This window comes from Arvicola amphibius, chromosome 15 (assembly GCF_903992535.2).
Source record: "Arvicola amphibius chromosome 15, mArvAmp1.2, whole genome shotgun sequence".
In the NCBI taxonomy this organism is placed as follows: Eukaryota; Metazoa; Chordata; class Mammalia; order Rodentia; family Cricetidae; genus Arvicola; species Arvicola amphibius.
In genome coordinates, this window is record NC_052061.1 from 11242169 (window position 1) to 11314257 (window position 72089).

A 72089-nucleotide genomic window follows, 5' to 3' on the forward strand; every position below is an offset into this window, starting at 1 on the left:
AGGGACCATCCTGGGCACATGTAATGCCAGTGGAAAAGGAACTTGCACTATCAATTGACCCAAAGCACTGGGATTCCCTGTGGATACCTCGCCATCCCCTCCTCCCCAGCACGGCTACAGAGTAGTATTTAAATGTTCCTTTTGACAGGCACTCAAATATGACCACCAGAGAAATGTCACTGCAGGGAGGCAGTATTTGTAAAATTCACCCCTAAGAACGTCAAAGAATGCCACTAACAATCCATGGGCATGGAAGGACAAAATCTTCACCAAAAGTATTCAAATTCAAGAGACAAATGGGAATCAAATGCAAAGATAAAATGAACAAAACAAATGAGCAGGCAAACTAAAAGTTCTTGAAAGTATTTTACTTCAGATTGAAAAATGAACAGCTTCCATGCTGTTCATTCCAGATACACAGTATTCACGAATACAATGCTGGCCATCTGAGGAAATGTATACACACCTCAATTCTCCTTCATGCTTTTTCTTTTAGAAAGATACTGTTTACCAAAAAGAAACGTCAGCAGTACAGGAAAAACTATTTTCCCAATAAATTTACGAAAACCTAAGATTCCCAATGGAATCAAGATTATCTTCCCGCTACCACCACCTTAATATAATCACATGCTTATTGGACACTAATATTCCCACCCTAAGAGTACATTTACTTTCAACAATGAGGGTGACTCTTTAAAAAAACTTCAGTGTGGTAAATGTAACACAGATCTCTGCAGGTGTTAAGTGTCTGAAATAGGCAGCTAATACTGGATTTAATATTATTTTATAAATAATTGTTCCCTTAGCAGTAAACATAAGTCTATACATTCACAAGCCCTACAAAATAAATACTGTGATTATGCACAATGTTATGACAAACTAGTTTCAAAACAACAAAACTTCAACATCTTGATAAAAGTTCTGATCAGAATAAAATGTGACTCTAAAATTTAAAACAGTCAAAATGATATCACATTTAAAATCTTCCACAGTTTACATTGTACTGTGAGTTTCCAGTTGTGGACACATTTTTCCATTGTAAATTAAAATATGAACATAGTGAAAATTGTTAATTTCAGCAATGACACCAGTTTTGGTCTTACTTTATATAGCATTATTCTTGTTACAGAAAGTTGCACTAAGTGTCCATTAACGGTCTGATTGGTCGTCAGTATTTCACAAGTGTATATAAAAGAAATCTCTAAAAGCCAACAGTACTTCACACATACACATATAAAGGAATCTCATCTCGGAAATGGCCATACTGAACAGAGCCACACACACACTGATGCTAGACATGAGGGCTTTCACCTCCAAAAACCACTTTGATGACGAGTGCATATAATCCATTATGTTAAATATCCCACCTGAGTCTCAGACTCAGCAGGCAATGAGTAACAGGAGTATACGTTTGCACTCACAGCTGACCACAGCCAAAAGTTACAGGATGATTAAAACAAGCCAGTGTTTACAAAGTTTAATTAAAGACAGCAATTCCATTAACAGAGAGGATAAAGAATGGGATGACAGAAGTATTTGGTCTTAATAAGGCAATACAAAAATCGATCCATTATCAAAGACCATTTAATTTTTTAAAGATCGACAATACCAAAAGCATAAAGTGGAGTATAAGAAAATAGTTTTTTTATAAGTGTGATTTAATTAAAGCTGTTTACAGTTACTCTCTCCCACAATAGTAAGCATGAACTTAAGAAGAATGAGAGATGACACCACAAGCACATAGCACACAGGGTCAGAGGAGCCAGCATGCGAGGTCTGTGGAGCTAGAGGTCGCACTGACAGGAACAGCCCAGGCCCAGGGTGCCTTTTGTTTCCTATGAGGAAGAGAAGGGAGGGAAAGAGACTGCGAAGGAAACACACACACAGTCCTGCTGCTGCCAGAGCCCAAGAAGACAGCAGCACTGTAGAGGACAGCTGAGCTGATTCTCAGAGATGACTAGAGGATGTTCAGTGTATACACAAAGTACACAGTACATTTTTCTCTTTTTTACAAAATAAAATAAACATCATTTGCCACCATAAACCTTTTCTTTAGAGAGGAAAGAATTTCGCAGCAGGTCACACGGGTTCAATGAAGTCATTTCAATGCCGAGGAAAACAAACCAAAGAACAGAGCTAATCACTTCCCTGCATGTGAGTTAGAATGACAATTCAGATTATTCTTCAAACTAATCCTGAGAAAAAATCTGTTTACAATTCAAACAGTAATGTTATGTAAAAAGTATTAACAAATCCACTATTACAAATATCAATTTCCTATATGGTCTTCTATATATACACACAATAAAATGGCAAATATATGCAAAATTATTTTTAAAAAAAACATGCACAAATCACTTTCCCTCTTGGAATCTGACTTCCTATGAGATGCTCTTGTTGGCCTTCCCACCCATCTCCTTGAAACTGCTTTTTGTTCCTGTCACCCTCCCCACACTGAGTCCTAGTCCCTATAACTCTGCATAAAGCCAATGAGAAATATATTTATTTTACATTCAAGCTTTAAATCTTAAAATGACCCTGTTGTAGCACATGACTTATCGAATAAGCAGCCTTTTTCCCCCTTTTGCTTGCTTTTTGTTTTTGCAGTTGTCAATCTTCATGATCCATTCCGTGGCGAGCTGGGAAAAAACGCAGTTGCTAAATCAACGTCTGAACAGTGTGAGGCTCCTGCCGTCCCAGGAGTCCCTGTGCGACTGTCCTGAGCACGAGATCACTGCACACAGAAGACAGTCCGTCGCACAGCGCCGACTATCTACAAAGGTCTGAGAGGGGCGCGTCCCTCTTGTGTTTCCTCTTTTTGCCATGGTAATACTGAGTATTGGATTTGCCTTGATGCTGTTTGCTCGTCATCAAGGAACCATGGCTTGTTTGGGCTGTACCTTGAAATCCTTTGCTGGAAGAGCGGAAGAGCCTTGCTGATCCATGCTGCAGAAGAAGAGAGCAGTGAGAAATTCAGCAGCTTTCCACTGGCAAACCTCAATTCAGGGGCATGCACACCACCTACCACAGATCCTTCCACCCCCCACCTCGTGCAGCCGATCCGAGATAGTCTCACTATCACCCTGGCCGACCTTGAACTCTCGGAGATGTGCCTGCCTCTACCTCCCAAGTGCTGGGATTAAAGGGGTGTGCCAGCACTTTCAGCTACCACAGACTCTTTTAGGGGCTGGAAAAGGACATGAGCTCGCTAAAGAACTGACCCTGACTTCTCTTCCTGACAGTATGCACACAACACGAAAGCATGCTATAGCACTCACACCACCACCAGAACAGGCTGTCAGACCTGCACAGTCTACAGGCAAGTCAGGGGCAGTGGCTGGCTGCTCCGTCCTTCCAGTTCCCGATGCCAGCCCTGCGATTTCCTGGTGACCTTCTCTTGGCCACCCCTGTCACTACTCCTCATGCACTAGGCTGTGGAGTGCACGGGGTAAGTCAAATCAAAATGAAGGGTGACAGTCATCTCTACCATCAGGGGCCTCAATACATTTGAGAATGAAGAGAGAATTTATGCCAGAGACCAGTATCAAAAACTTCTTTCTGTGGGGCAGTGGTGGTGCACGCCTTTAATCCCAGCACTCCGGAGACAGACGCAGCTAGCTCTGTGAGTTCAAGGACAGCCTGGTCTATAAGAACTAGTTCTGGGACAGGCCCCAAAACTGTGTCAAACAAACAAACAAAAAATGTTTCTTCCCTTTGCCTGATTTATTACTTATGGCTAATTAAACATACTATTAGGCAACTAAAAATAGTTAATAGAGTATCTCTGTGGCCTGTTTAAGTCAAAGCTAACGTCAACCAACTAAACCCGTCTCCCAGCTACCTGATGATCGGCATAAGCAACAAGTATCAGATATGAACAAAGGACACTGTTTCTAGGGATGCTGTAGACATTCCAAGCCAGTGTACTTCAAGCACAGCCATGCGGGTCATTCACCAGCCTGCTCTATATTCAGCTACACCCTTATCCCAGTGTAATTTTTTTTATGCTTAATCTGTAAAGAGGGAGGGTGTTGGCTGGCACCAAGATCTTAAAAGACCATGGTTGCCACTGTTCACATGTAAGAAATTCTAACTATATGACATGTGCTTTAACGTTTTGTAATAATTAACATAATATTCATTAGAAATTTTAAAAACATCTTATTTTTGTTATCATTTTATAGATAAGGTAGGTATAGAACTAAATCCATCCTGCAGATGAGACAAGTAACACAGAGGGGTTAAATGTAATGGTCAAGGCCATATTCCTCATAGTCGATAAGCAGGAATTTAAAACTTAGGACAATCAAAAACCTGAAGGCACACTCTCCTGCATCATTATGATTTCTGCTTTTTCAAGTTGTGTTTCATTACTTACTCTTATTAGGGCAGAATTAATTTTCAATTAATTAGGGTAAGTTTATGTGGTTTTACATTCATATAAACACAACTGCTATCTGAGCTGTCCACGTCCATCAGGATATGCTAAAAAGTGTTGATAAGTTAGACCCGTGAAATAGCAGTGTTTAGTAAAGGCATGGGAATGTGTGAGTCTGTTGGAGCTTCTAGACAGAGAGAAGTAATGTAGTTTATTAACTACAGCAAGAATAGGATAGAATTGGTGCAGGAGGTCCTTCTGTATTTGTGTTGCTTTCATTGGTTAATAAACTGCTTTGGGCCTGGTGATAGGGCAGATAGGGTAGGTGGGGAGACAGAACTGAATTCTGGGAGGAAGAAAGCAGAGTCAGAGAGCCACCATGCTAAATCTTTCTCAGTAAGCCACAACCTCGTAGTGAACAGATTAATAAAAATGGGTTAAATCAAGAGTTGATTTAATTTAAGAGTGAGAGGAGGCTAGAGCTAATGGCCAAGCAGTGTTTTAATTAATACAGTTTCAGTGTGGTTATTCCAGGTGTAAGCTAGCCGGAACAAGGGGGCCTGCTCCTTGCAACATAGGATATTCGTCCCTGTTATAAATAATGCTGAGAGACTATCTGGTACTAAACACTAACAATGATGAATACAGATTCTGCTCACCTGTGATTTGTTGGTGCTGTTGGGTGTGTTAGTGGTTTGGGTGCTCTGTACTTTTCCAGCTGCCTGTGAGACCTCCAAGGAGACATCCTGTGAGCCTACCCGGCTGCCAGTGGGTGGACGGCAGAGCAGCTGTTTGGGGGTTTTGCATGGCGTTGCATCAGAATCCTAATACAAGTTACATGGATTATATAAAGCAATATGTTAGTAGTTTTCATATTCAGTACTCAGAAAGGCATTAAGTACCACTAGTGTAAACAGACACATTTGGGAACTAAGGAGGCTTTCCTTCAAATGCTGTGTGTGGGAAGGTATGTGCATCCAAGCATGCACAGAGACCAGAGGATGATGACTTTTGGTCTCTTCCTCTATCTCTTTCCACTTTGTAAGACAGTCTCTTGCAGCATCAGAAGCTTCAGCGCACACAGCCATGCCTGGTTCTAAGTGGATGCTGGGTATCCCAACTAAGACCCTAGTTCCCACTGCAAGCACTCTTCCTCACAGCTGCGTGCCCAGTCCCTTCTCTCTTTACCATGGGCTTCTAGACACGGCTCACTCACTGACCACAACTGTGAATGGGTCTACTTCCATCCTAGTTGATATGAGCTTTTATTTATGTGATCAAATTACAGAACCATGGAGGACCACAACAAAGGGGGAGGGGCTTAGGACCCAGGCATGGCCCAGGATCTTCAAACAAACACAAAATAACAAGTTTCACTGTTGCTGGTTTTTTGTTGTTGCTGTTGTTTTTAAAGATAGGGTTTCTCTGTGTAGCTCTGGCTGTCCTGGAACTTGCTTTGTAGATAGGCTGGCCTCAAACTCAAGAGATCTGCCTGCATCTGCCTCTCGAGTGCAGGGATTAAAGGCGTGTGCCACTGTGCCCGGGACAAGATGACAAGTTTAAGGGGCTCAATCTGAGAGTCTAAGATGACGAGGTTTGTCTAGGTCCCACCTAGCTTCTTGGCTGCTTTATGCTGGCACCCTCCCTGACATGTCAGTTAGAGCTCAGTCCCTTATTCTCTCTTCTCAAGGTAGTCTTCCACCTGACTTCTGTACCCTGCTGTAGGCTATCTAGTGTAATACCCACTCCCCCTCTCAAAGGACCATTCCAAAATCCACAGACAAAGGGAGATCCTACACATGAATATCCATGACACCATAATGATACGATACCATCCATCAATGTGAAATTGTATCTTTTGTATTTTTTTTCTTTGAGACTTGGTCTTATTTAGCCCAGGGTGATGGCCTCAAACTCAATAAGCACTGCAGGGTGTCTTTTAACCCCTGCCCCTCCCTCTCTCCTGCCTCTCCCCTCCCTAGTACTGGGATTATAGGCTTGTACCCCCAATGCAGTGCTGGGGACTGAACCCAGGGAGCATGCAAGGCAAGCACTATGCCTCCAAGATCCTACAGACTTTTGTAATCAAAGAAAAGGCAAACCTACCTTAAATTTTAATTAAGTCAATTCAAAATTTTCTTTGATTAAAAAAATTAACATAAGATGTAACTCACCACAATTCAGACAGAAAGTGGATTAGAGGTTAAGGGAGAGGCCACTAAGTAACACGGGCATTTGTTTTTATTTTTGGTTTGAATTTTTGAGATGGTGTCTCTACATAGCACTGACTAACCTCAAATTCACAAAATTCTGCCTGTCTCTGCCTCCCGAGTGTTGGGACTGACGGCATGTGCCACCACATATGGCTTGAAATATCTTTGAATTAAGAGTGAAAACAGCTATATATAACACTAAATACATTAAAAACGACTAAACTGTACTTTAAAAAATATTTTTTTATCTTTTATGTGTGTGTGTGTGTGTGTGTGTGTGTCCAGAGAGGCCAGAAGAGGACCCTGACCCCTGGGAGCTGGAGTTACAGACAGTGGTGAGCTGCTTGACACTGTTGCTTGGAACCCTGAAATGTACTTACTAAATGGTGAACTTTCTGATTTGCAAATTTTATCAATTAAAAATTCAATTAGGAAGCTCAAAAACAAGTAAAAATAAAAACAAGCTTAAGAAAGTCAAAAAACGGTGGTGGGGGCGGCAGTGGCGACACACACCTTTAATTCTAGCACTTAGGACATCGAGGCAGGCAGATCTCTAGGTACGAAGCCAGGCTGGTATACACAGTGAGTTCAAAGATAGCCAGGCTACACAGAGAAATCCTGTTTCAGAAGATTAAAAAAAAAGAAAGTGAAAGAACAAAAAGAATGTTTTATGCTGCGCAGTGTTAAACCCTGTCTCAACAAACAAAAGCCTTACAAATATTATATACTGTGTGATCACATTTCTATGAACTCCTACACATAAAAAGTATACTGTTAGAAAATCCTTTAGGGGCTGGAGAGATAGCTCAGCGGTTAAGAGCATTGCCTGTTCTTCCAAAGGTCCTGAGTTCAATTCCCAGCAACCACATGGTGGCTCACAACCATCTGTAATGAGGTCTGGTGCCCTCCTCTGGCCTGCAGGCATATATATATAGACAGAATATTGTATACATAATAAATAAATAAATAAATATTTTTTTAAAAAAAGAAAATCCTTTAATAAGGATGTCCTCTGGGGGTGAGACTGGAGACTGCTGGTGATGAAGCATCTCCTGGACTGATTGGGATATTCTCTATCTTATCGTATTTCTGGGTAACATGAGTATGGAATATAAGTAGGATTCCCTTTAAAACAGACATAAAGAATAACCAAATAATCTAAATCCAGTTAATGATGAGTACTACTGAGGCTCGGGTGAAGATAACAATACCTGCTATCTTCTCTGAAACTGATCAAGGAACAGAGGGCTAGGAAGCAAGTAATGTTAATGGATCATGTAACGGTTAAAGATGTCACTAAAGAGCTTTTACTTTCACTATATTTACAAGAGTAAAAGCTATTGAAATTTCTCTGCTGGGAAAGGAAGTTAACCCTACAGAGAGCAGGCAAGGCATCCAAGCGTGGAAGGGCCACGTGTGTCATACTTACCACGTCACTAGAGCTGGACTGCGTGGCAGAGGAGGAGGACACTGGACCTGATGAAGAGTTTGAAGAGTGTTTACTAAGAGACTCCGAGGCTTTACTTCTACATTTTCCAAGGGCTTCATTTTCTTCAGACAGATTATTATTACACTTATCTAACTGCTGAGTATCTACTATCAAGGGAACACCATTTCCTGAAAAAGTGGCAAAAGATTGGAAAACGTTTCTTCCCATTAAAAACACACAACACAGAAAAAGCCCTAAGACCCATTCCATCATCAAGGAAAAGGTCTTACTCACCATTGCATGATGGCTCAGACCTATTCTTCAAGCCCCACTGTTTTGATATCCAATCTCTATATGTGGCGACTTCATCCGTCACTCTAATTATTCTACCTAATATGCTGCATAGGGTTAAAAAAACAAAACAAGTATGTACATTAATTTGAAGACAAGAAGTGACAACCACTTTTGACACAATGGGTTGATATGGGCTAGATGTTTACCTCTCTGTTTCGTTGTTGGGATAGTACTTTGCAATTGGTGATACAGCATGACTCAATACCACATAGGCATAATCAAAGGCCTGTTTCACCTGCATGGCCCCATAGGAACTCCTTCCAACATCATTACCTTCATAGAAAACGGGTACAGAGAGATGTAAGCCTGGCTGGTTAATATGAACAAATGCTGATAAGCAATAGCTGCCTGCATGCACGTTAGCCAACAAGGATTCTCCCATCACATATGCAAAGAAACAGCTCACTGTTCTCTCCTCAAATAGAGGCAACTTAAACTGAAAACAATGGTGCTGTCTGCTTGTTTTTATTTGGTTGTTCTTTGTCTAAATTAACTATATACATACTTCCTATACGTGGAACTTCTTTCAAGCCACTCCCAAAGTTAGGAAAGTACAGAAGGGCTACACAAAAATCAGAAAGAAGCAGTCTGCAGAATATAAATAAAACAGCAATCTCCTGGCACTGTTCTGCCCATGCTCACTGCTGCCTAAGGTTTACCTCCCTTAATGCTCTGCTGACCACTGGCTGGAATAATACTCCACAGGTATTACAAACCCACGCCCAAAGTAGATTCCTCTTCTACTTGGCTTTAAAGGGGTCAAGTGGATTCTACCCCCAACTTAACTGGAGTCTGCAACAAAGTGTTGTTCTCCCTGCCCTCGCCATGTGTTTGTTTGAGTATGGTAAGAAAATATTTTGAACAAAAAAGTTAAATATAATTAGAACTCATCCAGGCTAGCCTCAAACTCACAGACATTCACCTGCCTCTGCCTCCCAAGTGCTGGGATTAAAGGTGTGCGCATTACTGCCTGGCTATGATGCCCTCCCCTCTGGCGTCCACACATTCACCTCGTCTCAATACCTGGTTGTAAAGGATCTTCAATATAAAGCATTGATGGCCGGTAGCCGTCAAGCATATTTTTCTGGACCTCATCTTTGGCCACATAGGAACCACCGTCCTTTATCCGGATGCCGGTCTTTAGATAATTGAAGTGCCGTCCATACAATTCAAAAAACTCTATTAAGAGAACACCATAGTTTGTATTGGGGATGCAAGCATCTTCCCTGGGATGTAACTAAAACAGAAAAAAAGAAAAATTATTTTGAACTTTCTCTGTATTATGAGGAAGGGGATATAAGGAAGAGCCTAACGTCTATGAGCACTATTATTTGGTTTACAATTCCAGTTAACTGCTATGCTACTGCTACGGAAACCATACAATGCCCTATGGGTACAAACCTCTGGCTACTAGCAAACAAAGCCAAACAACCAGGACTCCACATTATAGATGAAATTATATGACTAACTGCTTTAAAAAATATTCTTATTTCTGGGGTGTGTGTTGTACACATGCATATCAAGGACAGCAATTATGATGAGAGGTGTTATCCTACGTCGGTTTCCACAATACCTATTTATTTGCTAACTTATTTTGGGTTTTGTAAGGGAAAGATCTTACTATGTAGGTCTGGCTGTCCTGGAAATCAGTATATAGACCAGGCTGGCCTTGATGTCAGAGATCTGCCTGCCACTACTCCTAGCCACCATACCTATTTTTTGGGTGATAGTTCTGGGGAATCAAACCCAGACTTTATAGACAGTAGGCAAGTATATCATCACTGAGTTGTATCTCTAACTCTTTTCTAACTCACTTTTTGAAATGATCTGTTACTGACCCTGAAGGTCATTTAATGGGCTAGACTGACTGGCCAGCAAGCCCCTGGGATCCTCTTGTCTCTGCCTCCAGTGCTGGGATCACAGGCACCTGCTGAACTCTAGCCTTTTATCTGGGCTCTAGGGATCCAAACTATCCTCATATTTGAATGGCAAGTTTGGGCCTGATTGAGCCATCTTCCAGCCTGTGCCATTTTGTGTGTGTGTGTGTGTGTGTGTGTGTCTGTGTGTGCGCGCGCGCACGCTGTATACGTGTTCAAGTGCATGTCCAAGTGGAAGTGCAGATGCATGTGGGGGCCAAAGGCATGGTGTTGACATTGACTGTACTCCTTAATCACCTTCCGTCTTATATTACGAAATAAGGTCTTTCACTGAATCCAGAACTTGCTAACTGGCTAGTCTGACAGGCGATTGAGCTGCAGACAACCCTGTATTTTTGGTTGTTATTGTTATTATATTAGCATTCCCTTACAAAAATCAGAACATAGCATGTTATACACAGTGAGAAGTCTTATCCTCTCACTTAAAATACTAATTTGTAATTATACAAAGGTATCCAGTTTAAAGAGAAGCATTCTAAAAATTTCTGATTTAAAATTTTCTCCCCAAACGTCTCTCCAAGTACTTTTTTTCAGCGTACACTGGTATAGCACACCCACACAACTTACCTGAAGGAAACTGACTGCCATTAAAAAGAGACTGTAAGAACCAATTCCACCTGTAAATACTTCATTAAGGTCCCTCTGTAATAAGAACTGTTTCAATACTAAAACCAAATATGGCAATACGGGATATTTCTGAAAGAGAAATAAAATTACAATGAATTCCTATATTATAATAGTCCAAAGAATCACCAGGGGCATAAAATGGTCCTTACATTATAAAATTTAGTAGATATATCTAATATATTCAATTTTTAAAAGTAACCTTTCTAAGTAATGAAAGGCTTTCTCCTCGTGGTGATTTAATAATTGCAGCCACATGCTTTTTGGACACACTAACCATCTAACCATATAGCCAATCACAGGACAGTCTCTTGTAAACAGACAACAGAAACAGCACAAAGGCCAAAGCCCCTAAACATTTAAGAATGTTTAAACATAAACCAGTAGGAAATTGTCTGTAGGTGGCTCTCCACTGCATAGCAAGGTACCTCAATTCACCCTGCATCAGCCCAGAGCACAAACAGCCTTGCCTGCATCATCCACACAGACAGAATCACCACCCAAGCCTTCTCTTCCTCCATCTTTACAGAAGATGGGGCAGGGCTCTCAGAGCTGACAAATAAGATAGCTCACACACATCTCAAGAACTCTTAATGTTCCAGGCAGAGAACACAAAAATTCCCAGAGTTGGTGGCTGCGACCATTGTTAGTTATTGCGACCATTGTTAGTTATTAAGCAAATAATTTTCAACTTTCTTTTCATGAAAAGTTATGCACATATGCATAAACCCCCCAAAAGAGACACTTTTTTCTCTTTCCATCCTCTATATTCTTGTGTGCCTGATAAGGAAAGGGAAAGCCAAGGTGGGACACAAGTGTGATCCCAGCACTCAGAAAGAAGGGTTACAAGCTTGAGAGCCTGCCTCACATATAAAAGAGAAATAACTGGCACTGGGGAACTACTGAAGAGCTGTGAGTGCAGAGAAGATCCCAACACCTTCAGCTCTGAGGAAATAGCAGCAGTGGTCTAGATATGTAAGATGTTCTTTTTTTTAAAAAAAAATATTTATTATGTATACAATATTCTGTTGGCGTGTATGACTGTAGGCACCAGACCTCATTACAGATGGTTGTGAGCCACCATGTAGTTGCTGGGAATTGAACTCAGGAACTTTGGAAGAGCAGGCTATGCTCTTAGCTGCTGAGCCATCTCTCCAGCCCTATATAAGATGTTCTTAAGATGATGCTGGCAGCTTCTTTATTTTGGAACCAAATGAAATAAACTAATGTTACCTCAAGGTAAAGTAACAAAACTCACAGGCCCCTCCTGACAAAGAATTTAGGAGAAAAGGCTCGTGAGGGAGGGAAGGGCCTAAAATGAACTTGGAGATGAACTGACAAGAATCACACCATGCAGCACCATCTCAGGCGTCTTGTCACTCAGTCTAAGGACCTAGAACAGCGGTGATCTTTATCCTCAACCTTTCCTAAGCCCATAACAGGAAGCACAAGTCAATCGTCAGCAGCATGCACACGTAAGAGCTGAGCAAGGGACAGAGCACAGCATGGCAGACGCCCAAGACGGACTTAAGTGTCCTAAGAGGTTCACTGTACAGATTGTCATGGCTCTGACCTTGGTAAAGTCTTTAATGAGGTCCGCTGCTCTCACGCCATTCTGAACATTAAAGCTGATATCAACTTTTACTTCAGTAAAAGAATCTGTTAATTTAATAATAGGAACCTAGAAAAAGAAGACAGAAAAGTTTAAAATATTCTACCAAATGAAATGGTAAAAGGTAGGTTACCGGTTAGGCCTGTGATCTCTACCCTTCTCATAAAACCATAAAAAAAAACATGTGTACCAGCCAACTGCGTGGGTAAAAGTGGCTGTCGTCAAACTTGATTCCCAGAGCCCACAAGGTAGAAAGAGAGAACTAACTCCTCTGAGTTGTCCTTTGACCCCCATATCTACAAAGAGCATGAATGTGCATGTCTGGGAGCACAAACACATATAGATAAATAGTAAAGAATAAATTAATAAAAATCATAAAATTAATAAAAGCAATAAATACAGTAAATTTTGTTAAAATTTTTTTTTTGTTTTTTGCAACAGGGTCTCTCTAGGTAATTCTGGCTAGCCTGGAACTCATTGTATAGATCAGGATGGTCTCAAAGTCACCGAGATCCTCCTGCCCCTGCCTTTTAAGTGCTGAGATTAAAGGAGTGCACCACTATGACTTTCCTCAATGAAAAAGGTTTTAATAAAAAACTTGATGCATAATATATGGTATTACGAGTTTTTGTTTGTCTTTTTGAAACAGCGTTTTTCTGTGTAACCCTGGCTATCCTGGAACTCACTCTGTAGACCAGGCTGGCCTTGAACTAAGAGACTGGCCAACCTCAGCTTCCTGGGTGCTGGGATTAAAGGCATGCACCACTACCATCTGGTTGGTACTAAGACTTCTTAAACGAAGCATTGTACATGCACTGTGAACTAGAAACTAGAAAACAAGTATTCTGGGCTAAGAAAACCTAATATGCAAAATTCCAGACCTTTTAAATGAATGTATCTGTTTCTATCTGAGTTTCTATGGAAGTTCTTTAAAAGCCAGTCTATCTCTGTTTAAAGCATGACTTCAGGGGCAATAGAGATGGTTCTTTAAAAATAATTTATTATTACTTTTTTTAATGTGGATTGGTGTTTTTCCTGCAGGCATACCTGTGTGAGGGTGTCAGAGCCCCAAAACAGGAGTTACAGACAGTTGTGGTTGCCATGTTGGGTGCTGGGGATTGAACCCAGATCCTCTGTAAGAACTCTTAACTGCTGAGCCACCTCTCAAGCTCCCAGAAACCTCTTTTTACTTACATTTTTTTGTTTTTTGGTTTTTCGAGAAAAGTTTTAGGGCCTGTCCTGGACTCACTCTGTAGACCTGGATGGCCTTGAACTCACAGAGACCCTCCTGCCTCCAGAGTGCTGGGATTAAAGGTATATGCCACCACCGCTTGGTTTACTTACATATTTTTATTCTGAAGTCTTGAAAAATACATGAAAAAATTGGCTATTTTTCTTTTAAGAATAAAATGTATAGCCAGGACAAGTTACTTTGCAGTCACGGAGACATTCACAAAATGATTCACTGAGCCACACCCCACTCAGGTCAGCAAGACCTGAGTCTAAGTTTCTCATGAAGGTAAGAGTTACAAAGATACAGTGCTAAGAACTTACCGTTGCTTTGTCTAGAACTTTCACGGAATCCTCGTCAGCGACTTTGTGTTTCCGAAGGGCTTCTTCCAGGGTCCAGAGAGGCAGGTTCTCCCACTTCCCAAACACCACAAGGTCGATGTCACTGCATTGTAGTGACATGCATGAGGAGGGTCAGAAGCATCGAGCCGTCCGCATTTTAGCTGATAATCACGTTTACCAACTTCAAGTTGGTGCAGTGAGAACCTGTTCCCTTTCTGCCTCAGAAGATAATGTGCTGATGGCAATGGATTTCAAAAGGAAGCAGAGGGAGGGAAGTGGAGGTGCTGATTTTAGCAACCTTACCCTCTCAGCTATTTCACAGAACTCAGGCCTCCAAACATGGGTAATGTTGGCAGAAACAAAACTTCAAACATAATAGTATCGGTGCATGTTTTTTCCCCCATAAAACTTTCTGGTGTTAAACTTAAGGTATGTTGTCTCAATGCTCCCAATGCATCAATACATACACACACACACACACACACACACACACACACACATACACACACACACACACCCAATCTCATTACTTTTGTGCCTTTTCCATATTTAAATTATGATAACCGTTCTAACTATATATATGTGTATGTTAATTTAATTATTTTGAGATAGGGTCTCACCATGTAACTCTGGCTGGCCTGATACATGCTACATAGACCAGGTTGACCTCTACTCTCAGAAGATCCACCTACTTGTTTCTGTCTCCCAAATGCTGGGATTAAGGGTACCACCACACCTGGCCATAACTTTTGTAAGAACTAATATTTTAGGTTTTGTTAACTCTTAGAGCCTAAATAATGAAGTATAATATTTTTTGGATTTTAGAAACCAAAGACAGCCCTGGGAAGAACAGATATGGCTAGGATGGATCCAACCACTGCAACACTATAACATACTTTAAGTTGAGGGAAGGCAGAAGGCAGACTATACAGCCACAGGGATACGGGAGTGGTGGTGTAGCCTATGTATTAAACAAGCCTTAATTAGAAGGTTTAAGATGGAGTCAGGGTTCTAAGATGAATTCTGTGGTGGGATGCTGAGATCAAAGCAGGCTGAGTTCACTTAAAAAAGAAAATCTCTCCCACCTCATAGCACATAGGAACTAGACGTTCATCCTGACACCTATTAGCCAGGCTAAGTGATAGGTTAAATAAGTACCTGTCTGCAGGGCTATCTATATATAAACTAAGGAACTAACTGATTTCACTGCTACATGCTTCCTGTAAATCTCAGCCTAAACAAATGACTGGAAGTAATATTCTACTGTAAAGAAACTCTGATGAATTTTGTTCCCTAAATAGTCCCCATTTTGTCAGGCATGGTGGCATATATTATTAACACTCAGGAGGCCAGCCTAGCCTACATAGCAAGCTCCAGAATAGCTAGGACTACATAAAAAGACCCTGTCTCCAAAATAAAACAATAAACAAACCCATTTCTACTCAAACACATTCAAAAGACAAAGTGTACAGAAATCCATTCAAAGCTTCATACAAATACTAACCTAGTTGGTAAATACAGGCCAGTTTTAAAACTTCCAAATATCTGGACCTGGAACACGAAAGAAGAAAAAAAGAAAAATCACATTAAGGTGCTGATAAAGAAATTAATGTTCTTTCTGCCCTCTACTGTTAGTTTTTAGAACTGCAGGAGCTACCCCCTCCATACACACACCCAATCTAGGCTTTCCTAGTGACTCACAGGCAGGCAGCCATTCAGAACATGGCATATAATATAAATTAGAGACCTTGAGGTCATCAAGATGGTTCAGCAGGTAACAATGCTCACTATGCAAGCCTGATCCCCAGAACCCATGTAAAGGTAGAAAATCAACTCTACAAAATTGTCCTTTGACCTCCACATGTGTGCCTAAACACACACACACACTTGTGTGTGTGTACGTACACAATATTTAGTAATAATAAAAATAATAAAAAACTTAAAATAGAGAAGCTTCAAAAGTAATGTTCCAGAGCCTCGTATTCCCTTACAAAACAAGGAAGGCCACAATCCTTAATTAATTTATTCTCTCTGCAGGAGTCCTCCCATGAATTCATAATGCTTCAGTTGCTGGCAATGTGCTGGTATGCAGGCCAGTGTAAGAGAATACCAGGAGCAGTTTCTGCAAGATCCTGACATCAACTGAGAAAAAAACTCCACCTCAGCCCAGAAAGCACAATGGGACCCAGCCAATTTTACATGTGTAAGTCCAGGGAAGGAAAAATGTTAAAACATTCTGGGTTTTTGTTTTTGTTTTTTTAAAGAACCTGGGAACCTAACATTGCATTCGTATTTGTTTGAACACAATTGCCTACCTTAAAAAGATGCAGATTAAAAGATCAGAACATCTTAACCTGGGGCAAATCATTCCTTGCTGTAGGTAGGGACTGTGTGGTTCGCTGCACATTTAGTAACTTCCTTATTTACCCACTAGATGTCAGCAGTGCTTGCCAAATCATGCCAGTCAGCGCCATCACAATGTTTATGCCCCAGGGAACACAACCAACGGGAGAGAAGCAATCCTAGCAGTCAACAGCAGCTGCTCAGTGAGACACCCTCCCCTTTATTCTTTACCTACAGCATCACATTTGAATCTCTTTTGCCAAATGGAAAAACTGTCCCTGGCTTCTCCAGCGTCACCTGAAGCTGGCCAGGGGAAGAGGCACACAGTCACCTGCACCTGCCGGGGCAGTCAACTTCAGGTAGCAAAGAAACGCCTTTGGTTCTAGGCAAATGTTTATGCCGACAGGAGGGAATCAAACAAAACAGGGCCATGACAGCTCTCATTCAAGAAGAACTACTGTCATCAGGCTCACATTAACCACCTAATTGAGCCTATCTTTTAGTGGGTGCTACTCAGAACTCAGGAAAAACTAAGGGGAAGATATGAGTGAAAGAAAGCAAGCACCAAACCCCAAAGTCTAATGACTCCAGGAAACTGCTGGCCTTTAAAATGTAATCTGACCAAAACTAGGTGTGGCACATGTCTGGGAAGCAGAAATAGGCTATTCTATGAGTTCAAGGTCAATCAGGGGTAGAACACAGTGAGACCTTGTTACAAAGTAGAATACAATAAGGTAGACTAGCTCTACAAAAGCACTTACACTGTGGGTGAGGTCTTATGTGATCTGATTCTGTGGCGGGGCTTTGCCTGAAGCCCCAGGTCCCAGGACAAGTACTCACGTCAGCACTGGGCCAGAGCTCCTTAATCACACTCTCGATCCTGCTCACCACCTCCATCCGCATCTTCTCCTCCTCGGGCCTGGGAGACATGTACTCATAAAAGTCACTGATTTCTTCATGCAGACTGGAAGAAAAGCAGAAAGTAAATGTGAGCAGGCCAATCCAGTAGGAAGCCAGCTTCCTGAAGAATATTAACAGCAGGAAGGGAAGCCCTGAGGTCAGCCTACACAGGCAGTTTCCTGACCACCTCAGCCCTCCACAAGGAGAGGAACAGTATGACTTCCATGGCATTTGTTTAACGAATCGAGTGTCAAATGAACCAGCTGGTAGTGAATAACAGGAGTGCCTTAAGAAGAGCCAGCAGACAAGGACTCTGAGGAGCTGCAGGCTTCTAGAGACCGCAGTGTGCAAGGCATGAAATCAAATGCACCTCACAGCAAGTAGACAGCACATCTGGAAGGAAATACAGAGGTGCATTTGAAGGGGGAAGGCAGCTCTGAATAATGAACAATTTGAATGGCAAACTAAGAAGTGCTGGCTGGTCTCAGGAATGGCTCAGTGGTCATGTTCATTAGGCAGGGTTCATCCCCAAGATCCACAAGTAAAAAGAAAGGAAGACAAAGGGGAGGAACAGAAAAGAAAGAAGAAATGGAAGAAATAGGAAGAGAGAAAGGGAAGGGAAATTAAATTCAGGCTTCCTTCTGGGGCAACTGGGAGGGTTGGGGAGACCCTGACTGCAACATGCAATATTTAAAAAGATCAAACTACAACTGTATCAGAGATGGACAGTGGGGCAAGGCCTAAGCAGATGCATCACTAAGGATGGTGGTAGGACTGGAACTCCAGGAAGAGTGGACATGTACAGACTGGCTGGGCCTTGTGGGGTAGGCAGAGGTGAGAGCTGGGGGTGAAGAAAGTACTGGACAAGACAAAGGGACAAAGTAGGCTGGTTGGCAGAACTGAACCCATGCTGTGCAGCAGAGGGCATGAAAGCAGCACTCCTTGCTTCCAACTCCCTGAGACCTTGGAGAGTTACACTGGAGGAAGAAGTGGGGAGAGACTCAAGAGAGGCACTCATGAGCTGGAGTTGGCCAAGGGCCTGCAATTAGAAAGACCACTGGCTCCAGAGCAGGAAGATAGAAACTCAAGTAAACCAAAATTGGCTTTCAGAAAAGAAAAAAATGCCCCACCTTTCGCTGGCCACAGCTTTTACCTCATCAACATTAATGACTTCATGATGACATGAAAATGTGACCAAGTGAACAATCAACTTAGTTTTCAAAATAAAAAACCAAAAATAAGACAAAAACCCACCACCACCAACAAAACTATGTCAAAAAATGAGTTCTAGCTCAGGCTTTGCCCAAGAGCAGTTATGTCTTCTGAACATGTGGCTCTGGTTCCCGATGCTCCCCAGCCCATGTGTTGTTCATCATATGAAGGACAGACTGCCAAGCAGGAGCCAGAAGGAATGATAAACATGATCACATGCTGCCTGTCTGCCACATAATACTGAGTAATGTCTTGATTTTAAAAGTCCCAAGGCAGGTGGATCTCTGTAAGTTTGAGGTCAGCCAAAAAAACTACATAGTGAAAATCCGTCTCATAAAATAAAACAGATTAAGGGCATTTGCCACCCAGACAGACAATTTGAAGTCCTGAGTTTAAATTCTAGGATTCACATGGTAGAGAAGACTGACTTCTGCAAGCTGTAATCTGGCTTACAAAGGTGTACCATGGCACGCACACAACTGTAATAAGACCGTAAATCTCCCAGCTCTGAGAGAATCCAGAAAGCTATCCAAAGGAGCCTGGTGCTCCTCGGTTTGTTTCTGGAGGCCTTTGAACCTTCTTTCAGGTTTACAGGTTTCTGTAGGTTATGTCTACCACTTACAGACAACAGAAGAAAGGAAAGCTTGCATTACTTCTCTACACAGGCCTGCCAGCAAACATGAAGTTCTCAGCTCACTTCACAGTCTGCTGCAGAATACTAGCATCCTACCCAATGTGGGGAGAAAGGCTCCCTTACACATTTTCTAATTCAAATGCAAGCAAAACACTGAGTCTACCTGCCGGTTCAGTTCTAAGTCAGAAGTCACCAGCCAAAAGGAAGTCCGTTCTCTCAATACTTTTGAATGTGTACACCAAGCTATAGGATAAACAGGACTTGTCAAATCGAGCCTTACCCTGAGCCATCTCTATCCAAGAACACAGAAAAAACTCATCAAAGCAGGTTTTGTAAGGCTACCGGTCTGTCTGCAATGATGCACAACAGACAACTTTCAGACAGGGACCACGGGTCCCCGTCACTACACATGAAATAAACTATAGACAATCACAAGACAAATGTCCCACAAAAGGGGTTTCTGAACATAGTGAAAAGGTAGAGAAGATTCCAAAATTTGCCTTCAGTGCTGGGATTCTGGGCTTTCTGCCAGCACAGATTAACTTGAAGGGAAGTTATTCAGGGTTCTACAAGTTTTGAGACAGGATTTCCCTCTGGGCTAGGCTGCAGTTTACCGGGGTTTTTTGCCTAGCATGTGATAGGCAAAGGCCTGGATTGGATCCCCAGCACTACAAAAGAAAAAACTATACAAGTACTTAATATTCCATGAATTATTTTCTCCCTTCTACTCCTATTAGTTACTCTATTTATTTAACTCTTTAAATTACTATAAGAATCCAGAGCCCTATGCATGTTAGGCAAGAGCTCTAACACTGAGCTACATTCCTTGCCACAGGGTCTTGTTATGCAGCTCAGGCAGGCGTTGAACTTGATATCCAGGCAAGCTACTACCTGGGTGACCTGTATTCTGACATTATTTATCCAGGGACAGCAACAGAGCCTCTACCACCAGAGGCCCCAGCCTAATTGTAAACCCCAGGCTGTTGACTGTAAACTAGGGATCCTGTGTCCACTTCCTTAGAGTGGTGTGCTAGATCTGCTCTGAGAACTCAAAACCACACTTACTAGATTATCTTTAAAACTGCTTTAAAGGATAAATGGCCAGAAGCAGAGATGCACAGGATGGTCTGGAGACTCCTGAACTCCCCAGCTTCTGAGCCAGTGCAGTTGAGATATGCACCCTCCTGGCTCTTGCTCACCTTCTGGGGAAAGCCCATGTGCTCTGTCTGCAAGCTCTGCAGCTCTGCAAGCTCTGCCAGACCCAGGCCTTTTGAGGGGCGGGAAGCTTCATTCTGCAGGCATGATCAACCTGAAGTCCAGGTGGCAGGGTAGAACATGAAGGCTTGATTCTCTTGTGGTACCCTGGGTTTTGCAGTGAGTATCCTCACTGTGATGCTACCCAAGGGGTGCCCCCCATCAGCCAGTCATCAATGTACAAAAAAAGTACGTAATACTTTGTCATCCATTTGGATAACAGCATTTTCCTTCTAAAAGTTAGAGTAGGTGAAAAATCACATTCCTTTTAGAAGGACACAGAATATGCAAACACTGAAATAAAATACAGTATGATACAAACACCACCCAGGCTTCTTAATAAAAGAACCTCATGTTACATGAAAGCATCGGCCAGATCTACCCAAGAACTATTAGTAAGTAGGCTGAGTGAAGTCTTAGGCATACACTTTTGAAAAGGATACATGGAAAAAGCACATACACTGCGGGTGGAGTATGAATTATCACAGCATTTCAAAGGTTCTTATCAGTCCCAGCCTCTTTACTCCTATGTTCCAGAAACAGTCCACAGGGTTAAGGGTATGGGTGCGAGTGATTTAACAGTCATAAGATGTGTTGTCTCTCTACAGTTCCCAGGTTATACGTGTATACACGTATGTACATATGCTTCTCTTGGATATGTGTGCATTTCCTTGTTCATACAAGATCTGTAATCTACTATTAATAAATAAATTTAGGCAGTAACTTCAAAGAGCAGGGATTTACTTTTATAAATATATTATATATAAATATATAAATATTATACATTTTTATGACCAATTTTTCAAAATGTACATGTTCATGGCATTGTATGTTTTAAAACCAAATCTTTGTATAAGGAAATATCAGAAAAAAAATAACACAGAAAAAAATCAAATTATTTTGATCAAAAGGTTATACATGTGTAACTAGAGAGCCCGAGCAATTGTAGAAGGGATTCTGTGGTCAGATGGTGGGCAGCATAGCCACCAGGGGGTAAATAGGACTCCAACTCCAGGCCTCAGTGACCGCACATTGGTACAGACACCTCTGATTAAGAAGTTGTGGTCAGCCTCATGCATGTTCAATGCAAGTCTGCTGGTGCTGTTTCTACAGACTCAAACTTGAGACCAAGTTCCAAAATGACCACAATTACTGGTGGTATTTTCTTTCCTCCAAGATGGAACTGACAGTTGATGTTATGGACTTACAACTTTCTATACCATTTCGTTTTTCTCAAATATACCAATACACTAAGAGAACTGCGCAATCGAGCCCTACAAAAATCAGAGCAATGTGAGTGACTTTAGCAGGCTCCAGAATTCATGGTAGAAATAGAAACATATTTAACCAGCTATGGAATTCAAGCTATCAGCTAGATACCTCTGCCAGGCCGTCACCTCAAATGCCACAGCACCAGAACCAAAACTCTCCTATTACTCCCAGTCCCAGCTGTCCCAGAACTTTCTTCTCCAGTCACCTTTTATCTGCTTCCAGAGCCCACCTTTCTCTACATCCTGATCTGATGGTATTTTACATGTCCAGCCTAGGTCCCACCTGTAGAATGAGCACAGCAAGAATGCTGGGCAACTTCTGACTGTATCACTGTGATAAATAAGACTTAACCTGTTACAAAGTATAAAGCAAACCCTCAGGAAATAAGCTATTACTCTTAAAAGAAACCTTCCAAAGACAATTCAGTACAGGTGTAGTTTAATGTGTTTACAGGTCTAATCCCAGTCAGCACAACCTCTGTTTTTTTTTTTTTTCATTTTATTTTATCATTTTATGTGTATGGGTATTTTTGCCTGCATGTCTGTGTACTACATACATACAGCATACTCAGAGATCAGAAGAGGGCATCTCTGCTCTCTGGGGACAAGTTATTGATGGCTGTGAGCCACCATGCAGATGCTGGAGAACACAGGTCTTCTGGAAGAGCGGCCAATGCTCTTAACCACTGAGCTACTGCTCTAGCTCCCATAATCTTTGTTTTTAAATTTGTTTATCTCAAAGGTTGGGATGAAGGGGGTAAAAAAAAACATGAAACAAGAAAAATATTTAAGAGAATGAAAAAAGAAAATATTAAAGAGAATGAGAAAGTCACAGGCCAGGAGTGATGGTGCATGCTTTTAATCCCACCAGAGGTCAGCAGTTCTCTATAAATTCTAGATTTACACAGTGAGACTCTGTCTTAAATAGGTAAATAGACAAACACAGTTAAAGAACAGACATGCTCAAAAGCATATATAATCCAGCAATCCAAGGAGCTAAAAACATGCTCACAGAAGCCTACACCAGGACATTCTGAGCAAGCTTTTCAAGGATGCCCATGCCTGGAAACAGTTCACATCTTTCAGCAGGTAACTATACAGTCTAGTACATCCATACAAAGGATGTATTACACAGCAGTGGAAAGAAGCGAGCTATCAAGCCAGGGACCAGTCTGCTGGCTGCTGGTGAAAGAAGCCAAAATGAAGGCTGTATAATGTATGATTCCAACTCTAAGACATCTTGGGAAAAGTCAAACTAAAGACCGGAAAAGGACTGATGGCTGCCAAGGGTTGAAAGACAGAGCAAAGACTTCTTTGGGCAATGAAAACAATGATACTAGAATAGTGAATCCATCAGTTCCATAGAATGTAAAAAGTTCCCAGCAAATACTGATACATATCACAGGCCACTTGCTACCCAGATTCACTAACTGAACAAATGTGCTGTTCTGGCGATGGATGCCATGATAGGGATTTAGAAGGGGCATGCCAGGGTTATACAGGAAACTTTTGTATTTTCCAATCAATTTTACTATGAACTTTGCAAAGATAAATATAAATTTTACAGAAAAAAATTTAAACCATATTCTCTTCCAATTCTTCTTTTCTTTAACACTCACTTGGGATTATTGTGAAAGACAGGGAAAAACAATAGTGTACTCCATTCATGGATCCTTCCAAGACCCCAGCAGATACCTGAAACCATGAACAGGCGCATAAGTTTTATCCTAGATCCATATACCCATGATAAATCAATTCATAAATGAGTTTTGTGAATATAGTGCCTCCCCCCTCTTCTCTCTCTATAAATTTCTTTCCTCAGCTGGGCATGGTGGTATGCCCTACAATCTCAAAACTCAGGAGACAGAGGAATCTTGAGTTTAAGGTAAGCCAGGAGACAGTTCTTTTTGTTTTGTTTTTAAACAATTTGTTTTTATTTTATGTGTGTTGGTGTTTTGCCCGTAAGGGGGTCACATCCCCTGGAACTGGAGTTACAAACAGTTGTGATCCACCACGTGGGTGCTGGAAAACCCCAGTCCTCTGAAAGTGCAACCAGCCATCTCTCCAGCCTTTTTTTTTTTTTGATTTCTTTGTGTAGCTCTCTTACTCACAAGGTCTGCCTGCCTCTGCTTCCCAAGTGCAGGCTCCTCAATTCCCTCAGCTCCCAGAATAGAAAACAAAATCTGTCATGCTTTTTATTTTTTTACTTTATGTCTTCCCCTCAGCGTCATTCCTTTATATTCTGTGACCATTTCTAAGTAAAATAAATGGTTATTTAGGGCTGCCCTAAGAGTCTGTAACCCTAACATTTGAGATGGCAGCTAAATGGTTATCTCTAAGTAGTAAGCACAGTATGGACATACTCAACAAAGGCATGGTCCAAGTCCTGCCCAGAGAGAGAAATTTAACATGTTATCACAGGAATGTACAATTAAAAGCTTAGTAAATGTTTTCATCTTGGCAGCTTATAGGAGACAAAAGCTCAGAAAAGGGAAAAAAATTATCATCTTTTTTCCTAGATAAGTGTCTAGTGTCCCATACTGAGTACTCCCCCTTTTTCTCAGCTACTGAGCATATACTGTTCCTTCTACAGTACACAATGGACTGTCCCCTACTTCCCTACTAAACTCTTTAGGGAGACAGTTCTATTTCCAACTGGCCAATACGATACTGACAAGACTATACAATAAAGTCTGCTGGAGGGATAGTCATAGACGGTCCATTAGTGAAACATTCCTTGGCTGTGGCAGAGATAAACCAACAACCAGCTGGGCGGTGGTGGCGCAGGCACGCCTTTAATCCCAGGAGAAACCGTGTCTGGGGGGTGGGGGGAGAACTATCAACAAAACAAAGACCAAGAAAGGCAGGGCACCCGAACTGCCTTTGGGTTCACTGAGGCAAGAATCATCCAAAGCTCGCCATACAGGTGAGCTTGTTTTTGTCAGTTTCTTTCCCTATATCGGAGTAACTTGACTCACACACAAAACCTCAAATTTATACACTCATTCACATTCATTTATGGTTAATCTTGGATTCTTTCCAGTCTATGGCTGTATATTTCATACTCTAGGGCTCAAATTATCCTTTAAAGTTCTTGAATAAATTGGGGCTTGGAGACTGACTCAGTCACTAACAGTACTTGTTGCTCTTGTAGAGAACGAACGTTCAATGCCAGTGCCACATGCTAATTCCAGTTCCAGGAAATGAAATGTCTATCTTCTAAGCTCTGTGGGCATCAGGCACTCAACATGGTACATATGTGCATGCAGGCAAACACTCATACACATAAAAGTAATTATATATATTATTTGTCATCTACTGCAAAGGTATTTTAATTTTAATTACATTTACTTGGAGGAAGTTGTAGTAGCCAGTTCTTTTCTACCATGTGGTCCCAGGGACAAGACAGGACTCCAGAAACAAGTTTCTTAACCTGCTGAGCTTAACCAGCCTTGCTGCAGACTTTCCTCACATTTCCAACTTCACTTCTAATCACATGTGATGAGTGAACATGCAGAAAAGCTGTGAACTTTACACACATCTTTTATACCCTCCAAAAGGAATTTCACAAATGAACTACAGTAACCTACTACATTATATCAAATTTTTCTTTCATATTCTCAATCAGATAGCCTCCTTTTTTAGTAAGTTTTTTGAGACAGGGTTTCTCTGTGTAGCCCCGGCTGTTCTGTCATTCACTCTGTAGACCAGGCTACCCTCAAACTCAGAGATCTACCTGCCGCTGCTTCTGGAGGCATGTACTGCCACTGCCCAACTCAGACAGCATTAACACAAAAATGGCAAACAAAATAAAAACATATCTGATACTTTAAATTTAACAACCAAATAACAGATGGATGACATTTTTTTCTAAATATACACAATGCTGTCTGCTGTGCCTATATTCCACACACACACTATATGAAATGATACTCTTGGCACCCTCACAAAAACAGCCAGAGTCATTCTAACCTGAAGTAGGTTTGGATCTTTAAGACCCATGGGCAAAGGAAAAGATTCATTTCCCTAGACAGCTGCTAGACCTTGCTCATGTTTTAAATGCTTATAAATAATGGCACTATTTGGAGTGGGCCTACCTACTAGGGCAGGCTTTTGTAGGTCCTGGTCCCCACTCTGTCTCTGCTTCCTGATCCTCCGTAATATACAGAACCCCATCATGTACCCCCACTGACAGAACTCTGCCATGCCTTCTCCTGTGGACTGTAAATCCAAACAAACTTTTCCTCTATAGTTGTTTCTGTTAGGTTCTGGGGGTCACAACAATGAAAAAATAACAGTGTACTAACTGTGGGAGGGGTAGCTATATTTAATTTAATCTAGTTTTTATTTTTTAGAGATTGGTTTTATGTAGCCTAGTGTCTTAGTTACTCTTCTATTGCTGTGAAGAGACACTATGACCAAGGCAACATACAGAAGAAAAAATTTTTTAGGAGCTTGCTTATAGTTTCAGAGAGTGAAGCCATGTTCATCATGGAGGCAAGCAAGTAGGCAGATAGGCAATGCAGGCAGGTAGGCATGGCACTGGAGCAGTAATTGAGAGCTTACATTTTATTGTCAAGATGAAGGGAGAGAGAAACTTCAAAGCCCATGCCAGTGACACACCTCCTAAAATATCCACCAACTGGGAACCAAACATTCAAACCTATGAGCCTAGAGGCTATTCCCATTCAAACTACAAGACCCAGCTTCCAAGTACTGGGAATACAAGCATGTGCCACCGCACTTGGCTTTATTATAAAAATTCTGCAACACTAAAACTGAAAAGACATCCCATAATAATGGCCTTATTAAGTCTCATTAGTCGAAAAAATATAAATATTGCAGACTTCTTTATATGCTAAAATTTTTACTAATGATAAAAATTATGCTAAATAGTTAGGGATAGATATACCCCCTACAATTCTATAAGGTGGGACTATCAGGTCAAGTTCACCTTCAGCTACATGGTGAGTTCAAGATCAGCCTAACTATCCTATCATAAACAAAAACCCTGTGTGACTATCCTAACTTAAAACCAACCACTATCATCCATAGTAGCTTAGGGATTTAAATTTGGGCTCTGTATTGGTCTATTTTTATTACATCATTCTCTCCATCCACCATTTAGCTTCTCTTCTACTTCAATACAGTCACTAACGTAAAAGAAACTCACAGAAGAATCAAACCCTCAATTCTAATGCTGGTTCTGAGAGTAACATGGGCTCTCACCTATTCTCTGGTTCATGTACCCACAATACTATTAATATTAGGAAGACTCTGCAAAATCAATTTTCCCCTTTTTTATTAAGAACTTTTAAAATACAATCTTCTCATTTTACATAACTATCCCTGTTCTCACTCCCTCCCCTCCTCTCACCCCACTGTACCCCTTACCACTCATCCTTTCCTCAGAAAGGGTAAGGCTTCCCATGGGGAATCAACAAACTCTGATATTTCACTTCCAGGCAAGACCAAGGCCCTGTCCCCTGTATCTAGTCTGATCTTTAGAGATTTCCTCGTAGCAACACAACTATTAGGTTTCTTTGGGCACCTGAGCCTGAAAGGCCTTTGGTCTCAAACTGACAGCTACATCATTGATTCCTGATGCGGGAGATTTGAAATAACCAAAAATAGTCCTTTTAGAATAAATCACTTTTAATAAAAGGAGGAAGAGGGACACTTATAAAGCCAAGACTCCAGCGAAGCAGAGGGTCAAGCGGGGAAAAAACAGGGCGGCTATCCCCAACCCGGTTCTTTTTAAAGGTACCTCTCTCCCCTGGGGCAGCCATGCCCCTGAACGCAGGGATTGGGCCAACTGCTCCAACAGATTCCCAAGTCTGAGACCTCTGGAAAAAGACTAAAGAGTTACAGATTATTGTCATCCCAGCACCTCCAGCTTCCAGGCAGCCTACTGTGGGGTTTCTCCACCTCCACAATCTTATAAGCTAAACTTCCTAATAAATGACTGGTCTGTCTGTCTGTATTCTATTGGTTCTGCCTCTGTGGAAACCCTACTACAGATCTGGTACTGAGAGGGGTATTGCTGCTATAACTCTGCACAGCTGCTGAAACACTTCTGGGTAAAAGGGCAAGGGTTGGCAGAAACTAGAGACACTAGCTAGAAAATGCTTCAGCTGCTGTGAGCCAGCACTAAGAACAATTCTCATGGGGGCTTAGAAAACAAGAGCACCAAGCAGCTCCATATCTGACACCAGCCCTTTGACTCTGGACTTCTCAGCTCCAGAACTAAATGAAAGAAACATCTGTTCTTTGCAAATAACCCTGTCTCTAGTGTTCTGTTACAGCATAAACAAGACACTACCTTCCTTCATTTTCAGTCCTACGCCTACTGCCTGTCACTCCATATACTTCCAAGTCCTGATGTGACTACCAGACCTCAGCCCTAAAGATCTTACTGGGCTCACTCAGGCACAGGGTAGGATAGTATATCACAAAGACAGGCTCACCAAAACAGCAATCGTTTAGCATGGTAGCCACCAACCATCCTCCATGTCCTTACAGACTGCCTTCCTCCTCCTCCCTGTCTGTATCTCACAAGGCACTTAATGGTAGGCAATGTACTGAGCCCCGTGTCAGGTCTTGGCCCAATCACTTAAGCTTTTTACATCACATCTGAAAGCCCAGGGTCTTCTACTCTGAACTCAGCACTTTATGACATTAGCTCGACTACTTACGTACTGAGCCCTTTGCCTTAACCAGAAAATAAATTACTAAAAATTTTAACAAACCACATTCCTTACCATTAATCCTTGTATAACGGAAATCATACAGTCCACAAGTTAAAAGTGCTTTTACATTTTTAAATGGTTGAAAAGAAGTCAGAATTACACTGGGGTGCATGAAACGTATATATAAAATTTGGCCTGGTTAGCTGACTCAGTTGATAAGAACTGTTGCTGTTGAAAAGGACCCAGGTTCAATTCCTAGGCTCACATCCTCCTCCAGCACCAAGCATGAATGTGGTGCACAGACATATTTGCAGGCAAAACACTAATATACATAAAATAGTAAAAATGCCGGGCGGTGGTGACGCACGCCTTTAATACCAGCACTCAGGAGGCAGAGGCAGGCGGATCTCTGTGAGTTCGAGACCAGCCTGGTCTACAAGAGCTAGCTCCAGGACAGGCTCTAAAGCTGCAGAGAAACCCTGTCTCGAAAAACCAAAAAAAAAAAAAAAAATAATAATAATAATAATAATAAACTGTAGAAAAGATTTTTTTAAAGAAAAGTATATAATTCAGACTAAAGCATACATACTTTTCCCAGAAACAATATCCCCTGCTGGGGACTGCTGACCCTCAGACCCTGAATTTTCTGTGACCCCCGTGGCTGTTGGAGTAAACAACTTGTGTTTGCAGCTGCTCTGAGCACAAGACCCTCATGAGTTCCTGATGGCAAGGGAGTGGTTTCTGGTGGGCTTGCAGCTGAAAAATCCCGAGAGCTAGGGCATGGCCATTAGTCAAGGAGAGCCCTATATAAGCTGCCCTGGAACACAATAAAGGGGACATTCTTCTTTCAAGGATGACCTATGTCTCTCTCTCCCCCCCAACTCGCGAACCATCCCATGGAAGACAGAACGGTACAATCCCCCACTCCTTTCCATTTTGTCTGCTTGTTCCCAGCACACCAGAGTGGAGCAGCTGACACAGAACCCACAGACCCAATAAAGAGTAACTACTGTCTCTACAGGGAACATCTGCTGACCCCTGCCATCATAGGTCCTAGGATGTCTTCAGAAGTAATGTGGCAGACCAAGTTACACTGTGTTGCCTTCATATCTGGGAGTAAAGAAAGTTGAAGGAGAGTGGCAGGTGTGAGAAGTGCTATAGTAACATCTGTCAACATCCTCTGCTCTCCCAGCTTTAGTGGTACTGTTATTCAGATATACAGTAAGACAAGTTGAATTTAAATGTTATTAGTAGCTGATTTGAGAGTGCAGACAAGGATGTGACAAACTGGAACCCTAGCGTCCTGCTACAGGGAGTGTAAAATGGAACAGCAGCTGAAAAAAATTATGGCAGTTTCTTGAAGAAAAACTGACAAAACATAGGTACACAGCCCCAGTGAACTGAAAGCAGGGTATCTTCACAGAGGCATTGTTCATGATAGCCACAGGCAGAACAACATCAAGTCAATCTCTGGATGAATGGTGGATGGATGAAAAGATGAAGCCTGAGGACACTACTATGCAACATGAAATGAGCAGGACGCAAAGGATAAATACTGTTTGATCCCATTTATCTGAGGTCCCTAGAGTAATCTCAGTAACAGGGGATAGACAATTATGGCTACTGGAGCAAGAATGGAGGAGAGTACAGCTGTGTTTAACTGATACAGAGCTTCAGTTGGGGAGATAATTTCTGGAGATGGACAATGGGATAACATGAACTGTACGCTTCAAATGGTTAGATTAATAAATTTTGTATAGTAAAGATGTGGTGGTTTGAACAGGAATAGCAACCAGACTCATATTTCAATTCTTAATCTGGAATGGAACTACTTGACAGGGATTAGGAAGCATGGCCTTGTAGGAGTAGGTGTGGCCTTATTGGAGGAAGTGTGTTACTCGGGGTTTCAAATGCTCGAGCCAGGCTCAGTCTCTCTCTCTCTCCCTCCCTCCCCTGATGCCTGGGGATCCAGATGTAGAACTCTCAGCTCCTCTCCAGCACCATGTCTGCCTCTGTCCTACCATGCATACCACTATGAAGATCACAAACTAAATCTCTGAAGCTGTAAACCAGCCACAATTAACTGCTTTTTTTTTTTAATAGGAGTTGCCATGGGTCATAGTGTCCCTTCATAGTAATGTTTTTACTGTAATTAACTACAAGATTTGTCATTAATAAAACATGATATAACCATCTAATGTATATGAAAAAAGACATGCTACAATACAGATAAACCTTGAACACACAAAAGCCCACACCCAGTATGATTCTATTACATGAAATGTGAAGATCAAGGAAATCCACAGAGACAGCAGATTCTTGGTTGCCAGGAGCTAGAAAAGGGCAGAATTTTACTTGGTGATAAAATGTTCTGGAACTGATAGTGGCAACTGCCACACAACATCGTGACTGTATTTAATGCCTCGATGTACCCAAAGCTGAGGGTAGTCTGGACAAGAAAGACCCTATCTAAAATAAAAAATAGTAAAACTTAATTTGAGAACACAAAATTGCCATCTGACCCAACAATTTTATTCCTAGATATAAACCCAAAGGAGCTGAAAGCGGAGTATCAAATATTTGTAAATCAATATTTAGCATTATTCACAATAATTGACCAGTAGAAACAATCCAAATAGTGGGATGTGGTGGCACCCACCTTTAATCCCAGCAGAGGCAGGTGGACCTCTGTGAGTTCGAGGACAGCCTGGTCTATAGAGTTCCAGAACAGCCTGGGCTACACATAGAAACCCCGCCTCAAAAGAAAAAAAAACAGGAAAAAGAAACAACCCAAATATTTACAAAGTAATGGAAATGGGGCTTTGATAGGGTACTTGCCTCGTACATGCAAGGGTTCAATATATAGCACTTCAAAAAAAAAAAAATCAATGCATCAATGAAAAGAATATTCAATGGAATAGTATACTCATGAAAAGATACAAAATTCTGATATATGCTATACATGAGTAAGCCTTTAAAGTCTCTATTTATGCTAAGTGAGAAAAGCCAAACACAAAAGGATAAATATTACTTGATCCCACTTACATGACAAAGAATAAGCAAATTTTAAACACTGAAAGCAGGAGAGGATTGGAGAGGAATATGGTTCATTCATTCTACAGTGTCTATTTGAGATGACAAAAAGTATTGTAGTTAGAAAGTGGTGAAATTGAATAACAAGGGGGCGAGATATATGGCTTTGCAGCTTAAGAGCACTGGCTACTATTCCAGCGGACCCAGGTTCAATTCCCCATAACCACATGACAGCTCACTACCATCTATAACTGCAGTCCTTCTGCAGGCACTGCACATACATGGTGAACAACATACACGCAGGAAGAACACCCATACACATAAAATAAAAATAAGTTAAAATAAAAAAGTATATAGTGATGTAAATTGCTGAATGCCACTGATGATTTATCTAACAAGTTAAAGATCAGGCTGTGAAGACGGCTCAGTAGGTAAAGCACATGCCATGCAAGCATGAGAACCAGTCACCCACATAATGATCACTTACAAATTCCTACTCTGCCTTCCTGGAACAACCAAGACCACTGATTGCAGCCCCAGAATCACTGCAAAAGAAGCCTTGGCCTTAGATTCTGAACCTGCTTCTGACACACATCTGTACCAAAGGACCCCTCTATCTCCTTCAGCCTCATTTTCTTCATCATATGGACATAACAACCTGTCTGCAATGGAGACATGTGGCTTGAAGACAAGCGGCAAACATTAAGATTCTGACCCTTGTAAGCACCTAGGGCTCCATAAATTCCACCAGGCCTGGCAATACATGGATTTTAAACTTCTGTAGCTTTATTTCTCAAATTAAGTTCTCTCATAAAACACCAAAATATCTAAGTGTTGGCTCACAAATTCCCTCATGTCCTCAAAATCATGTATCTGTGGCACTGGTACGAGTGTGCATGCAGGCCCCCCCCCCCCCCTCTCTTCAGAGAGAGAGAAACCACTAATGTAAAATCTGTAAGTACAGACATCAAGGCACATTGTTCATGCATGTAAGTACACACCATGGCACATTACTATAGAAAGGACACCTGTCCTCCCTAGAGCAGCGATCACCTCCTAGAAAGCAGGAGTGTACCACATAGTGTATACACAGATCTGAAAATCTGTAGTCTACAAGAGCTAGTTCCAGGACAGGCACCAAAAACTCCAGAGAAACCGTGTCTCTAGACATATAAGCAAAAATAAGTACAACTCTATTAATATGAAATATACAGAACAGTCAAATCCATAGAAACAACACTGACTAGTGGTTGGTTGCCATGAGCTGGTGGTTTTGGTGAGAAATGGAGAAGAAATGATTTTATAACTGGGCGGTGGTGGCGCACACCTTTAATCCCAGGACGTGGGAGGCAGAGGTAGACAGATCTCTGAGTTCGAGGCCAACTGGTTTACAATAATTGTAACCTGGTTTACAATAGCTAGTTACAGGACAGGGTCCAAAACTACAGAGAAACCCTGTCTTGAAAAACCAAAACAAACAAACAACTTTAAAAGCAATGAAACTAAAAACAAATACAAATCATGGAAGAAAACTTTGATGAAACCAAAAGCTTATTTCTTAAAAAAAAAAAAAAAAAAAAATTTCATAAATTAGGCCAAGAAGCTAGCTCAGTGGGGCTTACTGAACAAGCCTGATGTCCTGAGTTCAAAGCCCAGATCCCATGGTTAAAGGAGAAAAATCAACTCCCACAAGTTTGTCCTATGATCTTCAAAATGCATGGTATGGCATGCATGCATTCATGCACACACAAACCATCATATAGACTATAATAATGGCTGCTATTTAAAAATAAACTAATAAATGTCTAGTTCACTAGGTTAGTGAAGAGAGGATATGAAAATTACTAGTAGTAGGGCCTGGAGAAATCATCTGTGGTTAACAGCACTAGTTGCTTTTACAGAGGACCCTGGTTCTTCTATTCCCTGTTCCTGCATGGTTGCTTACCTGTAGCTCCAGTTCCAAGAGACCTAATGCCTTCTTCTGGCCTCAGGCACCCATCTAGTGCCAAACATGCTTGAAGGCAAAACATTCACACACATAAAAATATTAAACTACTACTGTTAACAATGAAAGGAGGCTGGAGACAGCTCAGCAGTTAGTTAAGAGCACATGGTGCTGTCAGATGCCAGCACCAGGTCAAGTGGCTCACAACTGCTTTTAACTCCCGCTCCAGGGAACCAACACCGACTCTGTGGATACAACACCCATATTCATAAAGCCATATATAAACATACTCATATACATACGATTTAAAAATAAAAAGAAACGAAAGACAAATAATCACCACTGGTCCCACAGATTTGTCAGCCTAGATGAAACTTGACAATGCTAAGAAGACATGGTGCTCACACCTGCAAAATCTGCACTTAAGAGGCTGAGGCAAAACAATTTATAATAAACAGAACCTTACTCCAGATACGCAAGGCTAGTTCAAAATTGAAGAATAATATCTATTACAGCAACTAAGAAAGAAAAATTCTATAATCGCATTGATATGCAAAAAGGTTATACTAATTAATAAACCTTCACCAAAAAAGGGGAAAAAAACTCAGTCAACTAGAAAAGGGAAGTTCAACTTGCTTTTTTTTAAAAAAAAAACCTCAAATTAACAAATTATAACAGTGAGAAATCAGATGTTTTCCCACCATTAAAGTTAGGAACAAGTCGCTAAGCAGTGGTGGTACAGGCCTTTAATCCCAGCACTCAGGAGGCAGAGATACGCGGATCCCTGTGCGTTTAAGGCCAGCCTGGTCTATAGAGCAAGCTCCAGAACAGCAGAGCTGTCACACACACAAAAAAAGCCTGTCTCAAAAGAAAAATAACTTAGGAACAAGGTAAGATGTACATTTCTACTGTCTTATTCAATGTCATATACTAGAAGTCCAGCTAAGGCAGTAAGAAAAATAAATGGGAAGGAAGAAATAAAACTGTTGACTTCATGTCAGAAATAAGTTAAATAATAAGTCCAGAATTTGATGCTTATAGTATCATTTATACAAGCACTCAGACAGAATCTAATATGTAGAGGACCTGTATAAAAGTCTATAAATCTTTGAAAGAAACAAGGACTTAGGAGTAAAGAGATGGCTCATCAGTTAAGAGCACTGAACTGCACCGTGGTCACACTTGCAATACTAGCAGAGGATCCCAGCACCCACACTGCATGACTCACAACTGCCTGTAACTCTAGCTCTCTAGAAAACCCAATACTCTCTTCCGGCCTATTAGGACACCTGCATACAAGCACATCTCACAAAAAATAAAGATGGTTTTCCTTTAAAAAAAGAAAAAGAAAGAAGGAAAACTCAGTGTGGCCATTAAGTCATTTTTTTTCAGCTTCATCTATAAAGTAAAAATAGAAAAGCTTGAATATCAAAAACGGATTCTAAAATTAATATAAAAAGACAAAAGACTCAGTCACATAGTGGTGGTACACACCTTTAAACCAGGCACTCAGGAGGCAGACACAAGCGAATCTCTGTGAATTCAAAGCCAGACTGGTATACAGAGTGAGCGCCAGGACAGCCAAAGCTACAAAAAAAAGTCTTGGAGAGGGGGAAAAAAAAGACTCTAGAGGCTGGAGAAAAGGCCCAGCAGTTTAGAGCAATCTTAGAGAGGCCTGGATTCTACTCCCAGCACCCATACTGTGTGTGGCAACTCACAGACATCCACAACTCCAGTCCCAGGGGATATGCATCCTTTTCTCACCTCCTCAGTACCAGGTATGCAGACATGCAGCAAAACACTCATACATAAAAAATTAAATAAGTAAGCCTAAACATATTCTAAATTCAATTCTAAATGCAGATCTTATACCTATACCTATACACAAAACCTTAAAATGAACCATAGACCATGATGTAAAATAAAAAATTATAAAATCCACTGGCACATACCAGTGGTCTTTAACTGAAAGGCTATCAAGCCATGCAAAGACACCTCCCGCTAAGTGAAAGAAGCCCATCTGACAACACTACATCGTGTATGAGTTTACTTATATGACATTCTGGAAAAGGCAAAACTGTGGAGATGGTGAAGTGGGCAGTGTTGCTAGGGTTCAGGAAGAGAAGGAGGATTCAGAGTCTAGCCTGGACAATAAAGATACCACCAAAAAACAATCCGTGCTGGATTTAATCCCAGCACTTGGGAGGCAGAGGCAGGCAGATTTCTGTGAGTTGAGGCCAGCCTGGTCTACAGAGTGAGTTCCTGGACAGCAAGGGCTGTTACACAGAAAAACCCTGTCTCGATAAACCAAAAATAACCAGTGTCTCATACCTGTAATCTATCACTTGGGTTGAGGTAACTTCAAGGCCAACCTAGCCTGGGCTAAATAGCACAACCTGTCTCTAAACAAACTAGTCAAGAACAACTCCTTAAATGATAAGAAAAAATCTAGGTGTTCTTGGGTTTGGAGATGGCCTTCTAGACATAATAGCAAAAGAACAAACCCAGACTACACTGACTTGGGGAAGGAGTTAATATAAACCACAGATGGCAAAAAAAATCTGCAAAATCATTATCTGATAAAGAGTTGATATCTAAAATATGCAAAGTATTCTTAAAATTCAGTAAGAATAAAACCCAAATAAATTATGGGCAAAATACTAGAACAGATACTTTTAATAAATGTGTGTATGTGTGGCAGGGAGTGGAGGGGACAGGGGGTGGCATAAAAAATAAAATTATCTTAGTCTAAGATAACAGAAACGCAAAAGCAATAAAAATGTATTTGGCTCAATTCTATGAGTTGGAAGGATAAAGAAGGTTTAGTGTTAGCACATGCCTATAATCCCAGCGCTGAGGCAGAACTGAAGTGCAAGGCCCCTGGGCTATACAGTAAAAGCAACACTTCACAAAAAAAGAAAGGAAACAAACAACTCTGCCTCCTCTGGTGAGTCCTCTGCTCCCCTGAGTGAGCCCCCCACCCCATGGTTAAGACAGCGTACAGAGGAAGAAAGTCCAACAGATCCACTCTCAAGGCAGCAATGTGAGAAAGCTAAAGAGGATGTCTCAGTGGGTAAGTGCTTGCCCTGCAAGTGTGAAGACCAGCGTTCAGAGCCTCAGAAGCCATTGAAACTGCCACACAGGCATGGAAGCCTGCCTAGAATTACAGCCTCAGAAGCCAGAGGCCAGGGAGTCCCAGAGCCCGCCTGCTAGTTAGACCAGCTTCATCAGTACGCTAAGGTTTGATGGAGAGACCCTGCAGCAATAATGTGGAAGAGTAACTGATTCTCAGAATTAACCTCAGGCCTCCACATATATGTATACACACATACATGCATGCTTACACACACACATACATGCATACTATACACTCATGAAAATGGAAAAAGGGAAAAAAGAACAATAACATCAATCTAGAGGGCAAGACTCTCATAACAACATTATTAATTTGCTTCATCTTGAGACAGAGTCTTGGGCTGGGATGTATCTCAGTGACAGAGTGCTTGCCTAGCATGCAAGAGGCACTAAGTTCAAAAGGCAGAGTCTTGCTATAAAGCCCAGACTGTTTTGTTGTTGTTGTTGTTTGTTTTTGTTTTTTGTTTTTTTTGAGACAGGGTTTCTCTATGGCTTTGGAGCCTGTCCTGGAACTAGCTCTTGTAGACCAGGCTGGCCTCGAACTCACAAAGATCCGTCTGCCTCTGCCTCCCAAGTGCTGGGATTAAAGGCGTGCGCCACCACTGCCAAGCCCCAGACTGGTCTTGAACTCAGCACTTTCCTGTCTCAGCCTCCCCAAATCTGGCTGTCTAATCATCTCTTACAGACCCCACATCTCAACACTGATTTGTTCAGATTGTGCTTCAGGCAAATGAACTTGTTAAGGAAATCAGAGAACCATAAATTGTTACCGCTACTCATTTACTAGAATAGCAGAAAGCCAAAATAACTTGGAGCAAGACATGAAATAATAAGAAACCCCACTTTCTGCTTTATGATTGAAAAATGATACAGCCACTTTGGAAGACCCCTCAGCAGTATTTTTACAAAAAAAAAAAATTCTTACCATATAATCTAGCAATCATGTTCCCTGGTATTTATTCAAAGATACTAAAAGTGTGGCCATACAAAAACTTGCTCATGAAGTTTACAGCAGCTTAATACACAAATGCCAAACTTGGAACTAACAAGATAAGTGGGTAAACAAACTGGTATATCCATGGTGTTATTCAGCACTATAGCGAAATCAGCTTCACCAAGCCAGGAAAAACATGAAGGGCTCTCAAAAGCAAGCTGCCAGTGAAAGGTAACATGAAGGACTTAGTGACAGCAACTTAGAATATAGCCTGGGGTGGAGCAAACTGTAGAAACAAAGAACTAGTGTTTGCCAGGTGTTTTGGAAAAGACAAAAGGGAATGAATAGGTGGAAAAAAGAGAATTGAAGAATGGGCACTAGAACCATTTTGGCACACATTTGCCCAAGCTCTAGGGTCTGTAACACCAAGAGTGAATCCCATTGCCAAACGACTGTACTTAGCAACTGGTTCATCAAGTTTACTCTACTCGAGACATTAGTAATGGGGAAACCAGGAGCAGGGGCACATGGAAACTGAACTTTCTACTCACTTTTTCCATAAACCTAAAATTGCTTTCCAAAATCTACTGGCTACACATGCCTTGGGAAGGAGACAAAAAGGAAGAGATCTTCAGACTGTAAGAGTGTGTGTGTGACTGCCGTCTTGACTGCTTGACAGCCATGATTGACCGCTGCCTCCCCAAAGGAACTCCTGCACGCTCCTGAGGATACCAAAGCTAACTTAGGGCTGGGGACCTAGAGGCTGGGGTCCAGAGTTTCCTCAGAGTCTTGCTCCCCAAAGGCCACCCTGCTGCCACAGACCTTGCTCTACTGGTGTAAGTGGTGGCCTTTAAAGTGTCTAAGGAGGAAGGGGACTCCTAACAACTTTACTTCCTATAGGCATTCTTTCTAGGCTGCCTATGGGTTCTATCACCCTGAAATCAAGAATGACTTGTTACAAGGTTAAAAACAGCACAGACAAGGAAATATAATCTAAGGCTAATTTAAAGGAAAAACAAAACAAGCACTGTTCCTGAATACTGTGTGAAAGCTGTGTGAACTTTGTCTCCTGGGCACAGGCTCACAGGCCATAGAACTCATAAGGCTTCCCTTGGCTGCCACAGATCAAAAGCCAAGGCAAGGTGGCAATGGGCAAAGGGCTTTCATGCCATTTCCGACCACAAACCAAAAGCCTAGTACAGTTCACCATGGGGAGAACTTCCTTCTCGTTTCAGACAGATGGACAGACTGAGGAAAGGACAGACAGATACACACAAACACGCACACAACTAAAGTTATGTTCTCGTGCAAAAGTTCTCCCACCTCCATCCTCACTCAGGTTGTACTCCAACAGAGAACTGTGCCCTCACGATGACCCAGTCAGCCAGGGAAGGAGATCTTAGAAGTACCAGCTAACAAGGGAAAGGGCTCTAAGTAGAATATGAGCTTACAATCCTAGTGCATTAATACCACCAGCCAACCACCATTAATGGCTACTAACATCACAAAAGAAAGTTTGGTTTTGTTTTTGCTGTTGTCGTTGGTTATTGAAATAGGGTCTCCCAACTTAGCCCTGGCTGTCCAGAAACCAGAACAAGTATAGGCCACATTGGCCTTGCATTCTGAGAGATCCACCTGCCTCTACCTCCCCAGTGCTGGGATTAAAGGCACATACTACTGAACTCAGCTGGTGTCAGTTCCCCTACTGGGACTCTAGTTACAGCTAATTGGGAGCCACCACGTGGGTGCTGGGAATTGAACCTGGGTCTTCTAAAAGAGTAACCAATGCTCTTAACCACTGAGCCATCTCTCCAGCTCCCATCTGCCTTTTAAAAACATATATCATTCACCTATAAAGCATTCATGAAAAAAAATCAAATTATGAATTATGAAATTATCAAATTATGAAAAAAGTTCCAATTATCAATTTAAAGAAACTGTAAGACCAAACAAACAACCACTAAAGTAACCTAACAGAAATGCAATTAGAAAAAGCCAGACATCAGGGAAGTTTACAGAAAACAATTACCTAGAGCTGAGGAGGTGGCTTAGTAAGAGAGCTTACTGCCTAAGCATGAGAATCTGAGTTCAGATAGCAGCACCCCTGTGAAAGTCACATGTGACACAGCATACATGCCTGCAACCCCAAGAATGACAGGGGAGAAGAAAGACAAAACAGATCCCCAGAGCTAGGTGGCACCCAGCCTAACCAAAAACAGCGAGAAACCCTAACTCAAAGGAATAAAGCGGAAAACAATGGAGCGTATGTCCTCTCTGGCTTCCCCACTTGCACATACAGGCACACAAGTCCAAATACATAACACACACACATAATGCATACAAAAATCTCATCTAAAGGAAAGAAAAAAAAATAACTTAATTTCTTCAACAAATTTAATAGAGAGGGAAACAGATGGCAGAGAAACCCATAGATTAAAAGATTTAAATAGCAGGGAAAGAACCATATTTGGATCCGGCTTTGAACAAGCTGTTTTTAAGAGGTTATTAAAGGGCAATTGGGAAGACAAACAGTAGATGTTTCATTCCCCTCAATGGCTATAGGTAAGCACAGTGGCCAACACTGGCAATTCTAACATTCAGGATGCTGAGGCAGGATTGCCAGGTATTCAAGGTCATAGTAAGACTCTTGTTCTCTGTCTCTCTCTCGCTCTCTATTAATTTATTACAAAAACAAAGCCAACCACTAAGGGTAGTGTCGTGGCATAAACTGACATAGTAAGACCCCACTGAGGAGTATCTGAATGACACACACACCCACAAAATAAAAAACTTTGAATAATACAACTAAGAGTAAAATCTAAGGAAATCATGGGAATTGAGACTTTCTCAATGCCAGGATGGAACACAGGACTTTGCACATAAGTAAGGCAAAGGGTCCTCTACCACCAAGCTGCAGGTAAATAAAACCAAGATGGGCGGTGGGGAAACAGTTATTCCTAGAAGTCTAGTGGGATCACAGCACCATGAGTTAGCTGTCAGGGATCATCTGTTAGAAGAGCTGTACTACAGTGCTCACAGCAAGTGCTGGAGAGATGCATGGAACCGAACCCCTCATACAGGAACTTGGCATGATGCAGTCACTCTAAACCTCTTGACTGAAATCAAGTGAAGAATGCAGAGGAGATCTAGCGACACAGCTTGGTGGGTAAAGTGATTGCTATGCAAGTGTGAGGGCCTGAGTTTAGAGAAACAGTGGAAGGCAGGGCTTGCCTGTAACCCCAATGCCAGCAGCACAGATGCTGACAGGTGGATCCTGGGGGCCAACTTGAAAACAAGGTGGAGAACGGTGTTGACCTATGACCTCCAAATGCACGTGTACACACTTACACAAAAGAAGTATAAAAATGGGTAGGAGGTCCTTTAAACTAAACATGTACTTACCATATAGCACTTTGGGCATTTATTCCACCAAAATGAAGCCTTATGTTCACATAAAAATATGCACATAAATGTTTACAGCAGCTTTATTTTAAAAGTCAACAACTGGAAACTACTTTTCCGGACTATCCTTTAACTGGAGCATCCATACAATGGAATACTACCAGTGACAGGGGAACTACTGGCACATAAGGCAAGCTGAATGACACACAAAGAAATTTCAGTCAGAAGAAAAAGCCTAAGTTACAGACGCTAGGATTCCATTTACATCACATTCTCAAAAGGGCAAATTTGCAGAGATGGAGAACAGACTAGTGCTTGTTAAGTGTTAGGGACAAAAAGGATGTGTGTGACTATGGAGATCAGAGAAATCTGAGTTGAGAGAATAGCTGTATCTTTTTGTTTTTGCTCCTCATGAAGGAAACATGGTGAACAACCAAGATGAACCTAACCTAGTTCTGTATCTTGATTGTCGTGGTGGTTGTTAAGAATCTATAAATGTGGTAAAGCTCTACACACATGCATGCAAAAAAGGAAAAATATGAAACATTACGGATTATAAAAATATTTAGTTCCCTGCTTCTGAATTAAACTAGTAATTGAGATGTTACTACAATGAAACTGAGCAAATAAAGTATGACAACCACTCTACTAATTTCTATAACTTCTTACTAACCTATCAATTATTTCAAAAAAAATTAATGCAACTGTATATATATACACACACATATATATACATATATATGTGTGTGTATATATATACACACATATATGAAGAGGTTAATTACAGTAACAAGTAGAAAAGTTTTGTTAAAGTTTCTAAAACGTGGTAATAATGTGTGTCCCAAGTCCCTATCTGGAAGAGTTAATTCAGAGTCGAGGAACCATAATTTGCTCAACCAGCACACTACCATTTAGTTAAATCCCAAGAACACAGAACAAAATGGTAAGAGTTTCACTAAATGTTAATGTCAGAATAGTGTTATGTTAAGAGTTTCCACTGTGACTGAAAAATTCCATCCCTATAGGAAGCTCCTTAAACAAGAACATAAATAACTCAAAACAGCTTCAGGAAGTCCCTGAAACTGACCAGATTCACTAGGCCCCTCCCTTTCAGAGAAAACAATAAAACCTGAGAGACCCTCTCAAAGAAGCAGAGCCCAGCTGCAAAGATGACTTTGAGACCTGACCAGCTTCCTAGAAAGAGCTTTAGACAAACTGAGGCATGTGGGAAGGAAACTATCCACCTGTCAGCTGCCTGCAGGCCATGTAGTGTGCTCCAGGTTCCCAGCCTTTTGAGCTGTCACCCATGCTGGAGGGAGCTTTGGTGATACAGCTGTCTTTGAGTCATTTCTACTTTTATAAGTATAAGTAACCTTTCACTCCCATTTCTTTGAGTAACCCCAATAAAGCTTACAGTTCACCAAGTTGGACCTTGGCAGTACCCATCCTTTGACCTGTGAGTATCTGGGATGAGTAGACAAGTATGCTTTGCCTCCCAGAGAAAGGTGTTACATAATGAAGAGCACATTACTGAAAAGTACACTCAGAAATCCAACTGTTTAAATACATGCATTTAAAAGCAAAACTAGGTTGGCAAGATGGTTCAGGAGGTAAAGTAGCTTGCCATCAGCTATGATGGACTGAGTTTAACACCCAAGACCCAACCAAAACACCAACTCCCAATGTGTTGTCCTATGACTTCCACTCCCTTACCTTGGCATGTGTGTGAACACATGCATGTGCACACATGCAGGCACACACAAACAAAATAATAAAAATAGGAAAATTCCCTTAAAGGCTGCATAAATAAAACAAAAATCATTCAGAACCAGAGTCTCTTAGCAAGCTTTCATAGAAGTGTTTGATGTACCTCTCAACACTAAAAAGTCTCAGATTGAAAAATGAACTCCTAACTGCTGGTGTCTTCTTCTGGGAGTGGGAAAGAATATAAGTCTGATGGTGTGATAAGCCGCTTAACAAGTTTATAGTCAGTTTTTAACAGTAATCCCTCAGGGAAATGAACAGTCCTCCCTGATCCTTCTGAGGGCAATACAATATCAGAAGCTTCTGTGTGAACTTTTTCAGGATTTACGTTAAACATTAAGGAGAAAAGAGAACAACTTCTGATCTATCAGAGGCAGCCAGATTTATAATGTATCTTTTCTAGAAACAGGCAAGAGGCTTCAGTAAAATGCAGTTAGGGGCTGTCCAGATACTAGTGGACGTTGATTCCCTAAGCAGAGCCCCTTCCAGTAAGACCAACCTAGCAGAGCTCTCAGCGTCAATTTGTTGTTGTTAAACCACCAGTATATGCTTCACTTTGGAAAGGCTAACAGGATGCAACCACAAGTCTTTAATAAAAGGTGATGACCATGGAGAGTGCCCTTGAAGCTGGGCAAAAAATGACCTGAAGGATCTCCTCTGGAAAATGAGGGCAGCTATGAGGCGTTCCCCAGCACCAGTCCTGACCACGTGACTGCATTTTTCCATAAAAGGTGGGAGTTGTAATAGTAGTGTACAGAGCAGACACCAACCCACTGTAGCACATGGAACCCACCAACTCATTTTACAGCCCTTCAAGAAGGTACATACGACTCTCTCCTTGCCAATCGGGGCAGACCTGAATGGGCGAAGTTAAGAAAGGTTTACACAGGATTACTAATTGATTTTCTGAGGCCTCACTACAGATCAGTACCTGAAAATGAGAAGCAATTTCCAAGCTGATTTTCCATACTGGAGCTATGCAAACCACAACACAGTCCAAAAGCTTCATTTTATCAAAAATGAAAATAAAAAAAAAAAAAGAAAGGAGAAGAAACTCAGTAACCTAATCCAGCCAGCACAGGGGCTCTTCCCAAAGAGAAACCAGGCTGGAAACATTCCCAGCTTATGTACATAATTCACTAGGGCTCAGGTAAGATTCCATTTTGTAAGAGCTGGACAAAGTCACTAGTGGAGCAACGTTCACACACAGTACCACAGTCATCCCTAAATGAGAACCACTCTGCCTCTGCCACAGTGACAACTTCACAGTGAGAGGCTGCCAACCATGAACTCCTGGAAAGTTCTATCAGGGCTCAGAAGAGCTCACCATCTCTGCCAACCTAAACGAAGCTGTCACAACTGCATTCACTACAGTCCAGGCATCGCAAACTCAAGATTTTTAAATAAACAAACATGGGCCAAAGGGTCAAGAACAGACAGTGTCTTTCAAGGCTGACAAGATTCTTGTCGGGTATTGGGGGAGGGGAAGGAGCATTCTGGATGTTTCTATTCTTGGCAAGAAGAGGACCTCCTGGTCCTAACCATCTAAAGACGCTAAAGCAAGAACGTTCTCAGGAAGTTAGTATTGGCCCAGGGCTAAGGGGCTTCATCTTAAGGAAGTGGTGATGGGGACCAAGGTGTGGGGGACAGGAAGAGATCAGCGGGCAGGCTGAACTCTAGGGCATGGGAGGAGACAGTAAAAGGGCAGTGAGAATGCATCAGGAAGGTATGGACAGTTAGGAGAGAAGGAAGGTGGGGATGACTACGGAAGGGAAGTGGATAGCTGAAGGGAATCCCCAAGAAAGCTCGGCCTAGGCCGGCCAAGCGATGAAGCAAGGAATAGCCACTGATGCTCTGGAGGAGGCCCTGCCGGGGTTCCTCCCCACCCCACCCCCAGCTCCCTGTGGGCGTGTGCCCCTCTGCGCGAGTGTACAGACCCTCGGCGCAGAGGCCGCAGCGCCAGCACTTACCCCACGACTCCCTGGTTGTAGTTCCTCCGCTTCCACGGGGTCCCGCTGTACACGCCCCCGCTACCGTCCGCCCGGCCGCCCCCGGCCGCGCGCCCTCCGCTGGGCTGCAGCAGACTGTAGTTGAGTCCGTACGTGCTGGCCTTGTTGTCGCGCTTCCTCTTGTTGCTGCTGCCCGAGGCCGGATCGGCGGGCTCGGAGCTGGGGAGCGCAGCGGCGGGACGCGGGGACGAGGGTGCCGATGGGACCGGCGACGCCGAGGGGCCTGCCGCTGTCCGCCGTGCCCAGGCCGCCGGCTGGTGGTGGTTGTTGTTGTTGTTGGTCGTCTCCAGGGGCAGGAAGTCCCGCTGCTCCGCGGGCACGGCGAGGCCGCCCAGCGGGCGCTCACCCGAGCGGAACATGCCGGCCGGAGCCGGGGCCGTGCCGCCGGGGCTGCTGGGGCCGCTGCCGCTCCCGCCGCTGGCCGTGCCGCCGCTCGTGCTGCTCGTGCCGCTGCTGTGACAGTGGTGGTTGAAATAGAGGTTCCTCAGCCCTTGGGTCGTCTCCCAGATCTGCATCCACAGACTGTTGGACGGTCCGAGCTGCTCTGGCTGGAACCAGGCGATCCTCGGATCCATCAAACGGCGGCGGCCGCTGCCCCCGCCCCTCCCGGCCGCCCGCAGGGCCGCCGCCGCCGCCGCCTCAGGCGCACGCCCGGCCTCGGCCGCCGCCGCCGCCGCCACCCGGGTTCTGCCGCGGGCGGCGCGGTCGCGCAGGGAGCCTGGCCGGCGCCGGCGGCGTCGCTCCCGCCTTCGGGGCTCGCAGGCCCTCCCCCTCCCTCCGCCCCTCCGCCGAGCCCCTGTCACCGGGGTTCCCGTGCAAATGGCGGCGGCGGCGGCGGCGGCTCCCGAGAAGGGCGAGCGGCGGCGGCGGCAGCGGCGGCGGCGGCGGCGGCGGGACGCGCCTGCTCTGTAGCGTCCGCGCTGCTCGGCCCCGGGGCGGGGCCTCCACCGGCTCCGCCCCTCGCTCCGCCCCGCCCCGCCGCCGCGGTCGCCCCGCCCCGTCCCTCAGCCCGCCGTCCGCGGGCGTCCCGAGGCCGCACAGCGCGTCACAGAGGCCGCGGCAGGCTTCGGGGCCGCAACCGCCCGGTCAAACGTCCCGCGCTGGCCTAGTCAGGGTCGTACGTACCTGGGTCTTCGGGCAGATCGGAGGCGCGCGCCGCCGCCCGGCTCCGGTCTCTCTGCGACAAATCCGAGGCGCACGCGGCTGCTGCCGAGTCCGCGGAAAGTGGCTCGTTTGCGCCTCCCCACCCTGCTCCGGACAGCCCGCTCCGCCCCTTGGTCGGGGCGCGGCCCCGGGACTCCTGACGGCGCGCCGCGCGGGCACTGGAGGGGCGGGCTTCCGCTCTGGGGCCAGGCAAGCACGCGGCCGCACGAGCGTCTCCGTTCCGGAGCAGTCTTAGAGGCACGCGGTGTCACGCGTCCTCGCATCACTGCCCAGCTCGAGGGTTACGCAGCACGGTTGCTCCAAGATGCACTTACAGGCTCAGGGCCCCCTAACTTTCCTAACTAAGAAAACTCGAAGCCTTTTAAACCTCAAATAACTCTACCGTTTCTGTTAGTAGATATTTTCCATAGAGTGGTCAACTGTGTAGCTTTCTTGGGGCCCGAAGAATACTCCACAAAAGGAGAATTTCCAGTACTTTAAATCATCAGTAGTGGAACTCTTGCTGCAAAATCCAGAACAAGACCCTGACACGGGCTTTGGCTCTTGTGCCCAGCTCAAGATCCAAGATCCTGGAAAGTTGGGCTGGAGAGATGGCTCAGTGGTTAAGAGCCCTAGCTGCTCTTCCAGAGGTCCTGAGGTTCAATTCCAGCAACCACATGGTGGCTCACAACCATCTGTAATGAGATCTGGCGCCCTCCTTTGGCGTGTAGGCATCCATGGAGACAGAATGTTGTATATATAATAAAAAGTAATTTTTAAAAAAAAGATCCTGGAAAGTTTAGGATTGTTGGTGTTATTTACTTATTTTGCAAAGGATAAAAATTTGTTTGCTACAGAATGAAGTATTGATCTATATTTTTTTTCTTGCTAAAAAGGATTACAATGTCCCCTGGCTGGACTAATTGTAAACCGGTAGAGTGTTTTCCTAGAGCAAAAGAAGCCCTGCTGTTGATTCCAGATCCCCAGCGCCATATAGACCAAGCAAGAGAATCAGAAGTTCATGGTCATCCCCAGCTATGTAGCAACTTGGAATACGTTAAGACCCTAACCACAAAAAACCTACTATGAATATCCACTGTTGAAGACATTGTTAAACATTCCTCCATTCGTCCCCAACTCTCTGTACAATACGTGTCAAAATACAAGTAGATACTCAGTAATTCAGCACTTCCCCGAATGTCTGCTAACACATTAATTAAATGCTACCACCATTGGTTTCTTAATTTTTGTGTATTTTCATTTTTTTTTTGTTACAATAGCACCTACCAAAAGTTACTATTTGTGTTTCAGCGATTTCTTCTTTCAGAAAGCATTAAGGACTACTACAGTGTTACTAAAATGACCAAATGAGATAATATATAAAAGTACTTTATAAGGGCTAGAGAGATAGATGGTCAGCAGTCAAGAGCACTGGTTGCTCTTGAAAGAGGTCCCAAGTACAATTCCCAGCAATCACAAGGCAGCTCACAACTGTCCAGTTCCAGGGGACCTGACACTCACTCACAGACATACTTGTAGGTAAAACACCAATGTACATAAAAAATGAAATAAATAAAAAAGTACTTTATAGACTCAAGTGTGACTGAGCTGCCATACTTACCGCTCTCACGAAGCAGCTGAGGAATCCTGGCTGATCACACCAGGTCCAGCTCTGCCAGTAATTTAGCCACTTTTCCAGACTGTCAGCAGGTCCTAGAATGTCTATCCTTCAGGCAGAGCTAAGTTAAATGACCTTAGAGAAGTTAGTCAACCAGGGCATTTGCCAGATTTTCCACGAATTTATAGCCTGGTTGAAGAAGCAGAAAGAGGTAAATTCATTCAATTAATTCAACAAATAGGTCTCGGGGGCCGAGCAGTAGTGGCACACGCCTTTAATCCCAGCAGAGGGAGGCAGGTCTCTGTGAATTCAAGGCCAGCCTCTTCTACAAGTAGTTCCAGGACAGGCTCCAAAGCTACAGAGAAACCCTGTCTCAAAAAACCAAAAACAAGCCGGGCGGTGGTGGCGCACGCCTTTAATCCCAGCACTCGGGAGGCAGAGGCAGGCGGATCTCTGAGTTCAAGGCCAGCCTGGTCTACAAGAGCTAGTTCCAGGACAGGCTCTAGAAACTACAGGGAAACCCTGTCTCGAAAAAACCAAAAAAAAAAAAAAAAAAAAGAATCAAAAAACCAAAAACAAACAAACAAACAAAAAAAAACAAACAAAAAAAAAGGTTTCAGGTAAAATATATGCCAGGTTCTGAGGCTACGACAATGAACAATGCTGATAGAGTTCTTGCCTTCCTGGACCTTGTGTTCCAGTGTGTGAGGCATACAAAGTCAGACACTGGTCAACGCTTTGGTGAGGAAGAAGGCTAAAGCAAGAGCATGCTAATTTTAGATAAGCTAACCAGGGAAGGCTGCTCTGAGGTATTGATATTCGAGGAGGGACTTAAGAGACTGGGCTGTGACCATCTGAGGAATGAATTATTAAACGGAGTAGCAAGTCCAAAGGCCCTGAGGCAGAAATCTGCTTTGTGTATAACATAATAAGGCAATTTAATTAAATACTGAATGTGTGGCATAGACTCATACAGTATATTCTGGAGGATTCCTTCCAAATCATCCAGAGATGGCCTGCTTGATAAAGTGCTTCCCGTAAGCATGAAGACTTAAACCTGATCCCCCAACACCCACATAAAAAAACAGGTATAGTGGTTTCTGCTGGATAATCCAGCACAGCTCTGCCAACCTAGCACACTTGGCAAGCTCCAGGTCCTGGTCAGAGATCTGTCTCAAAAACAAGACTGAGATAGCAAGATGGTTCAGTGAAGCTGCTTGGATTCACTCAGTAGAAGGAGAGAAACCACCTCCCTGAGTTGGTCTCTGACCTCCACATGTGTGCAGTGGCACACACACAAAGTAAAAAATGCTGCAAACACAAAATCATCCAGTCTATATACCTGCTATAGTAGCACAAGACTAATTCCAGATACTTGGGAGACTATATTACTCCAAACAATCTAAACTATATTGACAAGGAAAGAAAAAAAAAGAACACAGCTATTACAAACCTAGGTATTTTTCTCCATGCTCCAGTATCCTGTTTGTTTTCAGTGTGTTTTTTCCTGATGGGAGAAAAATGAGGAGCTGATTGTCTTAACTTGGAGGATTTGGGGAAGCACTAAAGTTCCACACAGTTCAAATTGAGTGGAGTAATGAAAATTAGCCAAGAATCACACAAATTTAAATGTGTTTACTGAGTTATTGGATAAAATGGGAAATTACACATACAAACTGCTACATGATAATTTTGTCATTAATAATCACCATTATAACTAATTCTATGATTGTACGTGATTAAATTACTCATCTGGCTAATAAGAACTGTAAGTGACACCTATATACTAATTAATATCTTCTGTGTTTAGGCTCTGAAGCAGTTGTTTGAAGTATTAATAATCTGAGACTTAGTCCCCATTTTACATACTTGCTCCCTTTAGTACAAAATATATACCATTGATACACTATTTTTCACTTTCATAAATAAAGAGGATTCCAAGCACAGAAATATTTCCCAATAGCTCTTCAAAATAAGGAAATGAAGGCTGGAGAGATAGATGGATCAGAAGTTAAGAGCACTGGCTGCTCTTCCAGAGGTCCTGAGTTCAATTCTCATCAACCACATGGTGGCTCACAACCATCTGTAATAAGATCTGGTGCCCTCTTCTGGCCTGCAGGCATACACGCAGACAGAATATTGTTTACATAATAAATAAACAAATCATTTTTAAAAAGCAATATGAAAAACTCTTTTTTGTTTGTTTGTTTTTGTTTTTCGAGACATGGTTTCTCTGTGTAGCTTTGGCTGTCCTGGAAATCACTTTGGAAACTAGGCTGGCTTTGAACTCACAGAGATCCGCTTGCCTCTGCCTCTGGGTGCTGGGATTAAAGCCGTGTGCCACCTCTGTCCGACTGAAAGCCTGTATCTTATTGAAGACAGTAAAAATGTCTTCTACTATTCAAGAATCTCAATACAAGTTGCTGTATTTCAGGGATCTTTGGTGTGTGGACATATTTCTGATGGCAAATTTTATATGTCAAATATATTTCTGTGAGTGTGGCAGGGTGTTTCTCTCAATGAAATAAGCATTAGAATCAGTGACTGAGTCGAGCAGATGGCCCTCCCAATGTGGGTAGCCTCCCTCACCCAGTCTCATTATCCATTCATTGAGACCTGGATAGAAAAGAAAATTTGCTTTCTATGCCTGATTGCTCATACTGGAACACCAGACTTCTGCTCTTAACTGGGACTGAGGCCATCAGCCCTCAAGGTCATAGGGATATAGCACTAGCCTGCCTGGACCACTAGGGTGGAGATGGTAGACCACAGGGTTTTTCAGTCTAAGCATATGAATTGTTTCCTTATAATGCAATAAATTCATATCCTGTTTTGTTTTTCTGGAGAACCACAATACAGACATTGGTGCTAAAAATGGCCCCAGAGAAACAGAATATGCATTGGGATCTCTGGTGTTAGCATTGGAACCCTTAAAAGGTAGAGACTTCTTAGAAGGAGTTGGATTACTGGGGACATACTCTCAAAGGAGATATTGGGAATGTATTCGTTTTTAAAAAGCACCTGACAGAAACAAGTTAAAGGGGGAAGGGCTTGTTTAGGTTCCTGGTTTCAGAAGGTTCAGACATCATGCCAAGAAAAGCATGGTGAAGCCAGGCGGTGGTGGCGCACGCCTTTAATCCCAGCACTCGGGAGGCAGAGGCAGGTGGATCTCTGTGAGTTCGAGACCAGCCTGGTCTACAAGAGCTAGCTCCAGGACAGGCTCTAAAGCTGCAGAGAAACCCTGTCTCAAAAAAAAAAAAAAAAAAAAAAAAGAAAAGCATGGTGAGAGGCAGGCAGATCTCTGTGAGTTCGAGGCCAGCCTGGTCTATAAGAGCTAGTTCCAGGACAGGCTCCAAAGGCACAGAGAAACCTTGTCTCAAAAAAACCACAAAAGAAAAAGAAAGAAAAGAAAAGCATGGTGACAAAAAAAATTTTGAGTGAGGTAACCTAGACACAGAAAGACAATTATTGGGGTTGGAGAGATGGCTCAGTGGTTAAGAGCATTGACTGCTCTTCCAGAGGTCCTGAGTTCAATTCCCAGCAACCACATGGTGGCTCACAACCATCTGTAATAATATCTGGCACACTCTTCTGGCCTGCAGGCATACATGGAGGCCGAATGTTGTATACATAATAAATAAAATCTTTGAAAAAAAAAGGATGCTGTTGAATAGCAAAACTTCCTGAGGAGACACAACACACACATCTACTCACCCCTCATAGGATGGCACAACACACCAAATATGGACACCATCAAAGTTCAACTTGGTGAACCAATGAGTTTTATTGGAGTTTACTTACAGGAACAGAAATGACTTAGAGACAGCTACATCACCAAGGCCCACCCCAACACGGGTGACAGCTAATAAAATCTGGGAAACCTGGAGCACACTGCACAGTCTACAGGCAGCCCAGCAAGATGGACAGTGTCCTTTCTAAGTGACTCTGGTCTAAACTTCCAGGCAGCTAGGCTGACTTCTACTTCTTCCAAGCAGCTGGGCTGATCTCAGTGTCTTCTTCGCAACTTTGTTTCTGTCCATCTGAGAGGAACTCTTAAGTTTTTATAACTTATTATGGCAGGGAGGGGCCTAGTGAATCTGGTCAGTTTCAGGGACTTCCTGAAGTTATTTTGAGTAGTTTACCTTCCTTTTTAAAAAGCTTCCCTGAAGGATAGAATGTTTCAAGCTCCGAGAAAACTGTTACATTACACTCCTTTCTCTGACTCTTACATTTTTTTTTTCCCCTCTTCCACAATGATGCCCGAGTCCTGAAGATGGTGGCTATAGATGCCCACCTACGGTTATTAAGTAAACCACCACGTCAAAATATTAGTCACTTGTTCTCAGGATTTTCACCAATGGTTATGAATTGATGTTGATAACAACAGTGTTCTATGGGTATAAACACATGCTTAGAAGGCAATTTGACAGGCACATCATATTTATCTTTTTTTTTTTTTTTTTTTGGTTTTTCAAGACAGGGTTTCTCTGCAGCATTTTTTTTTTTTTTTTTTTTTTTTTTTTTAGAGCCTGTCCTGGACCTAGCTCTTGTAGACCAGGCTGGCCTCGAACTCACAGAGATCCGTCTGCCTCTGCCTCCCGAGTGCTGGGATTAAAGGCGTGCGCCACCACCGCCCGGCTCATATTTATCTTATAAAAAATACAAGTTACTTTCACATTGGGATCTATGACCTTCCCAGTCACAGGTTTTTTTGTCCTGGCTTATAATACCAAAGGTGAACTCTTTTGTGGGTTGGGTTTTAAATAAATGAGAAGACTTAGTCTTACCCACGATTGCCAAGCCACTATTGCTCCAGCAGGCATATCTTGTGTAGCATGTTGGTGTCTCACCATGTAGGGTCCACAGAATGTTGGTGACAGTTCTCCATCAGCAGCCTTCATGGCCCCTTCTGACACTATGAAAGTCAGCTAATGGGTAAGCACTTCCATTTCAGTTCCAGAATAAATAATTCTTCATGGGCTGGAGAGATGGCTCAGAGGTTAACAGCTCTGACTGTTCTTCCAAAGGTCCTGAGTTCAATTCCCAGCAACCGCATGGTGGCTCACAACCATCTGTAGTGGGGTCTGGTGCCCTCTTCTGTCCCGCAGACATACACACAGACGGAATTTTGTATAAATAATAAGTTAAATAAATAAATAAATATAATTCTTCATTCTCTCTCTCTCTCTCTCTCTCTCTCTCTCTCTCTCTCTCTCTCTCTCTCTCTCTCTCTCTCTTGCCTACAGCACCCGCTATTCCTAGGCGGTCTCCCATCCAAGTACTAACCAGGCCCAACCCTGCTAAGCTTCCGAGATCAGGCGAGATTGGGCACATTCAGGGTGGTATGGCCGTAGACTAATTTTTTCATGTTCTATAGTCAAAGCATGTAATATGGTGTCTTCAGCAACAGGATCTTATCATCTAGTTTTTGGCATACAATCAACAGCAGAGGTGGCCAGGCAGTGGTGGCTGGGCAGTAGTGACACCTGCCTTTAATCCCAGCACTCAGGAGGCAGAGGCAGGTGGATCTCTGTGAGTTCAAGGCCAGCCTGGTGTACAAAGTGAGTTCCTGGACAGCCAATGCTACACAGAGAAACCCTGTCTTGAAAAAAAAACAGCAATAGTGATAGCCTTTATGCTATGAGGACCCTCAGGGGCTTCAGTGACCCTCTCAGGGAGGTGGCCCAGGGGTTTTTATTCACTAACCTTATGGTCTCTAGGGATGTCCTTTTTTACCCATATAGCATTTATTTGGGGTTTTGTTTGTTGCTTGTTATAGTTAGCTAAGCTCCAGTAGGGTTGTAAGGGTAAATGGAAGTAACATTGTACCTGACTTGTCTCTCCAGTAGTTTTCCAAATCTGCAAAAACACTCTGAGGTTCATCTATTTAATAAAACCTTCTCCAGCCGGGCGATGGTGGCACACGCCTTTAATCCCAGCACTCGGGAGGCAGAGGCAGGCAGATCTCTGTGAGTTCGAGACCAGCCTGGTCTACAGAGCTAAGCTAGTTCCAGGACAGGCTCCAAAGCCACAGAGAAACCCTGTCTCGAAAAACAAAAACAAAAAAAAAAAAAAAAAAAAAAAAAAAAAAAACAACTTTCTCCAGAGGATGAGCAGGTGAAAGTGTGTTGTCGCCGGATCTCAGGAAGTGCCAGGTGACCCCAGAAGTTCACAATAAGAAGATACTAAAGTCACCCAGACAGTGGTGGCACACCTGGCATTTGCCCGATTTCCATGAATTTACTGCCTGGTTGAGGAAGCAAAAAGAGGTAAATATTCAAACTCAAATTGCAATTCATTCAATTAGTTCAACAAATATGTCTCAGGGGCCAGGCGGTAGTGGCACATGCCTTTAATCCCAGCACTCAGGAGGCGGAGGCAGGTGGATCTCTGTGAGTTCGAGGCCAGCCTGGTCTACTGAGCTAGTTCCAGGACAGGCTCTAAAGAAAAACCGTCTCGAAACCAAAACCAAAACAATACTAAAGTCAAACAGAAGCAATATCTAACACAGCAGGGAACAGTTCAACCCATTTGTAGTGATTGCTTCCTCCACAGATCAAGGTTGGTTCAAAGCATGCACAGGAGGTGCTAACCTAAATTGCTCCCTGTAATCTTCAGTCATTCCTTCTGAGTCATTGTGTTTCTGTATCCTAGAGGTATTTCACAGGGTCTCCCTGTACTTCTCCACACCGAAGAAACACAGAAGATCTGCCTTACTCTGCTCAGATCTACTCAGGGTCAAAAAAGCAAATGTGGCTCTGCCTTCCCCTACTGAAGTTGCTATCTCCTCGGGTCAGAGTGGCCCTGAGTTGGCACCGTGGCTATAGCCTCCTCATTCACTATACCTAGCTGTTACAGTAGTTCCTGAGGGAGCAAACAATCTCTACCCCTAGAACAACTGTTTTCTGGAGGGAAATATACCCATCTATATGTTGTATTTTCCTCTTTTTCTACTAAAGGTCAGACTTGAAGGCTGTCTTCTATTGTTTTTAACACCTCTTTCTCCTCCTCCTGTTTATCTAATATACTTGTCAAGTCAGAAGCTAACTGGGAGGATGCTAGTCTCATCTCCTTTTTGTTGTTGTTGTTTTAGATTTATTAATTATGTATACAGTATTCTGTCTGCATGTCTGCTGCAGGCCAGAAGAGGGCACCAGATCTCATTACAGATGATTGTGAGCCACCATGTGCTTACTGGGAACTGAACCTCTGGAAGAGCAGTCAGTGCTCTTAACCTTCTGAGCCATCTCTCCAGCCCCGTTGTCATTGTTTTTGAGCCAGAGTTTCTCTGCATCTTTGGAGCCTGTCCTGGACCAAGTTGACCTCGAACTCATGGAGACCCACCTGAGTGTGTTGGGATTAAAAGTGTGTGCCACCACCGCCCAGCTTCATCTCCTTTTCTTGTAATTGTTCCTTTAGAGTAACAAGTTCTGCTTGGCCACCATCTCGGCCTCAGGTGCATTTCTAACCACACCCAGTAGAGGCCAGGCAACCGCTGCCATTGCCTGCTGACAATCTTGACCTTTGGGTGTGATAATCTCAAGGATTGCAAAATTTCCTCGAAACCTCAACTCTTCTCAGGGCTTCTCCCTATTCACTGGGTGGACCCCACTCATCAGGCAGGCATGACACCCCGCACCACACAGATGGAAGGATGCTATCCTGGAGTCCATCCACGGACACTCCTAATCCTGATGGCTCAGCCTTAGTTGCATGCCTTGCTACCAATAGCCAGAACCATGTACTCACTCCTCCCCAACTCATCTTTGTTTCCGTCGTGTCCCTGTTCAGGGGTCAATTATGTTGTGTAACAAAACTTTTTCCTAGGGAGATGCAACACACACGTCTACTCCCCCCAGAGAGGGAATCCATGCCAGGCTAAAATATGGATCCTGCCAAAGTTCAACTTAGTGAACCAAGGAGTTTTATTGGAGTTACTTACAGGTATATGGATCAGGGGTTACTTACAGGAGCAGAAATGACTCAAAGACCACCCAGCATGGATTAGAGCTCACCAAATCTGGAAAACAGATTTGTGCACAGTCTGCACAAAGCTTAACAGGTTGGACAGTGTCCTTTCCAGGCGCCTCAGTTTTCCAAACCTCTTCCAGGAAGCTTCTCTGGTTTCTGCTTCTTCTAGGCAACTGGTCTGGTCTCAAAGTCTTCTTTGCAGCTTGGCTTGTCTGAGTCTTTTTGTGGCTTGCTTTCCTTGTCTCTGAGATGACTCTCAGCTTTAATTGCTTACTCTGGCAGGGAGGGGCCTAATGAATCTGATCAGTTTCGGGAACTTCCTGAAGCTATTTTGAGTGGTTTACCTTCTTGTTTAAAGAGTTTCCCTGGCCAGGCGGTGGTGGCGCACGACTTTAATCCCAGCACTCGGGAGGCAGAGGCAGGCGGATCTCTGAGTTCGAGGCCAGCCAGGTCTACAAGAGCTAGTTCCAGGACAGGCTCTAGAAACTACAGGGAAACCCTGTCTCGAAAAACAAAAAAAACCAAACAAAAAAAAAAAAAAAAGAGTTTCCCTGCAGGATAGTTTGTTTCAGTCTAGGAGGAAAGTGTTACACAACAAATGCCCTTAAGAACTCAAATTAACAGTTTCCAGGATAAATGACCTAGCAGGGGTTCTCAACCTTCCTAAAGCTGCAACCCTTTAACATAGTTCTTCCAAGTTATGGTACTCCCCCAGCATAAAATCATTTTTGTTGCTACTTCCATAACTATAATTTTGATACTGTTATGAATCATAATGTAAATATCTGATATGCAACCCCTGTGAAAGGGTTGTTCAACCCCCACAAAAGGAGTCCCAACCTACATGTTGAAAACCACAGATCTACCTGAAGGAGACCTACCTTCTCTGTTGGTGTAGACCTGAGACTACTGCAAATCCAATGCTGGACCTTGTCCTGTGACGGGCTGCATTCTGAAGCACACTGAATTCCCAGCCTCCCAAGATGTCTCCTATTAAAGTGAGGTGACTGACTGGGGAAAGAGCAGGCTGCTGTAAACTGAAATGTGCTTGTGTGGAAGGAGCTGGAGCAGGAGCGTTGAGCCTGAAACACTGCGTCTTTATCACCAGAGGTCTTTCCACCCAGAGCAGAAACAGTCCTCCAGTCCTCGTGGCCTCTCGACCAACCTCCTTATCCTTAGTTCAGGTGAGTAACTGAGAACTGCTTGAGAGAATCTGGAATGACCTCCCTTGAGGCAGATCCTGTCCAGGACCCTACTCACTCTCCTCGGGAACAACTCTCACCTCACTCTTTGCTTCCAGGCCCAGAACGAGACTGCAGTCCCAGAAGGCCACGAAAGGTGAAATACAACATACAAACCAGAAAGAGATGTGCCAAATTTCAAAACAAAACAAGATGCATGAGCTTACTAATAAGCTGTACATAGACAGAAATGGAGGAGTGTGTATGACAACGGATACTGAGAGGGTGAGACAAGACCATAAGAGAATGAAGTTGAACGTATTCATATGGGCTCACTACACAGAGACTCTGTTGCCTTTCTCTTCCTTCCTGTCTTAGTCAGGGTTTCTATCACTGTGAAGAGACATCATGAGCACACCAACTCTTATTCTTTTTATTTTATTTTTTTTTGTTTTTGGTTCTTTATTTTATTTTATTGATTATAAATATAAACATAATAACCGTAGGGGATATTAGAATGTTTGGCACAGGCAGGTTTCACAGGTTTCAAAGGAAACCCACACTGTGACAGCCCAAAAGAGTATGGCAGTAGTGGAAGAAACAAAGCTGTGGAGATAGCCCAGAAACCCTGAAGGACTCTTGTATTTGCTCTTCTCTACAAACCAGAGCTTCTAGGTGAGATTGTCACCACAGAATTGGGACTCCTAAGTGTAGTGAGCACAGCTGGAATTCCTGCTTCCTATCCAGGTGGCAGTTTGGACACCTGACCACCTAAGGTGAAGTAGTTACAGCTTCCATAGTAGAAAACAGTCAAGACATTTATCAGAATATCGGGACTCACACAAGACCTTTCGTCTTGGCTGGTAGATCCACGGTGTTCCTAGAAGTAAAATAGGTTGGCTGTCCTATCCTGAACAGCTCTAGAGATTGACCTGACTAGGACTGCAAGGGAATAAAGAACGATACATCCAGGGACACATAAAAAGCTGAGATAGATGAACTGGGCTATGTGATGAAGAAGATCAGCACCCCAGCCACTCAGCCTGCTTATCACATCCGAAGAGGAACAAGGAGTTGAGTTTAGCAGTCTCTGTAGGGAACAGTGTTCAGGCTGTGAACAAGCTGGGGGAGAAAGCTACAGTGGACATTTTCTATACACACTACCAACATATACTCCAACCAGAGGAAGGCCTCACCCGAGGAAGGCCGTGAAACGCCCTCGGGGCTGAGGAATGGGGTCCTTAGTGTGGCCATGCTCGTGTAAACAGTGCATGTCCTCTCTGGACTTCACGTCTCCCTACATGGATGGCTAATTATTAGAGTCTCTCTTGATTTGGATAAGCAGAAAAGTTCTAGCCTGTATCATAAGCACATGAAGTATAGCCTGGACATAAGCCAGTTTATAGACCCAGTTTATAGACCCAGAAAGTGGAGAGCTGCTCCCCTTAAGGAAGGCGCCATTTTAACTGAAAATCTGGGAGCTGGAGAGATGGTTCAGAGATTAAGAACACTTGTTGCTCTTGCAGAGGACTTGGGTTCAATTCCTGACATACCAGATGGCAGCTCACAGCCAAATGTAACTCCAAAGTTTCAAAGTACCTGAAACCTTCAGACCTCCAAAGGCACCAGGCCTACCGACGGTACATATATACATGCAGACAAAACACTTATCCACATAGAATAAAATAAATCAATAAACTGACATCTTACATTGTAACATTTTCTCCAGCCTTCCTCAAAAGAAAAAATCTATGTTTTTTTTGTCAGGTTAAAAAAAATTAGGAAGATAAAAATCCATGGATATTTCTGGATTGGTTGAATAAAATAAATAAATAAATATTTCTGGATTGATCGAACCTGGCTATTGACTGTCACTTCTCCAGCATGCCAATGTATCACCATGGCCACCAGCGAGGGGAAGAGCTACCAGAGGCCAGGTCGTCACAGGATTCTTAGTTGAGCTCTGCCTCATAGCTGACCTAGCTGGGCCCTTGACCCATCTTGTTATTTTTCAGCTCTGGAATGCAAAGTTGAAATCGACACATTCAGCACCTACTAGGATCCTCACATGGGTTCCCATTCCTGTGAAGAGATGGTGGTTAGGGCAGGGAAGCACAAGCAGAAGCCGTTACAACTGCCTCAAATTAAGACAGCAGTAGTTTTAAGAAAAACAACTCTGGGCTGGAGAGATGGCTCAGAGGTTAAGAGCACTGGCTGCTCTTCCAGAGGTCCTAAGTTTAATTCCCTGCAACCACATGGTGGCTCACAATCATCTGTAATGAGATCTGATGCCCTCTTCTGGCGAACAGGCATAAATGTAGACAGAATACATAATAAATAAAAAATAAATCTTAGCCGGGTGGTGGTGGCGCATGTGTTTAATCCCAGCACTCGGGAGGCAGAGGCAGGCGGATCTCTGTGAGTTCAAAGCCAGCCTGATCTACAAGAGCTAGTTCCAGGACAGGCTCTAAAGCTACACCGAGAAACCCTGTCTCAAAAAACCAAAATAAATAAATTAATAAATATTAAAAACAAAATGAAACAACAACAAAAAGCAATTCCAAGCCTACTACTGACCTTGGTAGAGACTGATCTCTCAGCCAGGGCCTTCAAGGTGCCATGTGACCTAAATTGTCCTTCAAGAACTGAGTGTGTTTTGCCAAACCTCACAGATTGATCCCTAGTACCCACAGGATACAAAGAGAAATTTAATTGCTCTCAAGTTGTCTTCTGAATTCCACATGCACGCTATGTTCATCGCGTACCCACACACATAAATGTGGGCACAAAATAAATGAAATGATTTTAGGGGCTGGAGAGAAGGCTCAGAGTTTGAGAGCACTTGTTGCTCTGGCAGAGGGCCACTGTCCAGTTCTGAGCCCCTCATGATGGCTCATGGCCATCAGCAATTTCAGTTCCAAGGGATCTGACGCTCCAAACTCTATTAACACAGTGCAGTCCATACACGCAGGTAAAACATTTATATACATACTACAAAATAAACACACCATTTTCCAAAAGATACTGTTAAAACAAACATGAAAAATAAAAGTCTTGCTATGGGCTGGAGAAGTGGTCAGTGGGTAGAGGGACTCGCCACCAAGCCTGATGACCTGAATGCTGGGATTACAAGATTATGTCTCCATGTCTGTCAGGAAATAAAATTCCTTTCAAGAAAAAACAGGAAGCTGGGCGGTGGTGGCGCACGCCTTTAATCCCAGCACTTGGGAGGCAGAGGCAGGCGGATCTCTGTGAGTTCGAGGCCAGCCTGGTCTACAAGAGCTAGTTCCAGGACAGGCTCCAAAGCTACAGAGAAACCGTCGAGAGAGAGAGAGAGAGAGAGAGACATGGAAAATGTCATCTTCTAGATTTTTCCAGACTTACTTTAATGTATGATTTAAGGTGAAATGTGGAGACCTAAAGTGAATATTTTCCATTCCTTCATACAGCTTTACCAGTTTTTAGTAATCTATAGTTTATTAAGTCATAAATTAATGTACACGTTTTAGTGAAAATAATTGCATGATGTGGCATTATCCCTTCCTTCCTTTTTTGCTTGGTGGGGCAAGCTATCACACAGCCTAGACTGGACTTGAACTCACTACTATCTGGGGGTGACTTTGAGCTCCAGCTTCCCGCCTCTACCATCCTGTTGATTATTATTCGTTTTATTTTGTTGTGCTGGGGACTGAAGCAGGGCCTTATGCTTGTTAGGCCAGACACTCTACCACTGAGATAAATCCCCAAATCCTAGCACCAATGTTAGGGTTATGAGCGTGCGCCACCGTGCCCCAGGTTGCAGCTGTCTGTTTCACTGAAAGATGTACTATTTTGAAAAACGGTTATAACTTTAAACTTAATATCCATTTTTTGTACATATTCTTGAGAGCGAAAAAGGGGGAAAGTGAAGCTGACTCTTTGAGAGAGCCTTGTGAAAATTGTTTCTGCTTCATGTCTAGAGCTGTTCTGAAAATCTCAAAAAATGAACTGGTTACTCCTTTAACAGCATTCATTCAAAAACAACTGGATTCTTCCTATTTTATTTTATTTTTTTCTTTTATTTTTTTTTTTTCGAGACAGGGTTTACTCTGTAGCTTCAGGGCCTGTCCTGGAACTAGCTCTTGTAGACCAGGCTGGTCTCGAACTCAGAGATCCGCCTGCCTCTGCCTCCAGAGTGCTGGGATTAAAGGCGTGTGCCACCACCACCCGGCAGAAATCACTTCCTAAACATTAAAGAAGGGATTGTGTTTCCTGCTTCCATTCCTAGCAAATGGAAGCAAGTGAAGTCAGCTGCTCCTTAATTCAAAAAGAATTTGTTCATTTCATGAATATTCCAGAAAACATCAAAATTTTGGGTGACTGTGTTCTCTTAATCAAGATTCCTATGCAAGATTAGAGAGGATAAAAATATACACTTAAGCAAAACCACTGCAAAGTACTACTATTTTTCACCCTGCATTAAAAAGGGGACAAGGGCTCAATTAAGTGGACGAAACAGTTCCATTAAAGAACATATCTCAGGGGCTGGAGAGATGACTCAGTGGTTAAGAGCACTGGCTGCTCTTCCAGAGGTCCTAAGTTCAATTCCCAGAAATTACACATGATGGCTCACAACCATCTGTAATGAGATCTGGCACCTGTATGGAGGCAGAATGTTGTGTTCATAATAAATAAATCTTTAAAAAATAATAATAAAATATCTCTCTTATTGAACAAAATTTGAGGACATTCCCCCTCTATGACTTAAGTTGGGTGTGGTGGTGCATGTCTGTAATGCTGTCATTCAGAAGTGGGGGCAGGAAGACAGGAGTTCAAGACCAGGCCAGCGTGGGCTACTGGAGTTTCTATCTCAAACATATAAATAAAACAAGCAAAAAAAAATGAGCCAGGCAATTGTGGTGCACGCCTTTTATCCCAGCACTTGGGAGGCAGAGGCAGACGGATCTTTGTGAGTTTGAGGCCAGCCTGGTGGTCTACAAGAGTTAGTTCCAGGGGGCTGGAGAGATGGCTCAGTGGTTAAGAGCATTGCCTGCTCTTCCAAAGGTTCTGAGTTCAATTCCCAGCAACCACATGGTGGCTCACAACCATCTGTAATGGGGTCTGGTGCTCTCTTCTGGCCTGCAGACATATACATAATAAACAAACAAACAAACAAACAAATACTTTAAAAAAAAAAGAGTTAGTTCCAGGGCAGGCTCCCAAACTACAGAGAAACCCTGTCTCAAAAACTCAAACCTCCCCCCCAAAAAAGAGGACCCAGGTTCAGTACCCACATGGCGGAGGACAGGACTCTGTAACTCTGATTCTAGGGGATCTGACACCTTTTTCTGATACATGTAATGTATTTACATATAAGCAGTCAAAACACTCATATACATAAAAGTTTTTTAAGGAAATTAAGATTTTGCATTCAAGGGCTGGAGAACTGGCTCAGCAGTTAAGAACACACACTGTTCTTGCAGAGGACCTGAGTTGAATTTTCAGCATCCCCATCTGCTAGCTCACAGCCACCTGTAACTAGAGTTTCAGGGGCTCCAATGACTTCATGTGGCCTCCAAGGGCCCATGTACTTTCCCACGTCTCCCTCCACATATAGATAATTAAAAACAAATCTTTGTTTTATGTTTTGTTTTTGGTTTTTTTTTTTTGTTTTGTTTTGTTTTTTTCGAGACAAGGTTTCTCTGTAGCTTTGGAGCCTGTCCTGGATCTAGCTCTTGTAGAGCAGGCTGGCCTTGAACTCAGAGATCCGCCTGCCTCTGCCTCCCAAACCAGGCGTTGTGGCACATGAGTCTGAGGATAGCCTGCTCTAAAGAGTGAGTTCCAGAACAGTCAGAACTATAAAGACCCTGTCTCAAAAAATAAAATCGCTTAAAAACTGATTCTGTAGGTGATTCTTCTTCATGTGAACTACAGGCTAGCTCTAACTTTAGCCTGTTTTTCATCTTAGAGAATAGATCGCTGTTCAACTAATGTCACCCACTGGGACCCAGGCGCCATCTAGAGATCTTTCCGTCTCTCCTCCATAACCAGGGCAGAACTCATGGCTCAGTGAGAAAGGATGAACAGTGCCACACTCCTTCCTGCATCCGCGACCTCGAATCTTTTCCCCATGACTTTCTCTGAAGACTGATCTGTGCACCTCTTCTGTCTCCTCACCTCCCACACGTCCACTCCCTTCGGCCCAATTGCCCAGCTGGCGACTCACAGAAACAGCTCTGCCTAAATTGCCAGTGACATCCCTGTCACTAAACCAATAGAGACTTCCCATCTCTCCTCCCAACATTAGCCTACACTTTGCGCTGTGTTATTTTCTGCCACTGACAAAATACCTACAGCAATCAGCTGAATGAGGGACAGTTTATTCCGGGGCACGGCCTTAGACATTCAGCCCAAAGTGTGGTGGCTCCCTTGCTCCTCTGTAAGGTAGAACATCATGCAGGGAAAGCATCCTGGAGCAGAGCCACACACATCATGGGGACCAAGAATTGGAAAGGAAAGACAAGAAAGCAGGCCCCCAACATCCCCTCAGAGGTCAGTACCCCTAGGCCTTACTCCCCCTAGGACCCATCTCATGGGTTCTACCTCCTCCCACAGTGCTATGGCTGGGATCATCTTGTCAGCATGTGGACTTTGGGGGACATTCTCACATTATTGGTCCCTTCCACCTCTGAGAATATTCCCTTGCTTTGTTGCTGAGTGGATGCTTCCTCTCCTGTTGTCACTGTTTCCTTCAAGGGCCTCCCGCCAAACCCTTAAACTGTAGATTTCTTCAAGGCTCTGCCCCCATCCTTCCTTAATCTTCCCACATTTGGGAGGCCCAGGAGGATCTGTATGAGTTTGAGGCGGCCAGCCTGGTCTACAAAGTTGAGTTTCAGGATGGCAAGGGCTGTTACACAGAGACCCTGTCTCAAAAACAAAACAAAACAAAAAACAAAAAAAAAACCCCAAAAAACCCAAACAACAACAACAAAAAAAAAACTTCCTTCCTCTCAATATGTTAGTGGTTCAAATGTGCCCTATGAACCTTTCTAAGTAACACACAGTCCAAACAGTTTCTCGAACATTTTTTTAAAATGTGAGGCCGAGCCGGGCGGTGGTGGCGCATGCCTTTAATTCCAGCACTCGGGAGGCAGGGAGGCAGAGGCAGGTGGATCTCTGTGAATTTGAGGCCAGCCTGGTCTACAAGAGCTAGTTCCAGGACAGGCTCCAAAGCTACAGAGAAATCTTGCCTCAAAATAAACAAACAAAAAAAAAAGACATGGATTTATTTATTCAGTGGGAGCTAGGGTGCACATGCTGACATGCATGAGTGAGTCAGAGAGAAGCTTGCAAGAGTCTGCTGTCTACTACTCTCCTGGTGCTAGGGGGTCACATCCAGGTCTCCAGGAAAGCACACCTCCACTCCCTGAGCCACCTTGCAGCCTGACCTTGACCTAGTCCTACTCCCTCCACCTCCCAAGAGCTGGGATTACAGGTTTGCACCCTCTTGTCTGGGTTTGCATTTCAGATATTCATGTTCTTTGCTTTTCTATGTAAATCTGGAAATGCATCTCTCAGTTTCAACAACCGAGACTGCGTTTCACCTATAAATTCATTCAGGGGCTGGAGTATAGTCCAGTGGTCGAGTGCTTGTCTAGACTGTGAGCACACAAAAGACCAATATAGACAGATCTGGAGGGGGGGAACACTATCATCCAATCACAAAATGATTTATTTCTCTATTTATTTAGGATTTCTTTAAATTGTCTCAGTAATATTTACAATTTTTTCTCATGACTTTAGTTTTACTACCATTATTTTAGAAAGCATCTCATTCTATGGCTGGCCTGGAAATTGCTATGTAGATCAGGCTGGTCTCAAACTCATAGAGACCTGCCGATTTCTGCCTCTGGAGTAAAGGAAGGCTTGTGAAGTATGTGCTGCCACACACCCAGCTTGCTTATTTACTTATTTACTTATCTATCTATCTATCTATCTATCTATCTATCTATCTATCTATCTATCTATTTACTTCGAGACAGGGTTTCTCTGTAGCTTTGGAGCTGTCTTAGAACTAGCTCTTGTAGACCAGGCTGGCCTCAAACTCACAGGGATCTGCCTGCCTCTGTCTCCCAAGTGCTGGGTATTAAAGGCATGCTCCACCACCGCCGGGCTTCATCTTATTTTATTATTTATTTAGTTGGTTAGTTTTGGTCACAAAGTCTCATGTAATTCAGGCTAGTCTTTAACTTGTTAAGCAGCAGCCAAGAATGACCTTGAACTCCTGATCCTCTTGCCTCTCTCCTAAGTGTAAGTTAGTTAATTTTCTGTTGCTGTAGTAAAGGGAGGGAGGGAGGGAGGGAGGGAAGGAGAGAGGAAGGGAGGGAGGGAAGGAAAAAGGGAAGGAGAGAAAGGGAGAGAGAGAATGGGAAGTAGGGCCAGACAATAAATCCTCAAAGCCTGCCCCGAGGAATGTACTTCCTCCAGCAAGGCTCCACTTCCTAAAGGTTACATAATCTCCTCAAACAGCACCACCAACTGGGGACCAAGTGTTCAAATACATGAGCCTCTGGAGGACATCACTAGGATGATAGGCATGGACTACCACACCAATCTGTTCTCTCTTTTTAAGTAAGAAATTTGGGATGGAGGGTAAGAGTAGCCACAATTAAATTTTTTCTTCTCTTTTTTAAAAAAATATTTATTTATTATGTATGCAAGGGCACCAGACCTCATTACAGATGGTTGTGAGCTACCATGTGGTTGCTGGGAATTGAACTCAGAACCTTTGGAAGAGCGGGCAATGCTCTTAATCACGGAGCCATCTCTCCAGTTCCCACAAATAAATTTAACACATAGCAACACTTATTTTGCCAAAGTAGTAACCAAGAGTATCATATAACCATATATGTTCAGATACATAAGCACCAAGAGGTAAACCATTATCTAAGAAGAAACACACCGGGCTTGGGAGATGGCTCAACACTTAAGAGTGCCGGCTGCTCTTCCAGAGATACTGAGTTCAATTCCCAGCAGCCACATGATGGCACACAACCATCTATAATGGAATTCAATGTCCTTCTTTGCGGGGCAGAGGGCCATGCAGACAGAGTACTCATATACATAAATAAAAATAAATCTTAAAAAAAGAAACACAATGAAAACAAAATACAATATGGGAAAATATTTTGAAATTATAATTTACAAGGAAAAGCCGGGAAACTGCAGAATTTGGTCTAGAGATCATGTGCACCCTTTTCTGTGTCTTCCATGCATCATAGTTTTCTGTTTCCCTCCTGCAGCTGAAGCTTCTCCTCATTAGAAAGACCATAACAATACATGCAAAACACTTGTTAATGCAATCCTTTACAATGTAGGATGCACACAGCTCCAAAGACAATTCAAACTGAGAAGACAAGATTCCAAGCTCCAAAATATGCTCTTAAAATTTGTGGGATATGCAGGTCATTTTTACTTTGCAGAAAGATGATGTCACTATCTACCTCAGTAAGGCAGGAGTTACCAGACAACAGCTTCAAGCACCTAGAGATAAGACCTTAAAAGAACTCTCTTTCAGCCAGGTGGAGGAGTCACAAGCCTTTAATCCCAGCACTTGAAAGACAGGCAGGCAAATCTCTGTGAGTTCGAGGCCAGTCTTGTCTAGAGATTAAGTTCCAGGATAACCAAGGCTATACAGAGAAACCCCAGCTCAGCCTTCCCCTCACATACAAATAAATAAAAATATTGCATTTCCCCTCTGTATTCTATAAATGTGTTTTATTACCATTGGTTAATAAAGAAGCTGCTTTGGCCTGTGGCAGGGCAGAATATAGCTAGATGGGAAAACTAAACTGAATGCAGGGAGAAAGAAGGCAGAGTCAGCCAGTCACCATGTAGCTGCCAAAGGACAGAGAAACCAACAAGCCACTGAGGAAATGAGACATATAGAAAATGAGGTAATGCCACAGCCATGTGACAATACATAGACTAATGGAGATGTTAATGTAGGACGTAAGGGTTAAAGCAAGATGTGAGAATTAGCCAATAAGAGGCTGAAACTAATGGGCCAAGCAGTGTTTTAATGAATACAATTTGTGTGTTGTTATTTCGGGGCAGAAGCTAGCCAGGCGGCCAGGAGCTGGGCGGCAGGAACATAGCCCGCAGCTCCTTTCTACAGATAGTCATCTATAGTAATCAAACTTTTAATTATATTAGGTTCTTTTAGATTTACAGAGATATATTTCAGTTAGATAACCTTCAACACTTTAAAGACCTATAAAATATGGTATTTAAAATGTTTTAAGAACTTAGACTTTTCTTGACAGTGAGACATGTCTGCTTCTTTTTTTTTTTTTTTTTTTTTTTTTTTTTTTTTTTTCCTCATGGTTTATTTTTTTTTATATTTAAAAATTTCCATCTCCTTCCCTCCTCCTCCCCCCTCCCTCCCCTCCTTCTCCCCTTTCTCTCCCCTCCTTCTCCCCCTTCCCTCCCCTCCCCTCCACCCATACCTCCCCTCCCTCCCTCTCAAGGCCAAGGAGCCATCAGGGTTCCCCACTCTATGCTAAGACCAAGGTCCTCCCTTCTTGTAGCACTAATTACTTTAGAGAGGTTGATGGGCATTGAAGAAACTCGTTATGGAATTTGCCTTCAAGGTAACAAGGCTAGCCATTTGGGCAAGAAACACTTCTTGCCTGAACTACTTGATGGTATGCTGTATAAACTAGACATGCAGGACCCACAGAAAAATGTCTGCTGAACTTGCCAAAAGAAGGTGAGATAGTCTTTCAGGGTTCCTGCTTCATGAAAGAGTCTGCCAGACACTCTGCAGGACACAGAAGAAAGTGACCGACAAACTGCCAATATAGGTGAAATAGTCTTTCAAATTTCCTGCTTCATGAAAAAGTTTGCCAAGTACTATGGGCCTATAGGCTGAAGATGGATGCCCAAATGTTACAGAAGAATTTTGGTTGATTGTCCAGGCAGTGAGATGTCTCTGTCAGTTCTAGAATTTTGGAAGTTGCTTACAATGTACTTCCTGTTTACTTAGGTAATATTATATCCTTCTGGGGTCTTTGATGGAGATGAAGAGTTACAGCTTTCCTTAGTTATGATAAAAGATAAATTAGATATGAAACTTTAGACTCACAAAGATAAAATAGATGATAGAATATTTTCTTTAATTTTACCAGATACAAATTTTGATACAAATAGACTAGATATTGTAACTATAATTCTTGCTTGATACCTGTTTTGTTTTATATAATTTTACTATGTTAAAGTTAAAACCTTCCTTTTTATTTAGACAGAAAAGTAGGGATGATGTGGGATTTCCCCTTTGTATGCTATGAATATGTTTTATTACCATTGGTTAATGAAGAAGCTACATCAGCCTATGGCAGGGCAGAATACAGCTAGGTGGGAAAACTAAACTGAATGCAGGAATAAAGAAGGCAGTCATCCAGATGCCATGTAGCTGCCAAAGGAGAGAGATGCCAGCTGGCCACCGACAAAACAAGACATGTAGAAAATGAGGTAATGCCACAGCCATGTGGCAATATTTAGACTAATAGAAAAGGGTTAATTTAAGATGTAAGAGCTAGTTAGAAATATGCCTGAGCCATCAGGCAAACAGTGTTGTACTTAAAATTTTTCTGTGTGATTATTCGGTTCTGAGTGGCCAGGAAATGGAAACAAAAGTACAGTCTTTTTTTTTTAATAATTTATTTAGCTTTATGTGCATTGGCATCAGATCTCCTGGAATTAGAGTTACAGACAGGTGTGAGCTGCCATATGGGTGCTGGGAATTGAACCCAGGTCCTCTGGAAGAGCAGCCAGTGCTCTTAACCACTGGGCTATCTCTCCAGCCCCAAGGAAATAGCTTTTTTTTTTTTTTCTTTTTTCTTTTTTTGGTTTTTCGAGACAGGGTTTCTCTGTAGCTTTTTTAGAGCCTGTCCTGGAACTAGCTCTTGTAGACCAGGCTGGCCTCGAACTCACAGAGATCCGCCTGCCTCTGCCTCCCGAGTGCTGGGATTAAAGGCGTGCGCCACCACCGCCCGGCAAAAGTACAGTCTTGATCTACATTCTTTCTAAGAGTTTTTTTGTGTGTGTGTTTGTTTGTTTGTTTGGTGTTTGTTTGTTTTTTGTTTTTTGAGACAGGGTTTTTCTGTAGCTTTGGAGTCTGGCCTGGAATTAGCTCTTGTAGATCAGGCTGGCCTCAAACTCACAAAAATCTGCCTCCTCTGCCTTCCAAAGTACTGGGATTAAAGGCATACACCACTACCACTGGGCTCTTTCTAAGACTTTATGTCTTTTATGTGTATGTGTGTTTTGCTTGCCTGCTTGCAGGTATGTGTATCACATGACTGCCCGGTGTCCTCAGAGTCTAAAAGGGCATCAGAGCCCCTAGAACTGGATTTACAGATGGATATAAGACTATATGAGGATTCTGGAAATAGGTTTTCTTTTCTTTTCTTTTCCTTTTTTTTTTTTTTTTGTTCTTTTTTGTTTTTTGTTTCTCGAGACAGGCTTTCTCTGTAGCTTTGGAGCCTGTCCTGGAACTAGCTCTTGTAGACCAGGCTGGTCTCGAACTCACAGAGATCTGCCTGCCTCTGCCTCCCGAGTGCTGGGATTAAAGGCGTGCGCCACCGCAGCCCGGCTGGAAATAGGTTTTCTATAATGTGATAAAAGGTTTCTCCACCAACAAAGAAAGCCAGATGAAGCCAAATCGAAAAAGTAAAAGAGCAGATTTATTTGAACAAAGCAACTCCTGTGTTAGAGCTTCCAGCCCCTGGTTGGTTGGAGAAGTCACATGCCCAAATTAAAGCAGAGAGCTTATATGCCCTGTAGGCAAGGGGTGATGTGTCCTCCACATTCTGAGTTTGTGCCCAAGTAAGGTCAAAAGCTGACTGCTTTGGGCAGGGTCTTGGGCTGCTGGTGACCTCAGGGAAGGTGCTGCAGCTGCCAAGAATGCAGATCTGGGCACTGGGCTTTTTGGAGCCTTTTCTTTGTTGGAGATTTTCTGAGAGTGTAGAGTTTGGAGAGAGAGGAATGGGGCTTTCTGGATCAAGCAAGAGTGAGCTGGAGGTTCCAGCCAAGCACTTAGAAGCTATTCTGATCAGTTGATAATGTCCCCCTTTTCTAAAACACATGGGTTCTTCAGGATGTGTGGATTGGGCTGGGAGTTTGGCTCAGCAGTTGACAGCATTGATTGTTCCTCCAGAGGACCCAGGTTCTATTCCCAGTACCTACATGGTGACTCACATTGTCTGCAACTCCAGCTTCAGGGGATTGGTGACTTCTTCTGGCCTCTGAAGGCATTAGGCATACATGTGGCACATGCGCGCGCGCACACACACACACACACACACACACACGCAGACAAAATACCCATATATATAAAACAAAATAATGATGATGAAGAAATTATGTGTGGGATCTTGGACCTGAGTTGTGCTTGCTGCATTGACACCACACTTTTCAAAGCATGAAAAAGGAGCGATGAGTTTTTTGTTGCAGGGACAAAAACCTTAGAAACAGAGTCTGTAGTTCTTTATTTGGTCTCTAACTCATTAAAAAGAACATCACTGAGATCAAGAGGGCAGCAGCTTCCACATGCAGTCCTTTTTTCTTTGGCAACGGTTCCTGGGATGAGTCAGTAGTGCCCTCGTCTTTCTTAGGAAAACCAAGCGCTTCTGTGGTTCTTCCTGAGCCAGCACTGAGGACCGGAGCTTCGGCACGGGCCCCGCTTCCATTCACCGTGAGCTCCCGGTTTCCGTTTTCCTCCTAGGTTAATCCCAGTGTGGAGCCGCTGTCTCTGTCCTTTTTAATTTTTTCTTTTTCTTCTTTCCTGTGCCATTTTCACTCTTCTTGGTGGTAGTTGAATAGTGAATTGACAGGGGTTTTGTGTGTCAAGCCTCAAGAGCTTTAAGAGAACCATTTACTGCTTGCTTCTTGGGATTGACATGTTGAAGTGTTATGGGAATGGGATTCTTTTTGCCTGTTTTTGTTTTTTGAGACAGGGTTTCTCTGTAGCTTTGGAGCCTGTCCTGGAACTTGCTCTGTAGACCAGGCTGGCCTCAAACTTACAGAGATCTGCTTGTTTCTGTCTCTTGAGTGCCGGGATTAAAGGAATGCACCACTACCGCCCAGCTTCTTATGGGATTCTTAAGACAGAGGACTTAAAAAAAAAAGATTATTATGTGTGTGTGTGTGTGTGTGTGTGTGACATGTTTGAGTGTGCACCTGGAAAGGTCGTGTTTGTGGAGGCCAGAGGACAACCTTTGGGAGCCAGTTCTCTCTCCATCATGGGTTATGGGGGTTAAGTTTACACCACCAAACAGCAAACATCCCCACCCACTGAGCCTTATCACTAGCCTGTGAAAAATGAATTTTCTTAAATAAAACAATTGGTATTAGCTGGGAAGTGGCAGCACATGCCTTTAGTACCGAGGCCAGCCTGGTCTACAGAGTAAGTTCCAGGACAGCCAAGGCTACACAGAGAAACTATCTCAAAAATAAATTTGGTTTAGTATTTCATATGAGAACTATTTAAATTATATCCACCCATTTTTCCCCCCGCTTCAATTCTTCCCACGTTCCCTTAATTCCCTCTCAAATTCACACCCTATTGTGTGTATGTGTGTATAATCTGCTGAGTTGTTTAGTGTTGCTACTGTACATGAGTTTAGGGCTCACCACTTGGTACTGAATAACCCCAGAAGGTTTGTCCCTGGAGAAAACACATTTCCCAGCAGCCACAGATTGCTTATAGCTCTTCTTCTAGGTAGGGCTGTGTTCCTCCACCCACACTGGCATGTCAACGGTGTTGCCATTATGTAGGTCTTATTCAGGCAACCATATTTGTTGATTTCATGAGTGTGGCATCCCTGTCATATCTATACGACACAGTCTTGCCAACTCTCTCCTTTGACTTTCTCTGAGCCTTAGGTGTAGGTGCTGCAGTGTAGACGTGCCCTTGCCTGGGCACTCCGCAGTCACTTACTCTTTTCATTTTGACCAGCTGATGGCTTAGTAGGTAAAATGAACTACATAACATTACTTAGTTTCCTATTCTGGGATAAAACACCTTGACAAGGCAACTTAACAAATTGTTTCTTTTGGGCTTATAGTTTCAGAGGGTTAGGGTCTATAATGGTGGGGGCAGCAGGAGACAGATGTGATGTCTGGGGCTAAAAGCTGAAAGCTCACATGTGAAATGCAAGCAGAGAGAGCTAACTGGGAATGCTATGTGGCTTTTGAAAATTTGAAGCTTGCTCACAATGACACACCTCCTCTACCAAGGCCACTGTGGTAGTCTGAAAGTAATTGGTCGCATTAAGCACACAGGGTGGCACTATATGGAGGTGTGGCTTTGTTGGAATAGATATGGTCTTGTTGGAATGATGTGGGATCCCCTTCTGTATGCTGTGAATATGTTTTATTGCCATTGGTGAATAAAGAAGCTGCTTGGGCCTACAACAGGGCAGAATATAGTCAGGCTGGAAGAGATATAGCGATAGAGTAAGCAGAGTCAGGAAGAAGCCATGTAGCCACC

The 72089-nt window shown here is 43.0% G+C and overlaps 1 protein-coding gene and 1 pseudogene across 2 annotated transcripts; both read right to left on the reverse strand.

The window, feature by feature from the left end:
* Positions 1 to 347: 347 nt before the first annotated feature.
* On the reverse strand, positions 348 to 45247 carry Tent4b (terminal nucleotidyltransferase 4B). Of its 2 annotated transcripts, none has more exons than XM_038312937.1 (12): positions 44606 to 45247; positions 17303 to 17426; positions 15624 to 15670; positions 14102 to 14222; positions 12509 to 12616; positions 10879 to 11007; positions 9398 to 9611; positions 8521 to 8647; positions 8315 to 8418; positions 8021 to 8067; positions 5038 to 5202; positions 348 to 2946 (listed from the first exon to the last, which is right to left on the reverse strand). In XM_038312937.1, the coding sequence occupies exons 1-12, from the start codon at positions 45217 to 45219 to the stop codon at positions 2770 to 2772; spliced, it is 1977 nt and encodes a 658-aa protein (XP_038168865.1). In that variant the 5' UTR covers positions 45220 to 45247; the 3' UTR covers positions 348 to 2769. The 2 variants fall into 2 exon arrangements, with proteins under 2 accessions (XP_038168865.1, XP_038168864.1); XM_038312936.1 differs by having other exon boundaries at positions 8021 to 8208.
* A 7395-nt stretch (positions 45248 to 52642) lies between these two features.
* On the reverse strand, positions 52643 to 52761 carry LOC119802399 (annotated as a pseudogene).
* Between the last annotated feature and the right edge of the window lie 19328 nt (positions 52762 to 72089).

Excerpts from the sequence above, each read along its gene's own strand:
- Tent4b (XM_038312936.1), bottom strand. The coding sequence starts at position 45,219 with ATGGATCCGAGGATCGCCTGGTTCCAGCCAGAGCAGCTCGGACCGTCC. Across the intron at positions 14,223-15,623 it reads GGCCTGTATTTACCAACTAG|TGACATCGACCTTGTGGTGT; the intron begins GTTAGTATTTGT and ends ACTACAATGCAG. Across the intron at positions 9,612-10,878 it reads TGGCAGTCAGTTTCCTTCAG|TTACATCCCAGGGAAGATGC; the intron begins GTAAGTTGTGTG and ends TTTCTGTTTTAG.